The sequence below is a fragment of the Coccinella septempunctata genome, chromosome 3 (genome assembly GCF_907165205.1).
Source record: "Coccinella septempunctata chromosome 3, icCocSept1.1, whole genome shotgun sequence".
Taxonomy (NCBI): domain Eukaryota; kingdom Metazoa; phylum Arthropoda; class Insecta; order Coleoptera; family Coccinellidae; genus Coccinella; species Coccinella septempunctata.
This window is the reverse complement of record NC_058191.1, coordinates 26194169-26265851: the sequence shown is the minus strand read 5'-3', so window position 1 is coordinate 26265851 and position 71683 is coordinate 26194169. Positions and strand designations below refer to the sequence as shown.

The following is a 71683-nucleotide window of genomic DNA, read 5'->3' as shown; positions in this document are numbered from 1 at the left end:
TAATTGGTGGCCATTTTTCGAGAAAATTATTTTCGCGTTGGTCCCAATTCAACCTGACAGAATTGATCGGAACTGTTAAAATTAATCTGGGATCAACTTAAATCTCGACTTAATCCTATACTGAGCAAAGGTATCCCAGATACTTATGTTACAGCCCAAACCCGATTTCCAAAGCAGTACTTACTTCTTTTTATCTAGTGTGCATCAGGATAAACTATTTAGTTTGGCATAGACATAGCACAAACTAGACTGAAAACTTCAGGTTAAACTAAACTAAGCAGCAATGAAGTGGAACACGTAAAAAATTGCCCGAGCTTAACTATACCCTTTCAAGTTCAAATTGGCGATAATCATAATCAAAATGGCATTAGTCGAAATTAACATCAATTTCAAACTGGCATTAATCAGAAGCAAATTGACAATAATCACGTTCAAACTGGTATTCATCAATTTCAAATTGACAATAAACAAATTAAAATTGCAGCTTCAAAATTCAAACATCACAGTTCGAATGGAACTGAATCAGTTGATCACACAGATCAACACACCTTTCCAGCTCCTTTTCTCTGTCTTTTTTCGGTTGCAATACTTCGAAAGTATTACTAATGATGAGGGTCTGAAATCGTCTCTTTTTATGATAAATCATTGAAAAAACGCTCAATTTTGGCTATCTTCCGACTCTGTTCTGTAGATGAAACTAAATGGTGGAATCCAGAATTTGCAGAGATTAGGGAATATCATTCATAACATTATTGGAAACGTAATGGTTGTTAATTGTTACAAAATTCATCGTTTATATCCAAAGATTCATTCCTTCTGCGTTGGATATGCAAGATATAATTTTGTGAGAAAATTCGTTATTCTCGAATGGTTTAATTAATTTTATTACATTATTTACTGTGTATATCATTCAATAAAGTTTCATTAAATACATTTTATTCCAATGAAAAATTCAAATTGCTAATTGGCTACTGATTAATGCCAGTTTGAAATTGATGTTGCCAATTTGATTTTGAATGATGACATTTTGATTCTGATTATCGCCAATTTCAACTTGAAAAGGTAGAGTTACACCTCCGACATCACATTGGTGTTGGGATTTCACCCCGAGATGTACCTAAAGCCATCCTTAGCCTATATGCCACTGGCACAGGGTACTTTTTCAAGTCTGTTCTTGTTGTAAGGCATCCAAATATTTTTCGCGAAGAATTTAGGAATAGTTGAGTACATTACGGTAGTTTTTCTTATGCTGGGTGGATTGTTAGGTCGACACCTGAGAACGTCTTCGCCACCGGATACAATGCGTTGCTATGGAAATATCGCAATTTTATGAAATTAACTTTTTTCCTTGAAATTCTAAATGATATAACTCCGATATTTCTTAGCTGCTGTTGTATTTTTTGCCAGTGTCATGACATCCTTGTAGTCTTTACGTAAACGGCACAGTGTATGTTTTTCAACCTCTTGTTGTTTTACAGGGTGTGAACATATAGGAGCAAAAAATTTCAGTTTGTCGGCTAGGAGTTTAGAAATATTGGGGTCAGTTACTCATATGCACGCCACTGCTTTTGATCAATTTCATTACAAAGTATTCCTTGATGCAGTATACACTCAATGTCTGCTATTGTTCTTCAAAAAAAAAAACACAAGAGAAAGAGGTAATGACCTAACAATCCACCCAACATAAAGAAAATCTTTGTTAAGTTCAGTGTTTCTGAATTATCTGCAAAAGTTTGTCGCTTCCTTATATTCTCGCTCTGTACAACAAGGAGTACTTGAAAGAAATACTTAGGGCCAGTGGCAAGTATCTTCCAAATTATTCTCAACGTTATTCAAATATTCAAATATCCCTACTCTCGAGAGTTCAAATAGAATTATTTATGTTAAGATAAATAGGCTACTATAAAACATCGAAAACCTACGTTATAAGTACACATTGTTAAAAATAGAGCTTTTTTGAAAAGTGGGGCAACTATCTGTCTTTTCCCATATGAATGCTGTGAAATTAAACTTGAAAAACTTGCTTTGTGATGAAGTAACATAAGTTCATATCACATGAGTACAAATACTCAATCACTGAAAAAAGCACCTTGAATATGAGCATAATAAAACTATTTAATTGCTTACCCAGAATGATGAGAACTATTAGCGATTTCAGAATTTTCAAAAATCAATTTTTTCCATTATATCTGAATGTGAGCGCTATATCTAAAATATCTGAATTCGGAAATTAATGTGATGCATTGTTGTACCTACAACCTACTGAAGTTTATATTATAAGAGATTGTCACAAATTGATAACGTTATGGTTGTTAGTAGCTTGTTTGACTTGTTTCCACTTCTTTGTATTTTGCTATATTGTAATTGTCAAGGATTTAGGAAATAAAATCATATTCTATTGTATTATAGTTGGATTTTATAGAATGACTTTTTTTGCATTTATAAGATTCCGTTGATCCGATAAAAAGAGTCGAAAATTTCGGTGAAATTTTTTTATATAGAACTTAACACAAGGAGGAAATGCAACCAAAGTATCAAAATGTCAACATAATATAGAAAGTTACTAATTAGAAATTATCGATTAGAAGCAGCAACAGAATAATATTGCTCAAAATTAATAATACTGATACAATAGGAATTGGGGGAGGACGTCCAAATTAGAAAAATACAAGCATCAACCATCTAAACCATCTTCAAACAGCAGTATGTAATGACCTATGTCGATGAAACGTCGGTTCAATTTACTTGAAGTATGCCATACAACTGAAACCTTAACCTTGAAAGAAATCATTCAGGCGTTACTATATGATTACACGGAATAAAATAATCGTCTAGCCGGAATTGCGGATGAGTAAACGAAAATTCTAATTAAACCTACCAAAATAGCAATCAATTTGGTTTTGTTCATTTCGAAACAATATCCTTTCAAAGGCAGAAGGAGATATTGGGTGTTCTTGAAGAACAGGCAAGAAATTGGTGTATCTTGAATCACCTACTGGACATCAAGGTTCAGAAAATTAATTCAAAAGTTTTTTCATAAAAAGTGACGAATTTTCCTCTCAAAGTAAAATGGGTAAAAAAGAAGTTATGACTCGGTACCATGTTATTAAAATCGAAAATGTATGCGGTATATTCTTTAATATTTTTATGAGTTTATCATAGTCTCGAGAAAAGTATTGCCTTTGAGTGAGGTTGAAGTAGTTAGGTCAATTTCATAATCAATTTCAAAGTTCCTCTGATTTTAAAGCTTTTTTCAACTACTAAAAAGAGAAACTAAGAGAAGTCGCTCAATACCAATAAGGCCTCTCAACTCGACGGGATTCCAGCTCTGCTGCTTGAGAAATGTACTCCCGAGCTTCTCCTAATTTCACCAAACTCTTTCAGTTCTCATACAACAGTGGAAGTTGTTCCGAGGGGCGAAAGAGGCACCCCTTATTTATGAATTATGCCAAAGAAACTCTTGAAGACACTACCTTCCAACTACTGTGTGATTGCCTGATCAGAAAACATCTAATAGGTTTAGGGTATAAAGAGGGTGAGAAGACAAATGGAAATTATTGTAGGTGATGCTGTTGGCTTCATGTTTCGCCTAATTAAATAACATTTTGCCCTAAATTTAACGAGCTTTTTTCATAATTTTCATTTTTTTCTGAAAAGTTTAATATTTTTTTTTATTTACGGTGAAAATGGCAAAAATGTTTTATTTTTCCAGGTCCGTATTGTCTTATTCAGATTCAATCATAACTTCATACGAACAATTAAGTAAGAGTGAACTATCAAACTTCCATAAATCGATAAGAAAAAGTGTTTTGTCAGCTTTACAATATGAAGAAAAGAATAAAGGAGTGAAGGATTTTCAAATGTTTTCAAAACTAGTTAATAATCGGCAACTTTTCCAACCATACGTACTGAATGAGACAACACGAGCCTGAAGAAATAGAATGTTTTTAGTCATATTATAAAAAATACTAATAGGCGCATAGTTCTACCTTTTTGCTCTACTCAGCTTTGGAGTAGATCCAACTTTAGGGATTAATTTTTAGATCCGTCTCGGGCCTACGGCCCTCGACATGGAACCTGGTTAAATTTTGCTCAAAACATAATAAAATGAAATCTAGGAATACGAGTCGCTTCGCAGGAAATGGCTGGCTGAACCTCGCTTGCCTTTTATTGTGATTTTCTAGAAATTTGTCATTTTCGGGAACTTCTCTAGCACTACTCCACTGGGCCAGAAAGACTCAGTATAACTGAGCGTTGTTTCCTCCTTCACATCTGTGGCATCTGTCGCGCTAGGGAGGAACTTTCAATGTTACTTTATAAACACTTCTATACTCAGTTGTCAGTTGTCTTTGAAGATGACCTATATTACGCAACAAATTCTTAGCAGTGCCTCCATACCAACAATACCGCTAGAATGCAACATAATGGCTCTAGAACCGACCATATCAATATTTTCGCCATAGCTGTCTCGATAATTGCTGACAGGAGTATGCCTGTGAGAGGTGTTGGAATAAGATTCAGATTTTATGGAGGCCAATTTAACCTGAAGCGCCTCAGAGCAAAAACCCTCACAAAGTTTATGACGGAACTTCAATATGCAGACGACTGCGCACTTATCGTTAGCAGCTCAGAGGATCTACCGATAATGTTGGACACCTATGAACATATAAACGAAGCTTTAGGCCTTAGACTCAATATTGACAAAACCAAAATCCTGGTAAGTCCGCCAGATACCCTTCAAATAAATATCAGCCTGGAGGATGAAACTCTAGAACTGGTCGAGCATTTCAAATACTTGGGAAGCTTCATAAATACTAGGGCTAACCTAGATACGAAAATACATAACCGCATCAATTCGGCATTACGGGCATTCTGGAAGCTAAAGGTCAGAGTGTTTCAAAATCCCGACCTCAATCTGAAGACCAAGACAGCTATGTTTACATAGCAGTCATCCTCCCAACGCTTCTGTGCGGAAGCGATAGCTGGACGCCTTACAGGCGACATATTACACAGCTTGAAAAAACGTCTTGCAGCGCGCGAGTTGTATAATAATTGATACTCAAGTAATGAGAGCAAAACTCAGATGAAGCGGCCGCATTCTTAGGATGCAAGACATAATCAAATGTCGAAGCTGATTCTGTCAATGCCTTCAAGAACAGATATGACAGATGGAAATCTGTGCCTGTACAGTCGCGTCAGTAGTCTCCAGCAACTTCACCATGTCGGGCTAATCTGGATCAGCTCCGACTTTGTCTGAGAATTCAAATTTTGTTGTTTTGGGCGTTGCTCACACTGAATGTTCTTTTTTTTCCTTTTTATTGAGTTTATAGGTTTAACCTCTACTCTTCATGTAAATTATTAAATAAATAAGACTGCCCAAAATAGCTCTCTGCTCTCTATATGGCAAATTCACCGAGGGAGCACGGAAACCAGCAGACCAGTATAAGCGGTTTAAGGATATACTACATCAATCCCTAAAATCAGTTAATGGCACTCATAACTGGCAACAACTAGCGTTAGACAGATCACAGTGGAGGTCTTTGGTCCACAGTTATGATGAATACTCGAGAAGAATACAGCCGGCCAAATCTGAAAAGGATCTGTAGTTCACGATTGGGTATCTTCAGTCACAGGAGGGCACACAGTCGCAAGTATCCCTAAGAAATTATAAGTTTGATGGCACCGTTGGTCTTGTTTGAGTCATTCTGTAGATTTCTTCTCGGTAACGAGATACAACAATGATGATGATGATGATGAGGATGATATTACGCCACTGCTTCAGAAACCTGTCAGAAGAAATCACCGAACAGCTGAATCCCGGGTTTCGGACATCTAGAACGGCTCAATACGACCACACTTTCATACCTTTAGCATCCAGACTATGGAACCCTCTGCCATCTGAGGTTTTCCAGGGAAGTTTGATTTGATGTGCCGTGTTAATAGACTTCCTCTTTCTACACTCCATTTATCTATGGTTGTTCTCCTACCTGCGTAGATCATTCCAGTAAAAAAATTTACAAAAAAAAATGAAATTGATTGTGAAACTGGACGTAACTCCTTCAATCACTACAATGTTACCCTTCCCTCTGTATTTCATATTTGAAAGACATATTTCCTGTCAAGGGCGAGGAATTTCCAGACTTGATTGTCATGAAATTCTTGGACCCGGTTACTAAGCGACCCATCTGTCCAGCAGGGAATAAGAGTTCATTTCTGCATATATTCGTGGATAAAGTGCAAATACCTACTTCAGCCCAACTCTAGACCCGCTTTCATGGAGCAAAAAATATAGTAGGATAGTCCCTCAATATTATTCGACAAATGTAAGATTGTCGTCCCACTGAAGAATCGACAAGCGGAAAATTGAGAATCTCAGTCAGTTATGTCGCTTCAAAAGCATCGAGTGTTCCTTGAGGAATTTCCATTTTCAATTCAAACACCACTTGAACTGAGCTGTAGCGAATTGGAAAACAACAGAGAAGTTGCATTTCCTAGATATTCAGATAAATTTTTACACAAAAAATATAACTTTCAAATTGAAAACATCGGCAATAGGATCAGGCATTTATCTGCGGACAATATTGAGGGAAACTTAAGCGCCGAAGCGATTTTGAAAACCTGCATTGAAGAAAAATTCTTAGCAGTAGTGGTAGATAGAAAAATTAACAATAGATTAAAAGTGATTAAATATCACTATTTAATTTAATATTAAATATTGTTTTAGGGGTGAAAAAACATTTTTACGATTTCCGTCTGAACTATACCTCGTATTGAAAAAAATTTGGAGAGAGTTGCAGATAACTGCAATCACTGCAACTTTTTCCATTTACCACTTCCCAACATAACCTCAAAGTCATGGATAAAAACACAAAAAATATTCATCATATTTTTCAGGAGTTCTCAGAATAGTAGAAGTATAATTTTGTACGGTTTGATCAGTACAATATGATATTTGCATTCATTTTGAACCATTATTTGTAATAAAATTTAATTCAATCGAGATTGACTTACATAGATAAGAATCAGTTCAAACCTTTTGGTGAAAACCTAAAATTACTCTGTAGTCCCTGCTTATATGAATGGGAGATAGCCTCTAAAGAGGTTAGGAATACCTATACAGGGTGAGTCTTTGACTCTCACAAATATTTCAACAGTAGGTTGAGGTCAAAAGAAACACTTTTTGCCTATAGCATTTTTTTTTCATTCAGCCCTGATAACATTTTGAGTTTTCCTAATGAGCTGTGCCACCCCTGGAAAAACAAAATTACCTTCAGAATAACTAGCTGAATCAGTGACACTACACATCTGTATGTAGATCTTCTAAAAAGAGGTACATTCGGTCAATATACCCAATTTTTCGAATTTCACAGATATTTTTTATTTTAGAACAGATTACTCGAAATAGGCGCATTATATGACAAAATATAAAGAATACTTTTATATCACAAAACGTTCAAATATTCACTAGATAGCGTCCAACTCAGTTTCTTCGAATATTTTGTATTTTTATGGTACTTAATGGTCATAATGAGAAAATTGGAAGACGTGGGTGATATCTTGTGTTCGAAACTATATTCTGAAATTCATTTCATTCGATGAGACCGTATGTGAGGAACCTAAAAATTTTTTTTTATGGTTTTTCAACAGCCTGTATCTTTTGCACCGAGCCGATTCGGAAAAAATGGTTTAGGAAAACGGTGATTCTTTTACCTCAAGAATCTACTATTAAAATATTTGTATTAGGCAAAGTCCCACCCTGTATACAGTTCCTCATTACTTACCCTGCATATTTCTTCATAGATTTTAATTAACAGATAATAAACGGATATCATTCCTACGTTCCTACGTATTTTAAGTTGAGGTCAATTTTAGTCAATCAGCGTTAACAATCCTCTGAATAGGTAGTAAACTACAAATTACTGACTGCTGAAATTTAACCGGTGAGGTACAATTTTGGTAACATAAGAATTGTCGTGGGGTCTCAGAGGCTCCTGCCAAAAATTTTTAACTGTCAAATATGAGGTTTTCTTTTCGAAAAGCAACTTTTTATGTGTCTATTCGTTTTTTAAGAAAGTGTTGGTTGATGAATTTGTTTAGATTGCAAGTGAATAGACTTGCGACAAATCATTTTCATAAAGGCCCTTTCGAAAAAATTTTCGGATTTGTCAAGAGTAATATAAAATCATATCATTTATTGAAAATAAAATAAAATTTCGGGAAAGTGGAAAAACAACATACAGAAAACAAAACCTTTGAAAATATAGACAAATTTCGATACCCAGGAGTCTAAGAGACTCCACCTCACCGGTTACGGGTGAAGCTTCAATAAAGAAAAAGAGTTAGACTGAGGAAACCTTACAACTTCCATCTCATGAGGACAATAACTATTTCTTGGAGCATACTGTCGAATTTAGAGATTTCAGGCATGAGAGAAGAATACTTCCTGATAAAAGGCGCCATTTGCGAGTTTAGTGTCCCCGGATGATGCATATTTTCTCCAGATTAATAAGTTTATGAGTCGGTAAGCACTCATGAAACTTCCAAGTGTTTTTCAAGGTTGAACAATTTGACAGTAGAACGTAAAACTTAATAAAGATAATACTCCGGCCGGAACAATGAGCAGATTCCAGTTAGTTATACTCTCTTAGTTATTCCCCTCGATCTTAATCCCTTTGCAGGCCAGTCCTCAGATATTTGAAAGGGGTAGAAAATGAAGGAGAGGATTTCAGCATTTCTGCCTCATATTTTTTATCTTATAAATATACAAATTTAATGTGGCCAAGAAAATCAACTGAAAAATTATTAGAGAACTGTCACGGGATGATTTACTTTAAAAAACCATAATGCAATAAATTTCATAAAAATATTACTCTCCGCTATCGATTAGTCGAATCGGTATTACACAGCACTGTCCGCGATCGGACACTTCTTGCAGTATTGTCAAACTGACGAGAATATGTTTAGGATAACCTTTGGAAAACATCAAAAACCTCGGATTTCTGAATCTTAAAGCGCCTTTTCAACCTTCTAAATCAACTGATTTTTCCCTTTTACCCTCACACTCGGTGCTTACGGAATTAGTCATAACAAATTTAAAAGTGGAACTCAAATGGATATACATCGGTTTTCAATAAACCCATCTATCCATCGTTTCACTTACTGACTTATTGAAAACCATTCTAAAATATATCTATGGATAGGTCTTAGAAACGAAATTATATGCTTTTTCTATCTTCAGTAACTGAAGATAGATTTATCTTTCAAATTAAACAATTTCTTATAGATCCACCTACCTCGATATATGATACACGAAGCAAATTCGAGAAAAACGATTGAAGTGCTTTTAGTCAACGAAGTCCCCAACAGTCAGATTTTGATAGGGATTTCACTATAGTGTAGAGAATTCATTCGTAAAGTTTTTCATGTTAAGTGGTCTGTGGGGGTATGAAATTATGATTGAAAATTGTGCCGCAAACACTGAAACGTTGAGAAACGCTGGGTAAAACATTCTTCACGGTTGACGCCACGCTTGAAATCTAACAATCATGGCCCTATAATGCTTTGTTTCAATTTCCATGACATATTGGTAAACGTATCACCTCAAAATCAGCTGACCTACTTACTCGTGAATTAGATTGAACTCTTATATAAAATTTGTTGGAAAAATATGATCACCTTAATGTTTCCATTTTATATAGAATCTATAGTTTCTGCCCTATATTAACTGCATGCGGCAGGGTTATAGAGGCGCTAGAGATATATTTTCCTGCAAAATGTGAAATCTATAATATATTAATAAAAGAGGATCTATGGTTTACTTCAAAATGCTTTATTGTTCAAACGATCGCACCAAATTGGACAATTCTTTTTTTGTTGTGTTTATTATTGTTAGGGCAAGGTTTAATATATAACGAAATATTCCCAAAAAAAATTGTACAGAACAGAAAAAAAGGCATTCCTTTTTCTTACGACCAATCGAGCAATCACGATGAGTTAGTTATAATTATCTACCCTAGAAATAATTTAAATGGCAAAACTAGGTTTGCCGGGTCAGCTAGTATGTAATAAAGCACCCCCGTGGTGGTCAATGGAAGAGTGGCTTTCCACTGGACAAAGGATGTTATTGGTATGTTAATTTTGCATTTTTCTCAGCAGAAAATGATGGAAACTTATAGATGAAATCAGCAATTGAATCTTGAAACAATCAGAACTTTTTTACAAACACTGAAAATTAGTCGATGACGAACAATTTCATAATCTACATGCAAGGAGTGCAAAACAATAAAAAAAAATTTTCATTAACAAAACAAAATATTCCTCTTTCAAGCTGGCCTAAATTCATGGCCACACTTAAGAAACCTTACAGAGGTATACAAGACCTCTCAGTAGAGTTTCTTTATGCTTTTTTATGATTTCTTTATGACACAATATAGAAATTGACTAATGAATGAACAAAACACTCACAGAAGGTTTGATAAAACTTTGGCTTTCTAAACAACAATTTGACAGTCACTCGTTTCCCAAATCGAAATCAATAAAACCAATGCATTTCTGAATATATTGAAAATTGAAGGAGTAGCAACTGATAATCATTGAATGGACCTTTGAAGGTCACATCATAATTTCTCCTCAATGGGCTCTTCATGCAAGGGATGCTTTTTGCATACAACAATTTACGTGGTTGAACAGTTCTCAGTGGACTTGCAGTAAAATGTTTGCTGCACATGGTGTTGTCAGTAGTGTTTTATTATTATTATTATAAACAAATTGGAGCTGAGGCTATAGGCCTATAAGCAGCTCTAAGTACACAAAGTTGTATCAAATGAAGTTGACAGTGCATCCGGTACATAAATTATCACACACCTCACATTTCACACATTTTGCTGAAGTTTGCTGAAGTCATTGTCTTAACGTCCTGATCCTGAAAATTTTATCCACTTTGGAGCACTGAAAATAAAAATCAATGAATGGTCGATTCACATGTTACACTTACGCTTTCATTTTCCTTAGTTGAGTAGAAAACTTAATTTCGGAAAATCCAGTTTATTATTTGATCCACATCTCTTCACCATTCAATAATTTTCTAACGATATTTAGGGGTTTTCACCGAAAAGTAGACAAAAAATTCAAAAATCGAGCTAGATAAACAAAAAGCGGTACGAGAATCAAAACATTGAAAACCTCTTTGATCACAATGGCCATCTGAAATCTTACAAAATTTCATATGTTTCTGCAAATGGCACTCAAATTAATATTGCGACCAGTCCTGGCCTGTTAAAAACACAATTGACACACAGATGGCGCTTATATCACTTTAGTCGCTTCGTTTTCCATCTTCCCTTTTTTACTCTATAATCTTTGCTTATCGCTCTCTCTTCGGACGCATTTCCCTTTATCTGCAGACTGAGTAACATGAAAATTAAATCCTTCATCTCCAACAACTTATCATTCAAACTTATTATATTCCTAACGATAAATTTTCCAAATTATTTCATAATTCCGCATTTGCATTTATTATAATACATAACATAATGTATTTGTATAGAAATTTTGAATATTCTCTTTTGTTATACAGATATATATATCTCAAAATCTTATGAAGATATTGACCCTCTGGTCAATATCTCCTATCTCAGATGGGAAATCATGAACCATTTCAGGTATAAAATAAATGAAGGATATAAAATCAAACAAACTGCATTATAACCCACATCAAATTGCGTCGAATACGGCACTGGCGGAAATGGTGCTCCGAAGAATCTTGAGGTGAACGAGGAAAACGAGAACAAATAAACTCCGAAGGGTACGATTTGCGACAGTGTCTGTTACAAATCTGTGATACCCTTTGGGGCCATCGACGTTCGGCTTGTCTTCGTAAATTCATATTTTTTCTTACTTAAAGGCAATCATTCCTAGAGTACAGCCAAACTGTCGCATTGGAGACTGACAGAAAGTTTGTTCATTTTCACGTTAATCCAGATACGATTGGTGGAAGTTAGAAGGAGCTTTTAAATGGTTTGGTTTTCAAATAGTTCTCCTTCTTCTAGTAAGCGGTGCAAGAGGGGGCAAAACGAGAAAACTGATCTTATTGATATGGTTTGATCCAGGTATGAAATATCTCCACAGGTTGTTGAAGATTTATTATTCCAAACATAAAATAAAATAATATATGTTCCTACTCTGTTTATTTCAATAGTTTTTCGGAAATTACCACACTTTGAAACCTCTTTTACTTCTTGTAAGATGCAAATTTGCTGCTTGCTGATTGATTTCTATCAATCTCTTAATCCAGAGAATGTGAGATAGGTTATGTTTAAAAAAGAAAGTCTTGTTCTAATGCTCTAAAGCCAACATGTTTTGAAGGAAAACGTACTGAAACATTAGAAAAAAATAACGCAGTCTCATGCAGGAACATTTTTGAAATAGGGGAAAGTCGGATAGTATACCGGACATGATACGAAGAAATAGTAACAGATAAATTTATTCTCAAAGTTTTCCAACAAACTTAGTTTGAAATGATTATTCCACATATACTTCACATGTCATGAGAAGGTACAAACATACACTCCATAAAATAAACATCCATCGTTCAAAGAAAATTGAGTGAACATTTTGAATTTCTTCAAGACTAGAGGGTAACATCGGACACGAAAAAAATTGTAGATACTGCTGCAGAAAGGTAAATTTCAACAAAATTCACACCTGATACGTATGACCCTTTTCTACGTCAGATCATCCCTCATAGACCCATCCATTACACTCATAACCAGAGACAACCTTGGTTGCCTCTGCTTACAACCCTAGATCCAGTCTTCGTCGAAACATTCATGACAAATGAGAAAATGAGTTTCCTGCTCTCGTGTTCTTTCGTTTGGATGAAAATTTTGGTTTTTGTTTTTTTCCAATTAGTTTCGAAATATTTTGATATAAACTTTCCTTCAATTTTTTTTTACTCCGTTAGCCTCTTTTTCATTTTTCTCTTTCAAGTCATTTATAATGGAGTGCAAATGAGCACTTTTTTCAAGTATTTTTTTTAATATTCTGTGTTCTGCAGCATTCGGAACTGGCAAAATTTCTTCGAGACTATGACAAAAAAAATTTTGTGAATTGGGTCATCAAAAATATTTCCTTTTTGACCATTGGTTTCTGACTTTGGTGGATTGTCCGATGACATGCACCTTGCAATCAATTAGCCATTTACTAGGGAGATATTGGAAATGCAGGGTATTTGTTCACGTTTTCATTCCCACTACTCATTAATGCTTGCACTATGCCTAGGAGACCATCTGAACACCTACCAATCAAGAGAAGAGAGGCCTCAAAAATTAATCTGTCCATGTGTCAATCACAAAAATGGATTTTGGTATATTCGCGTCATAGGCCTTATCAATACGTTTTTTGTATCAAAATTTATCGGCCTGCATCTGTTATATGTTATCTCTTGTAGTCCCAGAAGGGGTGCATATTTGACACCATGAACGGAATGTTTTTGGACAAGCAATCACCAGCGTTTTTGGCCGCATCTTAAACACCTTTGGTAAAGGGATTCGATTTCCTCTCATTAGATTTTTTATCGTTGAAATGGCCTCTCTTCATATTATATCAAAGAACACCTGGTGTACATATCCATCACATTCGCCATACATGTGTGGAAACATCCTGTATATATGATTTTGAATATCCGTTAAATAAAGGCAACTTGTATTTTGGGAATGATCCACGTTGTCATAAAACACATTGTGTAAATGGTCGGAATATTAATAAAAGTATCTACTCCAAATTCAGCGAAATTTAGCGAAAACTATTTTGTAAATATTATTTGGCCCTTTTTATCCCTCGCAGAAAACCAATAATGCTAATCCTTTATTTATTCTCACTCGACTTGTCTCTTATATTTTGAACAATATTAGGAAAACTATATCCGTCTCAGTAAGACTTTCGAGAAATCAGGAACCGAAGTTTATAGTACCTATAGTTGTTATTGGTAGTAATATGCAATTCATTCCTTCGAATGAGATAAAGCAAAAGATGGGTTACGCAACGTTACCAAAATGATCCTGTGTATCTCTTATCTTATTACAAAAAATCATGAAATCAGTAAAAATTCGCTAAATATCAAATAGAAATACCGTTGTCTTGGCAGTATAAAACTGCATGGTTTTTGCTATAATGAACTAACAGTGAAGTCCATTCGATCAACGACCTTTCTTATTGCTTTTCGACGCATACTTCAAAGTAGGTATCAAAAAATTCGGAATATTCCGTAGGTACCTTTTGTTAATTCACCGAAGCAGTATTTTTATGTGAGTACCGATAGTTCGTAACTCAAGAAGTGTATTTCCGAAATTAAACCATGAAATTGTCTAAGCAGGATGCTGGGATCAATTTTATCCATTAAAGGTCGGAAAACAATGACCTCTTCTTATATAAAAGCGAACAAATTCGAAACTGCATCATTCTTCGACAAAACGGTTAAGTAATAAGAACTCGGTAAAGCATCCCGAAAATGTTGTTAAATGTTTTACCGATTTTATTATTAGTGCATCGTGTTACCCCTATCTTCATAAGATCGGGAGTCGACTTTAACGAAAATAACGGTCAAGTGCAACAGTCAAATGTGTATGACCAGAAAGGAGAAAAAGGTAATAGTGGAGTGCAGGAATCCGAAGGCTTTAATAAAGATAATCAGCAAAAAAGTGTTAATGCTCAGGACTCTTCCAGATTCAGTGAATCTGATGGTGTAAATGTTGAACGTTTGCATCAAAACCAGTACAATAAAGATAACCATAATCAGGACGCTGCACAGCAAGAGAAGGAAATAATGAAGAACGTAGGACATCGTAAAGGTCATCATAAATCAGGTTTCCACAATTCCTATCACAAAGATGAGTCGGGAAGTAACTCCAGCTACTACGATGATGAAAGCGATGAAGGTAGGAACTATATTTATGACGGGAGAAGCAAGAAGTACGACGGATCAGGCTCTGAACAAGCTCGTGGACATAATTATGGAGGCAAACAGTACCATCTGAATCAAGCCCAGCAGAATCTTCACGATAACAAGGGAAACGTTCAAAATGATAGAGGAGATAGGAGATATTACAATCAAAAGCAGCACTTCAACGACAGAGAGCAATACGCTAAAAATTTGGCTGATGGAAGGTACAATCAAGGCGTTTACACAGCTCATAATAAATATTACAATCGACCTCATTACACTGAAACTTATGATCCCTACTACTATGATAGATATCCTAGGTACGTCCAAAGCGGAAGAATTCAAACCACACCCATGGGTCACACTATAAAAATTTATGAGGATCCCAGATACGTGAACGACGCCTACTCGTCGAACAGATTAAGTGACAGATATCATCCCCGATATGAAGAAAACTATAATAATTATTATGATGATAGGTCTTATCCCCCTAGGGCAGCAAGAAATCATTATTATTGAAATGGTGGGGAAGTACAAGTCTTTTTCTCAGGTCATTGCGAATGCTGCCTATATTTGTATTGCCATAAAACAATATTGCTTTCTAGTACGTTAGTTTTTGTGTATATAGATCAAATCTGCTTGTTGTTTTTAAAAGTGTCCTCAGTGTATCTACATAGGTTTAATTTCAATAAAAACTATTTATTTGCGAGTATCCGGTTTACAATGTTTTTATATCCATAAAATGCTACACATTTGAATAATAAATATAAAGATCTACTAGAGCTTCACCCAAAAGCCCTCCTTCGCACCTTGTCTATTTGGATTAAAAAATAATGAAATTTGAAAAGTGGAAACCACAGATAACAGCAGAAATAAACAGATAGGGTCGCCCCTACACTTACTAGTTATACCCATAAAGTAAGTCAAGATGGGTCTGTTCTGTGGTTATACCATATGACTTGTATATAATAATAGTCTATGGAGGGTAAAGAGCCTCCATATAATAGCATTGAGTATTAACCCAGTTAAATACTCAAAGATAATAGTCAAAGATTACTTTACAGGACCACTGACCAAAAATTTTGAATGAGTTATTATACAATAGTGACATCACAGAACACTTTTATACACAGGTGATATCACTAAAAATATTTGAAATACATCTTCAATCATGCTAGTTTTAGTTCGGATTAGATTGAGCTCAATGAATAAATAAAATATGGTTACTTGAATTATATATATAGTATCCTAAGAAATTGAGCGTTTACTGGATTGCTGAGTGATCGACCAGAAACATAGTTAGACTGTGAGACAATAAAATCTCGCAAAAATGAACAAAAAACAAACATTCATGGCATGAATACCCGAAGCACATGTATCATGATGCAAGGAGAAAGGAATTATCAGATCATGCATTAGTTAATAGTTTAGGTATTAGGGGACAACAAAAATTGCACACCCACCACAAGAAATCCGCCGCAAAGACTAGGTTTTTGATAACACCAGAAAGAACACAGGAGAGGTAGAAAAAAATTGGCGAAATTGCTGTTCCGTTCTTAGTATTCACATAAATATTTGCTATCTACATACATTTGCTCCTGTAGGCCTGCAGCCCACCTATTTAGGAATCGGCCTATGCACAGCAGTAAGTATTGAACTTAAAAGTTAAATGCCGGATCCAGACGTAGGCACCGCAGTACCGTACCGAAGAAAAACTATGTTGTATGTTATTTTTATGGCGGTAGTTAATCTTTTTTTAAGTGCCGACTACGGAAGCTACCCTCCATGGTGCTGACTACGATGCGATGTCGGTGCGTTGCCTACATCTGGATCCGGCATTATACTCGATAATCGCAAAGGATATACGCATTATACATCGTGAGATCAAGGCCGTATTCCATGAAATTTTTAATGCGTAAAAAGTATATCGATTGTTAGAATTTGAATACACACTCCTTTTTCAAGTAATTTTTTTTTTCAATTAACACCTCTTTATCAACTTCACCTGATCTGAAAAAGAACAGAAGGCGATATTCGTTTGATATGCTAGCCTAAATTTACCAATCGTTTGGTAACCCCGCTGCATTAGAGAACTGTGGCCGATCTTTCACTGTTCTATAGATACTTCCATAGTCAATGTCCTTTGTCCCTTTCCGCTATTACCCCACGGCTTGAGAAATAATTTGCCAGGCTCGCCGAACGGCTGAATCAAGTGCCGCATTTTTCCTCTTTCCATATTCCATTGATTCACGTTACTACTGGAGTTGAGGTTAAACCTGCATGGATCGTTATAGTTAAGAAAATTTCTTTTTTGGGTATTTCAGAAGCTGATTTTGTGAATCTAACAATTTTTTTCACTTTTTTTATGGGGGAAGCAAAGGTGTTTTGAAAAACTAACTGAAATATAAAAAGATTACCGATTTATTTCATTTCTCATAACAAATATTGAAAAATTCATTTCAGTTTTCATTCAATATGAATAATAATAAGACAACTTTCAAATAAATATACAAATTGAATGAATCAACAGATCAACACACTTATCAACAGGATATTAATCCTGAATATTGCCCTCTGTTTCCATTGTCATTTACTTTCATGTTTCATGTTGGGTGGCTTTCAAGTAAGCTCATCGATGTTTTAATTTTTGCCAATTACTATATTTCTGGTAAGCTGCATTCAGTAGCTGATTCAAATGTTTGGTTAGGTGATGTGAAAGAGGTGAAAGCTCCCTGATCAATTTATCCTGAAAAAAACACAGTCACAGCAATCACAAATTATGGAAAGGGATTATATATACCGATATGGAAAATTTATGTGGACCGTTACATAATTCAATGCATAAAACGAATAAAAGTAAAGTTGAGCAGTTCAAGAGTGAAAGTTATTATCATATTATCATGCTAATGAATAATCCACTAATGAAATCTAACCGGGTTTGTTTTGGTTAGCAGTTCCAGGCGGTTCGGGACAGTTCGCACATGGGCAATAATAAAATTTCAGTTCAACGCAAAATGAGAACCGTTCCGAACTACAAACCAGAACAAGTCTGCTATCTCCTAACACAGATAGATAGTGTTGAGACTTGGACAACCAGATAATCGGGATTTGTCTAAAGGCGGAAACACATTATTATGCGTGTTGAGTCGAATCAAATGTATTGCTTTCTATAGACTAGAATCATACTATGAACACCCGACGCGACGCCACGCGCGTACAATTTTCGCGTCAGCTCGCGTCGCGTGTTAATAATATGTTTCCGCCTTAATTGTCGGAATAATTTGGTTCTGTTAAAGTTTCAGATATTTGGCTGCGTTAAGGTTGCCATCGATAAAGAATGTAATTTCCTGGCATCCCAGTCCAAAACGAAAATTATCAACAACAAACACAAAATTCCAACCGTTTCATTTAGTCCTTGGGGAAAATTTCTTTGTCCTGTTTGTAATTTATAAAAATGGTAACCATAACCTCTCAAAATATTTCGAGCAGTTCTATCACTCATATCAACTAGATCAACAATATATCTAATCTATGAGATCAACAGGTTTCAATAACAGCACACACATCTATCTCTCTATGCAGACGATTTTTACTCATGGATTCTGGTGGTTCTTCAGCAACCTTGCAATTTTTGCATGTTCCTGAACACCATTATTTATAATCAAACTAAATAATTTTGGAAGCAATGAAACTTGATCATAATTAAAAATAGAAGTCCCATGACCGTATGAAACTTGATTTGACCGATCTTCAAATCCAACAACATAAATAAATTTATTGTTGCTTCAATGGGGTCACTACCAAAGTACTATTCTATAGTTTGAAATTGTTCTTATAGAGTAGACATTTCTATTTACGAAGAGTATATTTGATTTTCAAACCGTTATGGCGTCACACTACATGCTCCTCTGCTGCTTTAGCGCGACTGAATGAAATAAACCTCCAACAATCTCTGGGTGGAGACAGAAGGAAAAATCTATTGTAGTTCAAAACTGAATTATTCATTATCATAATGCGCATAACTTTCGATGCTTGCACCATATGACTGGAATTAAAATTTCTTCGTCTTACGCATTGAATTATGCATATTATTATGGATGGCATAATGTCTCAGAAAGACATAACTCAAATATTAAAAGGTAGTTAATAATGACCAGTCAGGGTACCTGACCTTCTGGTGCAACTGATCTCAAACTCAAAATTGAGCTTAATTCATCCACTTCTCACAACATTTCAAAGAAGATTATACAATAAGATGAACATTTTCTGAGATTCCCCAGATAGAGTCAGGTTAAGCATGCCAAACAACCCAAGTCTGACTTTGTCAGGCACAGAAGATGAGTTTTACTTTAGCCTTCCCTTAAACAGTCATAAGCATTCCTCATACTTGAAGTAAATGTACCTACAAAATATATCAATTGCTTTCTAGTGAATGTATTTCAATCTATCGATGAAGCTCTGGAAAGAAAGATCAAGCATCGAGAAACTATCCATAAGTAACATTTAAAAATTTAATTCCATTATTTTCCCAATTTTGAAAACTATTAAAAATTTTTTTGGTGTAAGTGATCGAAAAGGAGAGGTTGAATTATGTGTGGCCGATTTTAACTTATGATTACAAAAACTGATGAATTACCTCAAATGGCTTCAATTTGGCAGTATGGTATCTGTGTAATGCTTCATGCATTTTCATAACTTTCTCTTCCTGATTAGGTTGAGTCGCTGGAAAGCATTTCCAGAAGTGATTCAATAATTCACAAAGAGCCAAATATAGATTCCTCAGCTCAGTTTCAATGTTTGGTGGTACCAATTCTGAAAGAAATAATACAGCTCAAGGATGCTGCAATTTTCACACTTGGGTTTATCAATTTCAGTGTTCCAACTAAAAGAGGACAGCTGATCGAAATAGTTAATTCAATTGAAGAAGTTCAAAGTACAATAGGACCCATATCAAACAGTTAACGATTAAAAATAAAGATTTGCAATAGTAAATGTACCTATAATAGTAGTGCATAGTCTGGTTTTGAGTCTGATCTATAACGGAGATCAACTGTGCTGATTTGTCAGGGTGTGTCACTATTGCATGGCAAATGTAACAATTCAAGTGTGCTTCCACTGCGATTTATGAGGGCCTTCAAGTAAATTTTTGATAAAGCTTTAAATTCGAATAATCAGCGAATGAAGTGAAGAACTGCGAGTCTCCCTGTAGTGTATGCATATATCACTGTGAAAAAAATTCCACTTAAGTTTCACAGAGAGGCAGAAGGTAATTATAAATGATTCTGCAGTCTGCAGTATTCACGTCATGTTTACGGATCTGGTATGCAGAGTTTCACGCAAACTGCCGATCAGACGTATCTAGCAAATCAAAATCCTATTTCTGAATATCTGTGGATCATAATGAATGACATCTAGTGCATGTTGACTTCGAACTTCGTCTATATTCGATCTCCGAGCCATTGTCTCGGTCTTTATACAATGTCCGAGAGGAATGATTTTTACCAATTGTTAGCGTTGATATCAATTCAAATTTCAACGGCTTTGTGGTAATCTCGAATTTTGAAAACATAATTTTATTCTCAGGATTTAGTACCGAATCGAAAATATAATGGATAAAATAAAGAACCTTGCGAAACCACCGTACAGGGTGGGCAAAATTGGTGATACCTGAACTACAACTTTTTAACCCAACGAGATAGAGGAAAGACGTTCGTCTTTTTTCGAGATACAACTAATAAGGCCATCAACTGCATTCTTCTATTTTTTTTTTGTTTTCGAGTTATAGGCCAAAATTGGAATTTGGGTGATTTCAACTTTGGACTATGCCCGGCAAGGTAGATTTACGAGCTTACTCGTGTTTTCTTAAAGAAATATTGTCTGCCCTCCTTTGCTAACTATAAAATTTCTACAGAAAGTACTAACGTGCTAAAGATTGTTCTTGGAAACCCCTCATGAGGGCACCACCAGGTGAAAGTTCTCCCAAAGCCCCAACAGCTGCAGCAGGACTGACTAGACTGTTCGACGAATGTCTAGTCTGACTTACATTCCACTGTTTAGCTTCCTGAAAAACTGACCTCAATATGGAAGAGCCCTCATTTGGATTTATATGTTCTATTATTGTATCAGGCATTGGACCATGAAGATACCTTTCAACCTAAAAAAATAATGAAACTCACCCACTGAATAAGCACATCTTAGCATATTTCATTCATAAATATAAAAAAAATTAGATTAGTCAGAAATTTATTTATTTATTTGCGTGTTCCTTCTTCGACACGCGGTATATCAAAGGGATGTTTGCGGATTGGAATGTTCTCATTCATAGATAAATCATTTCCTGGCGTCGAAACTATCACCGAATGTCATCCGAACGCCCATATTCATTCGGACGCTTTCCAACGGTTCAATGACGTTAGCCTGCGTTCCGTCTAGAACTGCATGGGGTAGATTTATTGCAGATTTTTGGACGTGACGGTCGGATTCACCAGACCTGCCACCGCAACCAATGCGATCTATTGTGTTACACAAACTAGCTGGAAGAGCTAGACTTCTCTCTCTCCAGTCCCATCTTCACAAGGAAAGTGATTATGTCAGCGCGGAAGTAATACACGAGTTCCTCTAGATCTAGATCAAGCTTGAGCAAACAAAAGGTTTCAAGTCTGACTCTGTCTGTAAACTAAGAAGGTCCTCGTAGGGAAAGTTACTTGTGGCAGAGTCATCTCTGCTGTGAATAGATCTATTAAGAGCATAATCAGGATCAAATAATGAAAGTTACACCCAAGAGCAGTTGCTGATTCAATGAAATTTCTAAAATTTTCAATTGTGAAGTGCCTGATACCGTAGCGTCAAAGTGTACAAACATAGACGAAACCCAGTAGAAATTATTCTCCAGATCAACCTTCAGAAATTTTATTCAGTTAGAACATATTTGATACTTAATCAGGTGCGCCTCATGAATTTCATTAAATCTGGTTGAATTTCAAATCATGATAAACCAAAATTATTGTCAAATTCCATGAATTACATGTCATCTAAATCCTCCAATTTAGCCACCAAGCTAAAAAAGGGCGTCCACAAGGGGGATAATTTTCTCCTTTTATGCTAGGTGGCATTGCAAATCCTCATTATTAGCGCCTGCTAGAAATTTATGTAGCACTAATTCTGTTCTGTTTAGAGTAGGATAAGTTGTATTACTTATTTTGTCATTTCGATTACTATACCTGGATGGGTGGTTCTTTTAACTTTGTGAAGCTGTAGATCTAAAACAATGCAAAATTCATATAATTGCCTTACCTTGGAAAGATTCAATTGTATGCTTGAATTATTTTTGTTTTTATCCTCTGAATCTAAATCTTCATAAGTAATTTTCTCCAGTATTTTTTGTTTCTTTTTTGCTGGCTCAATACTTTCACTTAGTATAGTTTTATCTTTATTGCTTACTGCCATACCATTAGTTGGTTTTGAGTTATTTTCGGTACCACTTTGTGAATTAACTTCACTTGCTTTATTTTTATTTGCTTTCAATACCTAAAACAATTTTTATTCACAAAGCCTAAAAAACTGATTATGGGGCAAAGATGAATTATAGAAATACAAATATAATAAAGGTTAAAGTAATGTTTCTTTTCATTAAGAAAATGTTAGAAACAGAACTATCCTCTAAACAGAGACTCAAACTGAATATCGGAGTCTCTATCTAATTGTCACTGAAACAAATTAAAGTGGCTCATAAAGAAACTGTAGTACAGCCTTCATTTTAAAACTTGTTAAGTGTTCTAGGAGTGTTTTGGCATTTGAAGGTTCTTTCAAGTCAATCAACATCTACCAAACTCCTCAAATCTGATTCACAAAAGACACGCTCTGTATTCTTGTTATAAAATGTGTATGTGTAGTTGTCACTGATTCTAGATTTATGCAGGTGTGCATAAATCAACAGTTCTTTAAATATTCCATGAAATGGTAAGTTTTGTTGTTCAGACTCTAATCATATAGTGGGATAAACATAACCTAGGTCCTAGAGGTAGCCAAGGATACATTTTTGCACAATTGTTATGCGACCTGGGTCTCTTTCAGAAACGTTTTGCTCGTCAGGTATGGTAATTATTGAACAATTTTCATTTCAGGCTATGAAAGGGGAAATGTCTGTTTTGCTCGTCAGGTATGGTAATTTTTGAACAATTTTCATTTCAGGCTATGAAAGAGGAAATGTCTTTTTCGCAATGCAGCCACATCCTATATAAAAGTGGTAGTTTGCGAGTTTATCCTCGACAAAGAAGTCAACATTTTTTTAGTAGATTTCTTCATTTCAGATGCTCAAATAGGTAGATTATCTATATCTACCAATCGCAAATAGTAAAATAACTGCACTATCAGAGAGAGCGATAGGCCCTCTGGTGGCAACTAGAGTAACCTGAATATGGCTGTAACCATAGAAATTGGAAACTAAGGAGCACCTACATTCAAATAATAATATACACAGTTAATTAAATTCACTAAGAAAGAAGTCCTTATATTAACTTTTTGTCTATTTAAAAAACAAAACACGCATCCAAACCGAACACTCGTAACATGATTAGCTTTTAAGTTTATGAAAACCATAAGAACAATTAATCTTATTTTGCATACAGTGACTATATACCCCCCGTATATAGTCATTGTAATTTTGCAATGGAATTCTTCAAAATATTGAACAACTGATGTGTTGTTAATGAAAATGCATAATTAAACTAGAAACTAAATTATATGATTTTCACTAGCACATGAAGATGCTATTGTGATGAAGGAGCACGTGGTGGTTAAATAACTCATCCTAATGAAAATCATGTAATTCAGTTTTACTTCGAAAATTCTCCTTCAGCATTAGGTTATTGAAGTTTAACTTTACTATTATGAGAGCTTAATTGAAATAGAATTTGCTGTGGTGGAAATCATGTAATGACTGTCATTTGAATATTGAATGTTATCAATTTTTTAGCCACATCTATCCTATATGTTTCAGACCCTTCCTTTTTATAGATACCAAAAGATTTTCTTGCATGTTACTTCAAAACATTTAGTTGTGCTTTAAGATTTAGGAAGTAATCATTTGATTTTGTACTCAATTAATGTAGCTGACCAACAATAAAAATTATTGAATGCTAAGAACAGAGCAGAAATTACCATAATTGAATGTTGATTGAAGCGTTTAATCATAGCTTGACTAACTGTTCCACTATTTACTGTACTTCTTTCAGTAGAGGTTCCATAAGCTTCATCTAAAGTTTTATCCTCAAATTCTGTGATATTAACTAATGGGTCATCGACCCCTCTCTGAATATCTCTTTTCATTTCTTGATCATCTATTTTTCCACATTCTGTAAATATGTCCTTGCTTTCTGCATATTTTCTATCCCTAAAACAAGAGATTAAAATTGCATCAGAATTTTCATTTCAGTTGAGCCTAAATCACAAGAAATCAGGCTATCAAGTATTTATTATTTTTTATTCATTATTATCATAGACTTATAAATAACATGGACTCCGCATGTGAGAGAGAAGTCGGTTGGTTGAATAAGATGGAGAGTTTGTGGGCAAGCTGTCAAAAGGTTATAGAACACAAGTTTATGCGAAAATTTTCTTCAATAAATTTTAAACAAGCTTCCGAGAAGACACACAGAAATTCCATAGCATTCCTTCGAAATCAATTATGTCAAAAAATATGTGAGTTTTAGTCAAAAATAGATGTAATGAGAATAATAATCAACGTATCATCACCTTGTGGGCAAAGTCTGCGAAAATTGTAAAAATTTTCCATAATAAATGTTCAACAAGCTTCTGAGAAGGCAAACAGGAATTCCTTAACATTCCTTCGAAATGGAAAATATAAAAATTATGTGAGTTTCATTCAAGAATAAATATAATGTGAATAATACTCAACGTATGAACACCTTGTGGGCAACGTCTGCGTTAATATCCATCATATGATTTTGACATTGCCCACACGGAATCAGTTCATCTCTTTCTTGTTCGATCAAAACGCATAAGCCCTTCTCTCTCTAATGCATACAACCCCTCGATCTACTGAAAAGTCACGTGACAGTGAGTCCATGTATTATAAGTCTATGATTATTATAGATAAAACAATGAAATGAAATATAGCACCGACCTATGAAAGTAGTGAGACTGGAAGAATTTTGTCCAAAATTGAGATTCTGACATTTTTGAAGGAACATTATCAATAAACTTCTTCTTTACTGCTGGATATGTCTTGAAGATACATTCTATAATATCAGGAGTTATATTATATTTAAGCCCATTACAGCCATCAGTTTGTGGTTTAATGTCTGCTAAAAAGGCTCCAGAAACACCTAACGAAAAAATTTTAGATAACATAAGATATTATGAATCGATATTAACCAATTCACCAATTTCTTGTGGCTGCTGTTTCTGATTTTGAGTATATTTGACAGCATGTTGACTCCAAAACTCTTCAGAAGTTATAACTTCAGGCATAACTAAATCCTTATATAATTGTAGTAGGGCAGGATTCGACATCAACAATCTATTTTTCTCTTCAAGTTCCCTGTCCATCTAAGACGAGTTAAAATAAATTAATATATCATGAATCAAGCTTTTATTCACCAACTTTTTTTTTAAACTTCGGTAACAGGCTTTGAAGCATTTCCTTGACCTTATCCCTATCTGCGACTTGAGCTGGTAATCCCTTTGAATTTGTAAAATGGAAAGTTGAAGAAACACCATTGTGTAAAACAACCTGAAGCTGAATTTTCGCTTTACCTTCAGGGGAAATTTTCTGAGCTGGAATAATACTTCATAAAATATAATTAGATGATTAGAATAATTTTTGTTACATTTTATATCTTCATAAAGATGTGAGACTGCTACAGTATCTCTATTTTCAACCATCCAAATCAAACGTTGGTCCATTAGAAAAAGGGTTCCGTCTCCTTTTTTGAAACGAACTTGTGGAATTTGTAGAAGAACATCTTCACTTGAGGTAGTCATTGTGATTGGAAAAAATTGGCTTTTCTTTCACAATCAAATCCGAAAATAGTTCATGAAGTAAGAATGAGAATACAATTTATCTCACAGTTTTCATCAATTTTCCCAGTTCGTTTGTGGAAATGGGAAGTTTTAGGTTATGTAGCTAGGAAACACAGAATACAGACTAGTACTGTCAAAACAGTCAAAGATGTACAGGATGATTCAGGAGGAATAAACTAAACGCAATACTGCATGTAAGTGAAAATGTTGAAAAAAAAATGCTATCAGCTTATTCTCTAGTTATTGTTCAATTCAAAATAAATAATATTTCATATAAAATCTAGGTTATCATAACATGTTAAGCCCTTTTTGGAAGAAAAGGATAACGGATAATTATTCTATGCATTATTTATTATTTTCAAAACATAACCTCAATTTATAATTTTCAAAATAAATGTTGTTTTCCAAATTTATTCTATTCATTCAACATGGAAGATCCTAAAAACAGAGGTAGAAAGCACTTGCTTAATAAGTCCAAATATAGCAAAAATAAACTCAAAACGGGCCTATCAAAACCAGTTACAAAATCCAAGTCCTTAGTGCCCAACTGGGATAGATATGAGGAAGAATTGACCTCGATAAATGATTATGTACCTTTGGGATCTGACTTTTCACAGCTGGCCAATGCCCCTATTTCAAAGGGAAGTCATTTCCAATTCAAGGAAGCTACCACTAAAATCCAAGATATCGAAAGGAGTCCAGCTGATACAAGTGGCTTATTTAATATTGATCTTAATCTGATTGGTTTAAGCTTGTCTACAATACCGTTCAATGAAAGGTGTGGAATACCCGATGAATATTTCTCAGTATGTAAATCTTAAATTTTTTGTACAGATAAGTATATTCAATTAAGGATTATTTTTGCTCTCTAGGTTGCTCAACAAAATATTATGATGCAAACTGCCAAGAATAATGAAAAAATATATGAACAAACATTGTTGAAAGAAGGGATTGATATTAAATCCAATATTGATGAGTTTATGGCTTCGAAAGAACCCACTAGTTACATTATGAAGAGCAGAAATGGGAAAAATAGAACACTACAAGTTGATGAAAATCTTGAAAATGTTAGTGAGGATTATAGAGCCATTGAGGATAAAGTTACACGAGGAAATAATTCAGAAATCTCTACATTAGGAAATGAAATTGGTGAACTTTCTTTGGATAAGAATTCCTCATCTTCTGAAGGTAAAACCTTTCTTTCAATGAATTAAATCAAATCAAACTTTATTAACAAGTTAAATAAATCAAATAGTTTTACAGGCAGTTATACTTACTACTAACAAAGTACTCAATAACAAACATATATATTTGTTTTTTCCACTCTGTAAAATGAAGGAATTCACCCAGCCTAAGATGCTAATCTTGTGTGCTGATATGAAGTTCTCTAAAAACCTCCACCCATGAACGCAAAATAAAACAAAAATGAAGCGACAATGAGAGAGAAGAGAGCACAGCGGCAAGCTATGTTTAAACTTTTAAATTCACAACATATAAAAACATGAATTTTCAATGAGATGAAAAAGAACAAAAATTTTTTATGGAAAAGTTTATTTTAAATCATTATATGGTTGGATGTAATAATAATGTATTCTCTTTCAATCAAATTCACAGATGATGGATATTCTATAAGACCTAATGAGTCATTTTGTATCTGATATAATTTCTTCTCATATATGTTTGATAGATAATTGTGTCCTTTAATCCCTGAAGGGATTGTTGGATGGGGACAAATTTCTGAACACTAACTTTCAGCCAACATTACGTTTCTTTTCATGAATCAACATATATGTTATTACAGATATAGCTACTTTTGAATTTTACTGTCCTAAATATAGTTTTTTCTTATTCCAGGTGTTCATATAGAATCTGCCTCTTCAATATTAGAAACTGAAACCTTACAACAATGGTTAGATGATGTATTAGGAGATTAATCATTTCAACTTAATATTTTTTAATTGGTGATAGATCTTTTGTATAAATAAATTAAATTATTTTTTTGACAAAAATTAAGTCTTTTTATTTCCAGTTGGTTCAAGATGGAGTTAGGTTTCTAATTGCCATTCTAAAGTAGGAGGATAGTTGAGTATCTGAAAATTAAATATAATGGAAGTTTCTTTTTCATTATTATCTCATGACAATAAACTTTTATTCTGCCAATTACATTTAAGATCTTCCAGTACCTACCAAATGATATTGATGTATTGTAGGAAAATGCTAAAATAATTAATTCGACACTTTTGTTCATTCACTCACTTTTTGTTGATCATACTAAAGCAATTGGTTTGAATTATTTACAAAAATTGTTTGAAGTAGTCACCATTAGTTTGATGAGCGCACAGACTTGACCAGCATAAAAAAACGGTAGCTATAATAATGTCACTTTGAGGACAAACATAAGTCATCTTCTTCAATAATATTCACCTCTCTATCATGATACACCAAGTGGACCAAATGGGCCATAATACATGACTCAGATAGTCAGAAATATTTCGTCAATAATGATGATATACAGGGTGACTACGGGAAGTATTTACATTTTTGATGTGACTGTACTCGGCCTTGGCAAATTAGGGGGGGTTGGGCGGGCGGTCATTCACCTCCTTAGCAGTGGCCATTTAGGTATTCCAGTCTTTTTTGAAGAGGATGGAATTGCGGAGACCGTGAATGCGAATCGGTACGTGCGTATGATCAACGATTTTTTTTCTTACAACTGCAGATGCTCAACTTGCAACAGGACGTATGGTTCCAGCAAGATGGAGCTACTGCACACACAGCAAGAGTTTCGATGACGTTGCTGCGAAACTTGTTTCCAGGTCATGTCATTTCAAGATTTGGAGATGTGCCCTGGCCTCGTCGTTCTCCCGACCTCAACATCTGCGATTTTTTTTGTGGGGACATTTGAAGGAGAAAGTTTTTCAACGCAAACCTCGTAATTTGGAAGATTTGAAGGGGGCAATTCGTGAAGAGGTGGCACCAATCACCGAGGAGACACTACAGCTAGTATGGCAGAGCTTCCTCAACAGAATTGAAAACTGCATCAGAGAAGACGGCCGTCACCTTCCTGACATTATTTTTGCAAGTTAAATTAAATGGCATATCCTAACAAACATGTCAGAAAAGTAAATAAGTTTTTTGTTTAAAAAATTAACACCGTTTTGCTGTTTTCAAAATGTAAATTCTTCCTGTGGTCACCCTGTATAAGAGCTCTAACAAGCAACAACACCTCATTTCCTTTGTCAAATAGTGAGGAAACTAAAGAAAACTAAGAATACTGTAAGCAGACAGGCCCAATACAAGAAGTAGTTGACACAACTTCGGAATTACGAAAAGTTTTAACTCCATTTTGTATATGTTGCTTTATTCGTGAACGAAACGGACTCCGTATTCTCCATTTCTTATGAATATCACTTCATCCGTGATTTTAATATGAGAGGTGTTTGTTATGCCCTTTGCAAAAATTTCTCTTGAAAAAAAATTATTGTTGGGCACGCTACAATTCGCGATTTTGAATTTATCGATGTGAAATTTTTCATACTGCTGCTCATCTGGAGCGTGACGGAGCCTGTTGATTTCGGTTATAGAATTGATCCGGGCCGTTAGAATCTTTTAAAAAATACGGGCCTTTCAATCGGGGCGTAATCAATTTCATAACAGGAAAAAAAGGTATCCGTCGCTTACGTTGTGCAACTGATTGCCAAATTTGACGCTACTGCTTGAGTCGAAAACAAAAAGAGAGTGCATGAAAGAGACGAAGCGAGGAAAGTGATTGTCTTTAGGTCATGCAACTCATGCAGCATGTAGCAACGGATCCGACCTTTAGTCTTTAGTCATTGAACTCTAAAATAACTGGAAGGGCCTCTTAGGTAGCGAAATACGACGAAAAGTGTGTCCAACTGAGACGGAAGATGTAGAGCAACCCATCTCTTGCTAATGGTTTGGCAACCAATCGAATAACCGCATCACATGCCGGACGCAGCAGTCGTCTCACTTCAACGTCCCGGGTTGTTTCTGTTTACATCGTTATAAACCAATTGACAGAGCGCAAAGAGAGATAGATTGCTCTACATCTTCCCTTTCAGTCTTCCTCAGTTTGCGCCTGCATAGAGGTGTCATACCAGTTCTTCTAGAGTTCAATGCCTTTAGTACTAGAAAATTGTCAGATGTATCTGGTGTTTCACGATCTCGGATCATTAATGAATGCCGTCAAATTGCACAAGAAAACATATTATTGAGTAATGTTGCTGAACGTTTTCAGCAAAGCTCATATATTATTGCATGAAAGTGATGGCGCTCATTTCTAGTACCTATAGCAATTCAATAAACTTATCCCAAAAGTAGGTACTCTTTTACAATGTTTTACTTGTCATCATTTTGTTATTGATGGAAATTTTGAAGCGAAATTTTAGGATCAGATAGTCTCGATAAGATCTTCAACACGAGATATCGCAACGCCCCTCATCCCTTTTCAAAACCAATGGTTTGTGTTCAGGGGGTTGCAATTACGGGGATGCAATGAGCGGAAAAAGTTGTTCCCCCACAAATCAGAAATTGACGGGTCCGAGCGATTTCCCACATTTTCATTTCAAATCAGGAAAATCGAGGTGTTAAGTTTTCGTTAGACCACACTGATGTATATGCCCAGTTTAGTTCATCATAGTGAGGGCTTTTCCAACAAACTGGGAATTTCACTAACAAGTTGTTATTTGATATTTAGTCTCTTTTTCTACGAAGAGGTTATTATAAATTACAATATGAACATATATGAACTCAAATTATATATGCAGATCGTTCTTTGACGACTTCGGTTATTAGTTTTTACTTTCATGAAATTCATACTTATTATCCGCGGTGTAACTTTTCTTAATGAAAATTAATCAATAATATATTAGTTTTTCATATATGCACATTTCATGAATAATTTTTCCATTGAACTAGGAATGTCATGAAGGCTTTTCCAACAAACTGGGAATTTCACTAACAAGTTGTTATTTGATATTTAGTCCCTTTTTCTACGAAGAGGTTATTATAAATTACAATATGAACATATATGAACTCAAATTATATATGCAGATCGTTCTTTGACGACTTCGGTTATTAGTTTTTACTTTCATGAAATTCATACTTATTATCCGCGGTGTAACTTTTCTTAATGAAAATTAATCAATAATATATTAGTTTTTCATATATGCACATTTCATGAATAATTTTTCCATTGAACTAGGAATGTCATGAGAACTTCTTTGAGATTATGTAAGTATTTTAGTTTTGAGGCTTTGACAACGATATATGCGATGTGTTCATTTATAGAGAGGGAATCATGAAAATGTCTTCAATTTCGTATAACACTTCGTTATAACACTTTGATACATATATGTATTCGTTGAAAAAATATATATATTTTTTCAACGAATACATATATGTATCAAAGTATCAATATAATTTGAAAAACTTTATTTTTCCATATTATTATTATTCCCCAATAATAGTTTTCTATCAAATTATGATTTTCATATTTGTTCTACATAATATGAAAGGACTTAGGATTTTGATTGTGAAATATATAGTTATTTTCGTAATAAGTGCTGAGTCATCTTTTCCTTACCAAAGTTCCTTATGAAAATATAGTTTATTCAGAAACAATTGAAATAGGAACAACGGATACAAATAAATCATCGAAGGTACCGCCTTTCTATACTTAAACCATAAAAATATCCCAGGCAGCCTGCCATAAATTCCTCTCACTTCACCTATAATGGCCACTTCCATGTATCAATGTATCAATACCATGTATCAATATAATTTGAAAAACTTTATTTTTCATATTATTATTATTCCCCAATAATATAGTTTTCTATCAAATTATGATTTTCATATTTGTTCTACATAATATGAAAGGGCTTAGGATTTTGATTGTGAAATATATAGTTATTTTCGTAATAAGTGCTGAGTCATCTTTTCCTTACCAAAGTTCCTTATGAAAATGCAGTTTATTCAGAAACAATTGACCGCCTTTCTATACTTAAACCATAAAAATATCCCAGGCAGCCTGCCATAAATTCCTCTCACTTCACCCTATAATATGGCCACTTCCCTTTTCACGAATTGTATTCACGTTATAGCTAAGTCATCATCAATCTTATCGGCTTCCCTATGATAAACGTCATCAAATAATGTTGTTCGTTTTTTGGACGGTTCTTTGATATGCCATTGTCAAATTTCCAACCAGAATTCAAAATATTGATTCCGAACATAGGAGCAGTAAGATACTTGAGAAATAATAATTTTTTCAATTCATAGGAAATGAACGCAGGGGTTCATATTTTATACCACGTTCAATTTATAATCCAGTTATTCTTTAAATGTTTGTGCGAACATTCAGGAAAGCTCTGTGATTCGGTATATTTCAATCATTGTTCTGGCACGTCGGATGATGATTCGATCTTGAAAGCAATGATATCATACTATTCCTAAAAATTACGGAGGGTGTGGGCATTCCTTTCAGATCGATACCATTCAATATACCTATGATTGCCCAACAAACAACAAACATAACTTACAGTAACTGTATATATACTGCATCACAGAGTGTCCATGCTGTACTGAAACTGCATAGTTTATGTATTGATAATAATTCTGCATTTCACTATTTGATATACAGTTACTGCACAGTAAACTCTTTCCCCGGGTGCGACCCTTCAAAATATATTATTTATATCAGTCTTTTTTGTTCGATTTAGGTATTCCCGAACTTTTTTTCCAGTAATTTTAATGACTTTATATTACTTTTACCTGATACCTGATATAGAAAAAGGAGGGTCCGTTCTTCTGGCGCTTGTTAGATACTTACCTACTCTTCGTTGAAGACAGTGAATTGAATTAACAATCATCTTCTGATTCACTTTGAAGGTAGATCCACTTTTTATCTTATCGCCACGTATAGAGGCATTTATACCACAGGGCGTAAAGGGCGAAAGACTACCAGAATGTGGGGTGTTTCCAGAACACTGGAACGATAAGTAGAAGCTACGAATATTATAATAGTTTCCACTTTCGTCGAAAAGATTGCAGCACTTATCGAACGTCTTTTTTCAATTTCACCAGGATACGAATTGTAGCCAATACTGAGACTTTTCGAGAAATTATTTCATGTGGAAATTCTCTAGAAGAGACAATTTCACCTCGGAAAGTTAAAGACATAAATGAATATTTGTTCTTCATTGAATTTTTTTTAATTTTTTTCCTTCAAAGGAATAAAAAAAATTCTGACTTCCGAGATGACGAACTGATTGAATCGAATTGTAATGAAAACCCCCATATAAAGTTTAGTAGTTTCTGACGTAAGATATTCATTTTCTCTTTTTGAACTGACATATTAAGAAAACCCCTTCTGCTAAATGTCATATTAATGGGTAAACACGTCTGCAAAACCGAGATTAACGATTTGTATGGAAATCTGACACGCTCCAAAATGTTTAAGTAACGATTTTTTTTGCATTTTCAAAGGACCGCTGTGACCTTGCGTCAAGTCCGAATTGTCAGTCTCTTGAAAAGTAGCTTCTTTTGGATCCAATTAACATATCCTCCAAAAATCTGACACGCTCGAAATTTTTTTTAACATTTTCAACTCTTCCGTACGGCCAGCCCCACCACGCAAACTGTCAGATTAACATGAATTTATTATCAGAGACACGTAGGTCATACACAGTGTGTTAATCTGACACGCTCGAGTATGTACACCTGACGATTTTTTTTTACATCTTTGGAAAGCTTCAGACGCTTTCTCCATCGCTAAAAGTGCATACATCATGGAACCTTTTTTTTTCTACCATCTAATCTTCAAAATCCACTAGGTCTCCACGACGCTAGAGTAAATCCGGATTGAGCATTGTCGGCTCCCCAACTATAACCTATTCCGGCAATTTTTGAATTTGAGTCAATCAAATATCAGTACATACTTAATGATTTGTTTCCGACACCTTCCCAATGAGTCTTCATGACCACCAGGAGCGGACCAAGCCTATATAGCACTTGATAGTCAGATTTTTTTTTATCGAAGATATCGGCAAAATTCTTCTATTGATGTATTATATTTAATCATTGTGTCGGCAAAAAAGGTATTAAATTTTTGAAATGATCAATGAAATATTCTATAATTTTTGTAACTGTTATTCGGAAGTAAAATTCCGATTATCTGATGTGATATGCCTGCATATTCTGAATGAAAGCTGTTAATTTTCATAGAGAGCATAAGAACATAGCAGTTTAGCATCTATTTCTTTTATCAGTAGGGTCAAACAGACTGTTACTACTTCAAAATTATTTATCAGTTGTGATACTGGTACACGATGAAATCGGATTGTTTTGTATCCCAGTGTTGAAATGAGATGATGCAAAAGTTTTATAACTGAAAACCTTCAACTGATTCCCCTCCTCATATAGGAAGATATCACTTCATATCATTCTTTCGTATAAATATAAGAGGGCACACAACATACTCTATAACGTTTCATTATCTATATCTGATAGGTTTATTTAAATCCTCAAAATTTTTCGGTATAGTGACAGCTATCCAGTTAATTGTAATTATTTTTTTCAAATGGCCGAAAATAGTTTCAGAACTAGATCTTTAGGTACAGCTGTAGAAGGTGTGCGGGATCAGTACGCCGATGGAAAAGCTGCGAAAGTATGGGAAATTTTCATAGGTGATCAGAGTTCTCGCACTAAAAATTACAGGAATTTTCTTGTTGATCTGCTTCGCAAGAAGGGATGCAAGAGAGTTTTGGATGTAGCATGTGGAACGGGGTGAGTACCTTTATAGTAGGTAGTATTTTTTTCCATTTTCTGCGAGTTTTATAATCAGAAACTTGTTAAAGCCTAGATATATGTGAATAATTGTTTTCTGAATGACGAAACACCCAAGCCGTTTCTGCGCAACCATCAGTTAATTTTTTCGTTTCAAATGCGAATTATGTCAAAAATAAACAATTTTGTGTCGACTCATCTGTAAACTTTTTTTTTAAATAAAGATAGAGTTATGTTGTCAGAGATATGTAGGTAGTACATATTCCCCAAAATATTTTGATCTTTGTCTGAACCATTATCGGAATGCGAGAAGGTCAGAAATGATTTAACACTTAATAGTTGATAATGCGAAGTTATTATTACATTATTACATTTGAAATAAAGATGGGTAATACGATTTTAACAAGAGAGTTTTCATTCTTATTCATAAGTTTTCATTTATGAGGAAGGATCGAATTTAAAAACAGAATAATATGATTCTAACTAGCATTAGTAGTTTAACCACAACACGTGTTTCGCTATCACAGTAGCACCTTCGCAGATAGGTGAAGCAGTTTTTTTCTTACTTTTTCGGAAACAAGTCATACTTCATCTACACACCTTTGAAAAAACTGAGATAGAAGAGAGCCCTTAGTCTGAAGAATTCAATTATATCAGCACAAAATGCTCCACATGAAGATCAAGGTTGAGAGATCTTGAATGTTTTCAGTTTTTTTAGTGACTATCTATTTAGTTATACGATTTACTGGTCTATTTCATTTCGGACAATGTTCTCCAATGTTTCATCGCCCGTCAGCTGTCTTCAGGGATTTTTTCTCTTCATTAGGATTTTTATGTTACCTTTCCATCGGATATATATATCCGATGTATCATCATATGATGAGTCTTCAAGATTTTTCCATTTTTTTCACCGTTTTTTTTATTCGTGGTTACAGGGTTGATTCCATAATGCTTCTGGAGGAAGGCTTCGATGTTGTGTCAATAGATGCTTCTGACAAGATGCTGAAATACGCATTGAAAGCTAGGTGGAACAGAAGAAAGGAACCAGCTTTTGATAATTGGAGTGAGTTCTTAGAATAGAATAGTTCAATGAAGGACTAGATTGAAATACTCGCGATAATTCTATTCAGTTATTTGTCAATGGCTTGAATTTTTCTTGAAACCTTGAAGAAGGTAGAATATTCCAAATGTTGGATGAAATAGTTCGCTACTTTGTGATTAAATTGTCCCTTAGAAAAGTTATATGTCCACTATTTGTCAGAATTAATATTTTGAAGCAATGTTGCTTAACATATAATATAGAAATATCACCATTTAACTGAATCAAATTTGACAATAAACTTGGATGAAAATTTGAAAATAATTAGAAGAAAACCATAAATGTATAATGTTCAAGTTCTGAATCAGATTTCCGCCGACACATCGATGTGTATTGTCAGTTGCCTTCACTTTATTATAAGGCGGAAAAATACACTACAATTTGTGTAATACTCTTTATTTCAATAATGTATGTGGTAAATAGAGGTGTATCGTTCGTCTGATAATTCTTATATCCTATATGTACATGAATTGACTTTTATTCTTTTGTTGGTCTTCCTTAGAAGAATTTATTTTCTATACCTCGGCTTTCAGTTTTCATTCTTTCAGTTTTTAGCTTACCCGTCTAATTTGTTAGTCATTGGATATATGAAATACATTTCTGGTCTATGATATGATTATATTAGATTGATTGAATTCTTGTGAACGATATTATGTCCATTTAGAATTAGATATTCATTGTTTATTGATTTGTCTTTCAGATTTAGGATAAGTTTGTGCCATTTTCAATAATTTTTCTTTATGCAGTTATTGAGGAAGCAAATTGGCTGACATTATCCGATGACATAGAGCAGCTAATTGGAGGAGGATTTGATGCCGTTATATGCTTAGGAAACTCCTTCGCACATATGCTTGATTCTAATGGGGACCAAAGAGATCAAAAGTAAGTAGATTAGTGAAATATGACCTTATCTTACAATAATTGAAGGAAATAGCAGTGTTTATTATATATCAACCAAGAAACTATATGCATTCCCTACGGGCAAACCAACTTTTCCGCTCTTTGTTTCCCCGTAACTGCAATGCCTTGATTTTGAATAGGGATGAGGGGTGTAAGATATCATAGAGTACTATCTGATACTGAATTTCGCTCCAAAATTTTCTTCGATAACGAAATAAAGATAAAATAATGGAGAGTACTTACTCTTGTGATTAGTTTATTAAATATTGAAAATGGGCACAATTCACTTCCATGCAGTAATATAAGTTTTGCTGAAAACGTTCACGTACATTACTCAAGATTTCAGGTGTAATTTGACGGCATTCATTACTGATCCGAGTTCGCAAATCATCCATTGACTCGGGCTGGGTAGCGTAAATCTTTGATTTCAGGTGACCCCATAGAAAAAAGTCCAGTGAAGCCATATCAGGTGATATGGGTGGCCACTCAATGTCCCCTTCATGCAAATATATTCCGAATTCGAAAATAAAATGTTTTCAAAAACACCATGAAAAACTGATAATACTGCGTTTCAAAATTGGGAATCAAATAGGTACTGATCATGCGATCATCATGAGACTACGAAACTATATCTACAGTATTCTGCGATAATTGCAGAGGCTCGAAACGAGAAGAGCCTCTCGTGGGATGTATTATATAGAATGCCATCAGAATTGAAGGTGGTGGCCCATCTTCATTTCAAATCTCAAGAAGAAGGACATACCAGTTTCGCTAAAATCATAACTTTCCATAATTTTTTTCTAAAGATCTTTGAGCCGACAAATTCAATTCAAGAATTTTCTCTATAAATTTCACTCATTCGACGTACCTTACTAATTTTCAGTAGAATCATATCATAATCACGATATACTCTGCGGATTTTATGAATTCGACAAAGTATTATGATTCGTATCATTAAAAGAAAACTTGAATTTTCCCAAAGCATGTAAAGTAACATCATGTTGGTTTCATTCGAAACAAACGCTGATTAAATCTAATATTTTCAGAAAAGCTCTTATGAATTTCAAGAAATGTTTAAGACCAGGTGGAATTCTCCTCATAGACCATAGGAATTATGATGATGCCATCGATACAGGATATACGAGTCCCAAAAGTATATATTATAATGTGAGTAGTACCAACAGAAATTTTTTGCAATTATTATTCGTGTACCTATATTGCCAGTATTGAATTGGTAATTATCATTGATTTTTTTGCAGAGCAATCATATGATTGACATCAAAACAACAGTGATGTACACGAGTGGCAAACCATCACTGGTGATATTAGATTACTTTCTGGACACCTCATCGTTTGGAAAAAATGATTTCGTGAACGAAGAAAGTATAAGGTATATTGAAAGAGAGTTTCGTAGAATCGTAGAAAAGTTTTAAGTTTCATTTCATATATATACGGGGGGGGGGCTTTTTAAAATGAAACAAACGAGACAACCACCTTATTTGTTGAAGAAAGTAATTACCAATAATAATTATTTCGTTGTCTTATGTTGACAATAAACGGTTACCATCGTAACCACAGAATGAATTAGTCAACTCTCCGATCTCGGTACTTAAAAAAAAATTGCTGTACTCAAAATGTTCATCTCACCATCACTCTACTATTATTTATCGGTACCTATTTAGGCATGATATCTTCACGTACAAAAATGAGTTGCTATCATTTGCAGATACAACATAAGTGGCTTCAGAGTGAAAAGGGGTTCAATTCTCCCGGAGTCCCCATAATGATTCCGTATTGAAAAAAAAAATGCGAAAATTTCAGTACTTAGCGTAATTGAGATTCGCGTCACAAGTGAAACACGCTGTATAGTTCACGAATATTATTTCATCATTATTGAGCTTTGAAATAGAATAATAATTATTCATAAATTGAAGGATACTAAAAGAAATATTTCCAAGGGCCGCCATTTTGATCAGTACAAACCAGATCAAGAAAAACAAAAATTTCATTATTAATTAATGTCATAGGTATAAGTTTCGAAAGAAATTATGCCTACCTATACATTATCGGATTGGCCTATTTATTCCAGACACTAATTCTAATAATATATTCTCGGGATATAAGGTGGAGAATCATAAAATTGTCTTCTGTTCAACCTGTGTAATTATATTCCTTATTACTTCATTAGTTGAGTGATCAATTATTGTTTCAGTGAGTTCCGATTGAGCTACTATCCTCACCGATTGAAGGTTTTCAACAAAATGCTTTTAAGCGCCTTCGGAGAGGATGCTTATCATGAAATTTATGGGGACTTCAAGAGCCTGAATGAAATTGAAAATCCTGCATTCTATATACATTTCATAGAGAAATCAAACTGAGTATTCTGTTGAAGTGTGGTTAGGTTTTATTGAAAGCTGAAGTCACGTTGGTACGTCTGTTACCATCTTTCGACTGATTTGGTTCACTATGAATTATTTTACCATGGTATCCAATCCTTATTTGAAATTATACGTCACATGTACAATGTTGTTTTTTTTATTTATTCAACATTCGATGAATAATTTTGTTTAAATTTTTTCTAATAGCGAACTTTGGAAATCTATAGCTCCTCAAAAAAACATGTAAATTTGAAACAACAGATACAATATTTTTTCGTTTTTTTTATATTTATTTATTTATTTAGACAATCAGGAATACAAACAGGTGATACCACCCAACACAGTATCCACCATTTACAAATATAAAGTGTGTCGAATAATTGTAAGAAAAAGTAAATAAAATTTAAATTGAAAGATAAAACAAGAAATGGCGAATAATCAACACCAGAGAAACCAAAATACAGCAAAACAATGAAAACATATGGTACATTAGTATAATGAAAATCAAGCACAGTGGGGAATATATGATCGGAATTAAATTTGGTGGTAATGTGTCTATAACGTCTCAGGAATATTATGTATTCAGCAGACTGGCCTATGACAGTAGATCGAAATACGGGATCTGAAACTTTAATAACTACACGACTCAGCACCTTGGCAAGACATCATGAATTTTGGTGATAACTGCGTTTTGTTCGTCAGTACCGATAAGCTGTAGCAAAGTCATTTTCAACGAGAAGAATTTTACCATTTTTCAGCACATGAAAAATATTAAAGAGGATTTTCCCCTGCCCGTGTAATTCACTATTGATTCGTGACTAGTAAACGCGCAAGTGTTGAGCTGCTTGAGTGTTCAGATTTTTCTCTTACTAGAGTTATTGCGAAAAGTGTTTCAAAAGGGATTGCGAGTATGATTAGCGCCTGTTATTAATATTTCAACTTGTGCGAAAAGATAAAAGTACTCTCGATGGACAGATTTCCTACAGTCAGTGCTGTGAGTTTAGACGTCAGAAGCTCCCGCAGTGTTATATTTGAAGCTCATATTAAGACAACCTCGTTTTGTACGAGTTCTCAATCTTCGGGAAGTAGTTTGACTGGCGCTGCGAAATCCCCTGGGAAGACGACAACCGACAACGGAAAGAAGTAATAAGCCCATCCTGTCCAAGTTCTCACTCTAGTGGAACTAGTTTGAATGGCGGTGCGACAGCCCCTGAGAAGACGAAAATGGAGAGGAGGACCAACCCTATCCTGTCCGAGTTCTCAGTTTTCTGTCCAATTCACTCTATAAAATAATCCCTCCTCCCTGCTGTCTCGAAAGAATCCTTTAACTGTGTGTTAAAGACAAGATCTTTTGAACTATACTTCTATTTAACTGATACCACCTTATATGTCGTTCAATCGGTGGATTTTAGGATTGATAATTACTATTTGTGTTCCTTACTTCAAGATACTGAATGAGTTTGTGGACTCGGGTTTTGACCTTCAATAGTTTTCGGTAACACCCTAGATGATAGAGAACCTTGTCTTTGACTAAAAGGCAACAGAGTAGTTTTGCTACTTCCCATATAAAGTATAGCTGGCGCCGAAAACTCCTAGGAAAAACAGTTAAAAACTGTAATTTATTTGTCAGGCGTTAGTACCTATTGGGGAGAAAATGTTATAGATAAAATAGAGGAATTTAAACATTGCGAAACTAGGTATATTGTATATATTTAGCCAATTCACTTTATACGTCATAGTATACGTCAAATCCGGTAGTTCTGATTTTTTGCAGACTTGCTCATGATATTGGCCTCATGAATAATCTGAGTTTGTGACCTCGAGCGCCGAACGCGCAAAAAACGAGAAAATCGTAATTTTTTTAAATTTTGGCGCTTAGTACCTCAAAGTACCTACTGGTTTTTTTGAAAAAACTTTTTCGGAAGTTTTTGAAGTGACTGAATTTGCTACAATATGATACTAGAATTGCATACTGTAGACACAATAGTTTCTGAGCCTTTCAAAATTTATAATTTGTTCCGCATATTTTTGCAATTCTGTCGTTTGAATGAATTTTGACCCTGACTATCGAAGCACTGAACTTTTATGATGGGATGTTGAGAAAAAAAAAGAGAAGCGTAAACGATGACGCTCAAGCTAAGCAACGAATAATGAAGTGAAAAAGATAATTACAATAGAAGTTGATAAGTTAGAAAAGTGAGTAAAAAAATATAATTTGGAAACTAGTTAGTAATCCATCAACAATTCTTATGATTGAATTCAGTCATTCGCGTTTTTGCTGTATTATGAAATATGTATTTTTCTCTATAGAAAGACAATACGAGGAGATTTTTAGTAAGTCTGGCACCAGCTAAAACATATCAAATACTATGGGGATGGCTGTGCACATCAGAGGATAAATTATTAAATAAATCAATCAGGAGTACTCCTGACTGATTTATTTAATAACATATCAAATAGTTCTTGAAAGCGTTTTCATTTATTTTATCACATGATGAAAATGAAGTTTGAAGAATTTCGAGAATCGAAAATTATCATTTTTCGAAATATTAATTTTTCCTATACTGTTTACTATTTGCTGTTAGTAGTACATATTTCAGAATAATATCGATTTAAGATTGGAGGATATGGCGGCTGAATCTCCCTATTTCTGGAATTTCTTAGGCAGTAAAAATGGTAGGTGAAATTTACCTACCGGCGTATAACTCGATATCTGATAGAATGTCAGCAGTTTAGCACACACAGCGGCATTTTCCTTCAGTTTCTTATCATTTAAATCGTGGAGTGAATGTAAGCTGTGATTTGTGGAGTGATGTTCGATTGTAGGAATGTCCAGGAGATGGCATTTCGATCTCGATTTCATTATATGAACGTCGATGTGGGATGTTCCGACAATTTTCTGGATATGTTTCGAATTCGTTGTCCTAATGATTCAAATAGCCCAATGCATGAAGGGCATGACACTGATAAGACGTACAGAATAGAGACTGAGATAATTTCTGTCATCGGAAAGTTGAGTTTTTTGAATAATAAGTGTTCACCTTCATCATCAATCATCGTCAAGTGTCTTACATAACCATCAGATTATTTAGGTAATGATTTACCTATAATAATCTGAGTTGACAGTGTTGAGACTATAGCCGAGGAATTGTTCAATATTGAAAGAACCAAAGTTTTTGATACTTTTTTCAATTTTCGATACCTACTAAATTGTCACTTTGATGTATTTTTGCGGTTGTACAGTTCGAGTTGAACCTGGTGTTTATGTTTGAGCACTGCTCAACTTTGACAATTTTTAATTCTGAATTAAGTTCAACGGTGACGTCGTCGGCTCGAATCTGATCTGTACAAGTGGACTTTTCAACCTTTCCAATTAAAGGTTAATTCTCAGTAAACCTTATGTATCCATATCACATACCTTTCGTCAAATTCTTGGTTATATATTCTAACTGTACGAGGATGTATTGAAATCTAGTTAGCCTAGACCAGTTCCATGCATAAAAAAAATATTGTGTTACCATAGCAACGAACAATAACACATCAGAAGTGTCAGTGTGAAGTTTGAGGTCAAAAAAGTACACCAGAGTTACGCAATAAATTGAAAGAAAGAAGTCCACCGAAATTGTGAAAATCGAAAATTGGAGTATCGAGCCATCATCAAGTACCTGTATTTAAAAGGGTTAAGAGGTGAGCAGATTTACAAAGATATGCTTAATACCCTTTGTGATCAATGTCATTCGTATGCGACCGTGAAAAATTGGACTGCAAGCTTTAGAAGAGGTAAATTTTCCATTGAAAATGATGACCGGGAAGGCCAGCTTCTGTGTCAGTCCCCGAAAATATCGATGCAGTTCATGACATGATTTTATCAGACCGTCGAATTGGGCTAAAACGGATATCTGAAGCACTGAATATTTTATACGAACGCGTTCATCATATAGTTCACATCAACTTGGACATGAGAAAAATTGCTGCAAAATCATTTCTAAGATCCAGAAAGAAAGCAACAATCGATGGAATGGCGACACTCTCTTTCTCCAAGACCTAAGAAGTTTCGTGTCCAAAAAGCAGTTAAAAAGTTCTTGCTTAACTTTTTTGGGATTGCCATGGAGTAATCATGATTGATTTTTTGGATAAGGGTAGAACAATAACCTGAGATTACTATTCGACATTACTAACCAATGTACGGGAAAAAATAGAAGAGAAAAGACGCGGAAAGTTATCCAAAAGTGTTTTGTTTTTGCAGGACAACGCCCCTACACACAAATCCCATGTTGCCATGCAAAAAATTCATGATTTAGGTTTTGAATTACTAGAACACCCCCTTAATCACCAGATTTGGCTCCATCCGAGTATCATCTCTTTCCTCAACTGAAAAAAAGTTTAAAATGTCGTAAATTTTCTTCCAACGAGGAGGTAAAAAAAGCTGTGGACGTCTGGTAGCAGCGCAAGAAGAAACATTTTTTTTGAAATAAATGTATCTAATTAAAAGGAGAATATGTTGAGTAATACAATATTTTGACATTGAGATTTTCTTTGATTCTATAGTAGGCTAAGAATTTTTCAATATATCCTCGTACATATTCATTTTATTTGAAGTTATTTCTTCATGAGAAAAGAGAATTCTACGCCTGGATCCCAAAAATCCACAACTTTTTCAAAAAAAATATTGTTTTCGGTGAGTAAAATGAATTATATTTACCTAACGTTGCCTGGATTAGATAACTTTGATCTAAATGGTAAATTCAGTAGATAAGAAGATTTCAATCTAAAATCTAACATCTAGATCATTTTTTACATCTATGGTGATAACTTTATTACTTTATTTAGTCAAAATCCCTAGTCAGGTTTTAAACCATTTTGTCCATTTGTCTCCCTGAATATTTAATTTTGCTTTTTCATTAAATACTGAGGTTCCTCATTATATTCGAACTCATGGTTCTTCGTGAAGACTTCATAGCTTTTTTCGATTTTCAGCTTATTATTCAGCGTTCCTTGGTTATCCTTATACATATTAGTATTCTTGGGACATGTATGCCTGGAGGCACTGATAGAAATGAATCTCAATACATAACAGACGAATGCATAATTCCAATCTCAGATGAGGTATATTATCCACGACAATAATTTATAACCGTATTAGGAAAAATTTATGATTCGAATTGGATTTCTTCGACGGAGAATCACAGATAAATAACTTCGTTTGGGTAAAAAATCCTTTTCTCGGTTCACAACTTTATTTATGAAGAGATTAATCTAGGCTATGATAACCACAACCGATAATTCCGAATCAATTATATGGATTTATATATTGTTGCTTTGTACCGGTGCAGCTATGGTTTTTTAGAGTCCGAATGCGATGTGCGTGGGAGTGCCACACAAAGTTTCGTATCGCGGTGTGCGCTAATGATTACTAGATAGGAGGACCAGGTAGACATGATTCGACCATTTAGAAGATCGTAAATTTTACATTTTAAGAGTACAGAATGACTTTATTACAGCATCATCCGCCGTACACTAGTTTCGGTTCGGTGAACACTGATGGTCCATAGTGGTTTTGATGTTCAATTCGTAAGAACAATTAACAAAATCCGGTTGGAAGGTGATCAAACTTCTGAAGTTTACAATATCAACCGAACGTGGAACAATTAATTTTATAACTCAGACGTTCTTATGAGCAATTCGAACGATACTCGATTTTTGGTGGAGAAATTCAAAGTAAACTTATACAGTGAGGGTCACAGTGTTATTGCAATGCATTCGTTCGAATTTCAGGAGTTGATTCTTCGAAAAAACAGTGGGGCAGGTCGATTCTCATTTTTGGCTGCCAATTGTTCAATGCTTAATTTATATAGGGCCTCCCAAAAATTGATTGGGAACTCTTAACGCCGACATTTTTCTGAAAAAAAAAAACAATTCGTAGTCAGGAAAAAAATGCATCGTAATTTATGCATTTTTCTGAAGAGCATACAATTCTTTGTTGAGTAAATTTGATGCCTTTTGTTATCCTTAGGTTTTCCACTAAGGCAGGCTCGTTGATGTAAACTATGTACTTATATCTCACGAGTGGAATTCTTTCTAAAATCCTATGATATATAATATTTTATTTTCTCAGAAACAATCGAAGTTAAAGGAATGGTTTTCTTGCCATAGCATTATTTATTAATGAGAAAATTACTGACATAAGATAAAGAGTACAGGTTGGTCGTTCCTAACAGTATGGTAGGTATATTTACGATAATTTCAAATTGACTTTCTATCAAATTCTAGATAGATCTCTAGATCTCTAGATCTAGGTAGATTTATTGCGCTGATAATGAAAAAGTTCATTATTGTTTTCTGAATATTTTCCTCAATGCTTTCGATTCAGAAGTGAGTTCTCCATGCCAAAATGGTCAGAATTTGTCTGACTGAGTATTCCACAGTATATATCATAAAAACGAAACTAAAAATTACCAAAATATTTTTATTGAATGTTTACTTGTATCTTAGTGTATTTAATTAATGAACTTATAAGACTTACAAATTATAACCTATTAATGGTGGTATTCTGCTCCCATCTGTAAGCCAATCTGTAATTTTTCATAAGCTTACAGTAAAATTGCAATTCTGGACGTTTTTAGTGATCTGTAGCTTACAGGAATCCGTAACTATTTACGATAAGTAGTTCAAACGTAACACTTTAAAGAAGATAGAAGATAGTTACAAGAAAATTTCCAGAACTGCATTATTTATACGAATCTGTGAATCGGACGCTGACAGATCGATTGTACGCTACAGATTTGTAACTTACAGATGAAAACTGAAAAGCAGAATACTTGAGAATACAACCATAAATACAATATGTAAAATAACAAAATTAAGAAGCGTTCATTATTCAATAACAATTTGAATTAATTTTCAATAGGCATAGCTAATTTCATAACTATATTGATTGATATGAAGCTCCTTTTGTTAGGTCTACATTAAAATCTACTTTTAACATTTTAAAATCATCTAGAGTTATATAGGGTTTTTACAAAATTTATTTATACAACGTTACTCAAAATGTAATAAATCATAGATTGTGTTTTCAGTGGCACTATTTGAAGAATAACACATTTCATTATTTTAAATTGAAATCAGTTCTAAAAACCCCTTTTGAAGTCTTGTTTGAAAAAGATGTTCATGTTATTATGTTATTATTATAGTACAAGCTTATACTTGAAATATACCTGAACATATATTTTGAGAAAAGAAATTATAATCAGAAGCTTGGGTTGGAGTGAAACTTATTGTAGGTAAGTAGGCTTATAAAATTTAAAGTGGGCTGCTTTAAAAACTCAAGATTAAAAGTTAATAGAATGAAATAACATTATCCAAAGGTCTGTGTTAACACTAAAAAAACAAATCACCTGTTAGTTTTAGTTAAAAACAGCATCAACAGCCAGTAAAATGAGGAGTAAAATAAACTCATTAGAGAGAAGAAGGCCTTAACTGCCGCAGGTAAGTAGATATACGAATTTCTATTATCTTATTATCTCAGGAGAGTTAAGGCGTGGTTCCAATTTTCATTGTATTTGAAGTGAAAAAGCCTTAAGTACAAAAACAACTGTACTTGAGGCTTTCTTTCTTCAAAGGTTACACTTGAGGCTTTCTTCAGTAGAATATCAGACAATTTGAGGCATAAGGCATATTTATTTCATTAGCATTTTCCTCAAAAGGAGTGGAGTTAAGATTTTATAACCTCGTAAAAGAAAATCACCTAAGAACCGTAATTTGACCTTAACTCAATTTTCATTTTCTTTGGACTTAGCCCTTTTTTCCTAGTAGGGCAGTATGCTATGTCAATTGTATGAACAAAGTTCCTAAGTTGAGAAACCCTGAACTTTATTTGTTTATGCAACACACAAAACAAAAAATTTTGTGTACAAAGATGTAAAAGTCCATGTTCACTTGAAAAAAACGTAGTTACATAATATTAATGTATTAATAGGTACTGTATCAATTTTTTTATTTAAGAGTTTGTAATGGAAACTTTAATCAGATTTCATACTATTCTTTTTTTATCTCTCATTTTACTTCAAATTTCTAAAATAATGTTCCCAACGTGTCAGGACAACGTCTGCTATGAGTCAGCTTGTAAGAAAATAAAGCCGGATCCTTTCGCAGAGTATCTACTATCAAATTTTCAAACTGAAAAAACGATAGTTTGGCTTTCTTTTCGTGATTTCAAACGTAGAACTCTCCTAGCTGAACGAATCCTTATATGTTCCTATATTTCGCTTTCGAAAATTTCTATTTATCATGTTACCAATTCAACAAATATTTATTCTGAATTCCTGATTATTAAAGCTTTGCTGAACAGATTATCATATACTAATCATATCAGGTCCTACTTACTTAACGCCGTTTCTACTTTAAAGCAAAAATATTTTTGTACTTTTCTGTATATTCTGAGGCTGACTTGATAACATCTTTTGTAACATCATTGAATTTCATCATTTAATTCATGCAGAATTTCAAAAATTCTTCAATTTTTTTACGATTCTCATATACCTACCTATTCAATTAATTGAATTGCTTTTCGACTTTTCTAGTGGCGTGTTGAATCGCAAATTTGAAACTTAGTACCTACTATTTGCGCAGATAACCAGAAATGAAAATTATCATAACTTGTACATATTAAGTTATGAAACTTAAGTGAACACGCGTACCTGTGAAAAGACTTACTTTCCAGTTATTTCCTATTTTATGGCATAATAACAAAAAGCAGTTAAAGTCTAATATATCCCCTAGTGAGAATAAAATATTGAACTTATTGGTTATATTTCAATAACACTTGGGCATTTCGAAAGCTCTTATTCACTTTATACCAATCATATCTAACCATTGGATAACGCTATAAAGTTACCTCCCATAGTGTTAAGATTCCTAATCTTCGATGGAGGAAAAGACAGTCAAAGGACTGCGGGTATCATCGCCCGTGTATTTAATGACAGTTTTTAGCATATTACATGGACCACCTGGCGACCACATAAATATAATTATAGACAATTCAACTGAAATGTCCAAATTACGCCTAGATATATAGAAAATTCATATTTCTTGATGCTTTGATTTTATTCTTATTTTCAGGTACTTTTTAATGAAGGCAAGTATAGTAACAATCGTTGAATAGTACCTTGGGGAGGCATTTATTAACCGGGACATCGGGAAATATTAAGGTTCAAGTTGAATACTCACCTTGAATATTTTCATTTTCCTCATATGATAGAGTATACCTTACATAACATGTAGGAAAGTAGAGGAATCCTGAAAATATTAGTGATGGGATAAAAAATACAAATCCAGTGAGATTTTCGGTCAAACTCTTGGATGCTAAAACAATATAATATTCAGATTTATTTGCAGCAACAAACTAGCCTAGTTGAATTGAATTATTGGGAGGAAGATTTTTTGCTCTACTAGAAATTCGATGAAATCAGTTAATTTCAGGTCATTTGATTGAACAAAATCAACTATATATATTTGATCATTTTGAAGAAAGTACTTATGCTTTATGCTTTCTCGTATAAGGCCATGTTTTCGATTAATTTCATAATCAAAAATAAAAATAATTGTGAAGTCCGAAAAATTAGATACCTTGGCTGAATACAACTTTGTTTGAAATATCCATGCAGATGTGTACCTAGTGTTATAGATTAAGCTTGTATTTATAAAGGGATTTTTTTTCTAGAGGTGGCATAGCTCATTATGAAAACTTAAATTTGCTATATCTTTTATTCAGGCCGAAGCGGAAAAAATGGTAAAAAAATGTGTTTCTTTGGACTTCAAGAATCAACTGTTGAAAGATATGAAAATGTCAAAGACTTACCCAATATAAAAGTGTTTGCATTGACGATAAGCATATGTTGAAAGGTGAAATTTGTTAGAATTAAATAATTTAATGCTCCATGAGAACCGAAATCCTTCAAAAATTAAATTTTAATGGGGCATTAAGTCTTCATGGACGTTCCTCTCTCTGGACTTTAATGCTGAAACAAAATCTCCCTTCAATTGACAATTTAATGGTTTACACGTCTTGGTTCCAATTAGAATCCCAAGTTGATTTCTTTTCGAAATGAAGATTTATATAAGTTTATCCTCAAGGGAAGAAGTCAAGTTCCGTGAATAACGGTTCATAATTCATGGGAGGTAGATATATTACAATAAATCCACGAGATGTCTATCACAAAGGAAACGTCTCGAACATCAGAAGAAAGGACCTTTATCCAGTGAGAAATTCCCTCATCGCAATATTGTTTGATTTTCATAACCGCATCGAAAGGCGACAGACGTCCAAGATGCCGATTACTGATAATGTGGGAAATATTCAATGAACAGCCCGTTGAGTATACAATACTACACCAAGATTATTGATCTTTATACCCTGAAGCCTGGAGGGTAGAGATATTGGTCTATTGTGTTCGAGCGATAAAATTAATAGACAGACTTTTTAATGACATGTAATTTGTATTTCCGATGTTGAATAACGTTATTATAGTTGCATAAATTAGGATGTTTAAAGAGCTTTGGTATTTATATTCATTATCGCGAACCTATTCTATCCTTGACGTGGCACTGTAGTGATTCCAAAAAAATTGTACCTGTCATCTTCTCATTTATTCAGCGTTTCCTGGAACTTTCTCACATTCTTATTATCATCCATTTTCAATTACTGGCAATTCCATTTCAGGTACCTCGAAAAATTACCTAAAACATTCATATTTACAGAAAATCAATGTATGAATATTTCGGAAAAATATGCGATTATATCGGACCTGAAGAAGGAGGTATCTATATTTTTGGATTTTATCTTCGATCCTGACGGGTTTCAGCGTTTTCATTTTGAATAAATAAATAGTTTATTTCCAACAGTACAAGCCCAATTATAGGAAAAGAAATCAACATTGCATAAACCTTCGCAAACCTTTACAAACTTTTTCATGTTAAACAACATCACCAATGAAATGGTAATCAAAAATTAGTATCTATATAAGACAAAAAAAATTCTCTATGAAAAAACAACATCCATGTAGGTTTGCAATATAATACCTACCAATGCTATCAAAGTTTATGTCAGTACAATCAGATATTCTATTGAAAATTTGACACATGCAGTATTCAAATAGAATGTCGAAACATGTTTTCAAGGAAACAACACAGAAACTTATTTTCGAAAGAAGGAGCGGACATTTAGTTCTATCATTAAGCAGGCTGTACAAAAATTTCAAGGCAAGCAATTCTCTTTTTTGCTCAAGTGGGAGGCAGCCAAATCTTCTGTATTTTGAGTTATTTGTTGAAGGAATATTAATCATATTCCCGAATTATGCCCAACTTTGTCTATTAATGAGAAAATCAGAGAAACATCACTGAAATGGCGTAACACTGGACACGTAAACTTTAAAATTGAGCGACTTTCACTATCATTCAAGTTTAACCCCAACAGAGGAATAGCCATCACTACAAAAATTTCAATAATAAACATGAGCCTTGTCGTATCCTTGTGATGGTTATTATTCTCTTAATAGATATACGTATGACTTTTGTAACAAAATATGTATTCTATTTTTTCATTAGGAAGTATGCCCAATTTTTTTAGCGTTTGAAGGACTGAATCTCTCCAATAAAAATTTCGTAAAATCAAAAATCCTAAACGTCAACCACATGTTTGACTCTGGACTATTCAAGTTGCAAAGAAATTTTTTTCTGTGAATGCTAAATCCGAAGGATGCCCATTTCTATCACAAATCCCAATGGGAGGAAGTATTTTGACGGTGATCCAAGATTCTACAAATGGCCAAATAGGTTTCGAATTATAATTGGTGGAAATTAATTTCCCGAAGTGAAATTATTATATTTGTCTCCAAAAAGTCATTTATAGAACATGATAAGTAAACTTTAGTGAACCATTTTCTACATTTTATAATTTTGGAAACACATGCGAAGACCATTCGCAGGTTGAAAACAATTTTTGAATGAACCTATTCGATCATTTGAGAGTTTATTTGGGTCCAGCCCAGCACAACAAAAAATCCGGTCCGAAGAAATAGATATTGTGAGTAGTTATAAAGTATGGTGTTCAACAGATACTTTTCAATTCTCTGATCAATGAAAAATGTTTCTTTTGTTATGAAAATTTTCCAGTATTCTAGATCCGAGCATTGTCGAAATTGAAGTATTGTCACATAACTGTAATAAACCATCATTGATGAGATAATAAAACATTACAATGGTGCTTCGGGTGTGATTTAAGTGCTTTTTCTATTGTAACGTTATACGTCATTTATATCGTACTCATATTGGTCATAATAATATGCTCACATATCTCCTACGCTTGACCATAACATAGACGGTCGGAGCCAAAGGTCAGCTAAACCCTGTTAACACCTTAGGCTCTAGTGGAGTGCATGTTCCAACGCATTCATTTCTCTCGGTTTTCTAATTTATTCTTTTCATTGTCACTGTTGAACTAGGGGCGATGCCGAATTTTGATTTATAATTGGCTTCAGTCCATAATTATCATTTTTCACCTGATTGCTTGTCAGAGAAACTTTCGAAACGAATTCAAATTTTCTTCCTTCAAGTCGCTTGTTGAATTTTTATATATCCTCGGAAGCTTCGACTACCCTTTTCTTCATGTAAATAAATAACCCTAAAATAAGGTGCGTCTATGACTATGGTAATTAAAATTAAAACGCCAATCAATTTCTCGACCGAATAAATAAATGTCTCTTATCGTTCATTGAAATTTAGCAGTGTTAAAGTCACTCACATGCAGATAGTTTTTGTCTTGTTTGAAATAGTTTCATTTCATAAATACTAACAAGAAGAACTTACACCTCTCAGGTCAATGATACGAACCTTTAATGACCTATCAAAAAATGGGACTTGCTAGTGTAGTTACCTAGTAGAAAAATCCTTAGTCCTAAAGCTAAACTCAGAAATAAACTGGAAAAGATCAAGTTAAAATAGTACAGAAAGGGAAGAAGTTTTGGTGGTAACCCGAGGAGTTCTAACGAATTTGAAAATTCAGTTGATTAGTTCCTTATCTTATTTGTTACCGATTCCACTGATTTGTAAAGCCCGTTTGCAACAGCCGAGAATTCTCTGGAGAATGCTCTACAAATTTTGGCAAGAAAACGACAGAGATTATTTTGTATGCAAATGAACAATGAATTCTATACATTCTACCGAAAGTACATAATATGTAACTGCAGAGAATTCACGGCCAATGAATTCACGAGTAAATTTTCTACAGAATCCTCGGCTTTTGCAAACGGGCTTTAGTCATAACTTCACCAACAATTACATTTTGTATGTTAAGATTTAGCTCATTGATACCAACGTCTTAGCAGTCAATATAGCACGTTGGCCCAAAACCAATAATGATTCACAGTGGCAGGATCATGGTTCACAGTGGTAACAACAACTTATAGTCTCAATATAGTCCTTCTTTTGTCGAAAAATTTTTTTCTGAAAAGTGGACAATTCAGGAATAACATGAAGCTAGTTTAGCATAATTCTCGAAACATTTTGAGTTAGAATAACAATTAATCAAGGAACTGATCAAAATTCCATTTTATTCTACTACATATTTCCCAATTTTTAACAGTGTGTAATTTGTTGATGCGAGTTTGTTGACACCATAGACAAAACTTTCTTCTGTCTATGGTTGACATCATTCAATGTTCCATGATTTGAAACATATAGAACAACGGTCTCTATTCAGCAAAAGGTAATTTGTAGGTAATAAATGCTAGGTGTAAAACAATTTTTTTTTTCATGTGATTCCTGGGAATAAACTGAGAAGTAGCATATAAATTCTCGTAAACAAGTATCAATATTAAATGCAATGAAAGTAATTTTATTCGGAACATAAAGTTTCGTAACCTGATCGCCTATGAATTCGTTCGTTTCCTATTCATTCCTCAATAACATTCTCGACTCTAAACTTTTTCAATAACATTTGAGATGTACTTGTAACACTTTCATTGGACTGCATCCACTGCAATAGAAGACACATGTTCTCTAATATGGAAATTACCCAAGTATTAGTGAAACTTGTAACGTTTTCGAGAAAACTAAAAAACGTGTCAATGTTCTTTATGAATCGTGTCGGATTTTATCGTAACGATCTGCCTTGGATAACAAATCCAGACTATGTTGTTCTTCGTTCTTTCGATTTCAACAATGATCTTATAGATTGCTAAGTGATAGTAGACATGGGGTCAGGTATGGGCGTTCACAAGGACGTTTAACAACGAAGAATTTCTCAGTTCGATTCTGGATGTTTGTTTTTCGAATGTACTGAAAGGATATAATTTTTATATACAGGGTGTTTTCAAAGGTGAGGCTTTTTTTGACAGAAGGTAGAACTCATCAAAATAAGTCGTTCAACCAAAAATTGTCTATATAAAATATCCAAGATGGCTGATATACAACCCCTAGAAGTTCGACAAAATTTCATGGAATTTCAAGTACGGGACTGTTGATGGTGAAAAAACATAAACATATGGCTGGCCGATGAATGGTTTAGTACCAAGTTAATCGGATTAGATGCATCAGGTCACTTTTGAGAGAATCATAATTATTGTATCGTGCAATTTAAGGTGAAAAAAAATGTAGAAAATCCAGACAGTTTCTTGAAAGTGCTTATGTTAGTTATGTTGAAAAAGTGCTTTGATGTTTCACCATTTCATCCCATTTTTACAAAGATTGTTGGAATGTTCCAACAAGAAGAAGAAGAAAAAATTCGTGAATAATTAGACGAATTTTATTGTTGAGATTTCGAAGTATTATTCATAAATTATGAAAATTATTCATAAATGAGCCATTTCATGAAATCGTGTAAGTTACTAAGAAATAGTGACAACAATTCGGCAATCCTAAGTTTCCATATTCATTACCACGTAAATATCGAACGAGCCAATATCCTAAAAAACGAAACCACATAGTCGAATCAGGTGAGAAAAGCTTTTTCCAACTGCTTTACGATAATTCAGCTAACAAACGATCTGGGGCCATATTAGGATCTATTTCAGTAATTATTTTCAATTTTTCTCAACTTTGTCAATTTGAAAGTTTTGTATAGGTGATTTTTGGTGAAACGCTTCATTTTGACCAGTTCTACCTTCTGTAGAAAAAAAAGCTTCATCTTGTATAGAATATAGTGCTGAGCGAAAATACGAGAGATAGCATAATAATTAAATACCTCCCGGCAACAGTAAAAAATTTTTCTGTTTCTGAAAGCTCTGCATCATCTACACGACACTATTAAATTAATTCAATGTGTTCTGAAGGCACAATCAATTTTCAGTTCAAATCAGAAATTTGTAGCAACATTTCTGGGGATGATAAAATAAAAAAGTGATCTCTGTCCAAAGAACTGAAACGTCCGAAACCACTACAACCTCGAAAAGGGTAGGGATAATTCGTATTTCCTACACTACTTCCAAAATATTACATTTAATTATTGGTAGGTAATTATTTGAGAATATTAACACCCTTTATTTGCGTATGCTTCTTTGATTCGTCGTATTCATTATGGGAAGTTTTGAAGTGGCTAGTTATCCTTTTCTGCACATATTTTTCCGAACTAGTATTCTTTACAGCTTTTTTTTGAATGGTATTGAAAGGATATACGAAAACGTATCTAATTTTTTGAATGTTACCCTAAAAAAATCCAAGGAATCGAACTAACTAAAATTATAGACAGGATTTGAATTCATTGGGATACTTTTTTTCCGATATTATGTGACGAAAAATTTTGCTTATGAATGGACCCTTTTTTAGGGTTGTTATATTCTCAATAAATGATTTCGACCATAAGTTGATTTGTCAAATACCATATACTTTTTGGTGTTCTATAACACTCAGCATTCTTCAGAATCATTTTCGTTCATCTTGCTGAAGTTATAAACTTGGAAGTAGAACACGTCTATCTTCAAATTATATTACTGAAAGACAATTATTTTTTGGGTGATATATCAGGATTACCTACCTTTTCAACAAAAAATTACAAAGAAAATTTTTTGATGTGAATTATCTAAAAAATACTATCAAGAAAAAAATAGGTCTAAGTTTTGCCTCAGTTTTTTAAGAAGAAGTAATAGATACCTCAAGAATCTCCATTCAAAAACGGCATTCACTGGTTTCTAATTTATGCTTTTAATTTCTTACGTGAAGCCTTGATTTTTTTTCAAATTGAAGTTAAAGGACGTCTTGATGTCAACTCATTTCTTTTTTTTTCCAATCTGGTTGTTTTTTTATGAGAAAAAAAACTTGAACTTTAGTGTCAATAAAACTTGTTTTCATAATCATTTTTCTACTGTTTTTCGACAGTCAATCGACGATTCAATTCTATACATATTGCAAAGATTTTTATAGCGATATGTATATGCCAAAATTACGCTGAAATTTAGGAATAACTGAAAATTATTCAAAATTACTAATATTACCTCTATGTGGTAATTTCAACTTTTCAACTGACTCAGTACGTGATTCAGGCTATTGGCTATTGCTCAAAGATGTGACACATTTTCGTATTTGGGGTAGCATCCATAAAGCAACCAATGTCGATCGTCTTGATCTCGAATCGTATGTACTACTTACCCTTAAGAGCAATTTTTGCAAATTGAATTGAAAATTATTATTGAATTAGAATTTAGAATTGATTTATTATTTAGATATGTATTGAAATATGAGGAAAATTTTTCTGCTTAATTGCGAAACAAATATTCAGCAGTTTCTGGGAGAAGCAGAAGTTGAAATAATTGGTCTCTGTAGTATTCAATTTCTAAAATCATATTTGCAGGATTCAATTTTTCTTGGACAACGGTTTTTCTTAAAAAAACTTCGCGTAGATATGCTTGCCACTTTTTTCGATAGCATCGAAGAATAAATTCCAATCGTAGTTGACACGGCTTCAGAATTTCAAATATCGAGAAAAAATTCCGGATAGAATCAATATCTGCGATGTACACATAAGATTTTTATTAAGTTTCTTCATTTTTCCAGTGGAAACCTAATGAATGATAAAAAAGGTCCTTATTCGAAAAGCAAAGAGAAATTGAATCCCCTCCTGTGTCTAAACTTTCAGTTATCAGGTAACATTATAGGAAAAATAGATTACTATATAGGTACGTTTCCCAAAGGAGATATGAAACACCGCGAAATTATTGCGGAAATATTTCAGGAATAATCAGGTACATATTTGGACCTCATAATAAAATTTTCTAGCCGTTAAATTTTCCAACAAAAACAGTGAAATAAACTTGAAGAATGTATATTAAATTAACCGAACCTTCAACTTAATAGAGGATGAAGAATACCCCCAATGAAAGAAACGATCAGTATAAATGAACGTACTTCTTTAAATTTATGAGTTGGCGTTGGTGGTTATAAATAGCCCTTTTCACATTCCTAAGTATATAATTGATATTGGCTGATAGAGGAGATAAGATTGGCAATCAATAAATGGAATCTAGAGGCGATAAGAAGATTGCGAGACGTCTGAAATCTGATTTATCAAATTAATTTGAGACATTACACACATCACAATTAAATCTCTCCTACGACTATACGTAGCTGTATATGTATGTGTTTTTAATTGGTCAATATATCTGCACTTCAATTCGCTTTGTTTTTTCGTTGGTTTAATTGGAGTGCCATTTATGATTCACAGTTACAAACTTGTCGCTTGATTTACTGAAAAAGTGGCGATAAGAGGGTGGTGAGGAACGGCGTGTGAAGATGCGGGACCGACGAACATGTTCGAGGAATTTCTGAGGATGATAGGTATCTGGCTGAAGATGTGTGAGGGTCTATATATCTGAGAGGAGTTGATGGAGATATTCTTGCTTTACGTCTTCAAATACGGACTTTCACTTAGTCAGGTTTCACCTAAAATTTCACAGTTGATGATTTTTAATTCTTCTTTGTAATGACTCATATTCACAATGACAAGAAAAAAACATGAATTTGCAATAATAACAGGGATAAGAGAAGGAGACACTTCGATACCCACCCCTACTGGACAGACTTCTTGCTTGAGATCTAAGGTGATCACATTACAGAGGAGCTTAATAGATTAAATATATCCTTGTTTTGTAACCTAAATATAGAAATCAGAGCACAAATAAAGAACAGTTATATAGCAGTTATGTTTCTATGCTTGCCTCAGACAAGGAACACATTCCCTTTTTGAAGAGAGCATGAACAGTTCAAATATATATCATGCAATTAATAGTTTTTCCAAATGAGATCTGTATGTAATATTTTAATGTGATATGAAAAAGAAAGTGCTCTTGAGAAAATCAAATCAAGTGATGGGAATCAATATAAAACTATTGCTTTAATATTGAATTTTGTGTTTTAAATTGGTGTGTTTTAAAAATCATTGTTGAAAAGAAAATTTCAAAACATCTCACATCTGTTTGGTAAGATATGTAAAAGAGTGGTGTCATGTTCTAAAACTATCTCTTCATAAATTTCAGATTACAAAAGATTAGTGCTCAAAGTAATAGCACTAGAAAGAATATATCATCAGCATGCTGGGCTTATAAGTGTTCTCAAAAAAAATATTGAACAGGTTTTTGCACACAGGCGATTACGAGTTGACAGTTTTTAATATTTTTACGGGTTCTAAAAAACACTGAGTCATAAAACTATACATAATCTGAAGCACTAAGTAGATCTTACTCACACAATTTTTTTAAATCTCATAACTTTATTATTAGGGGTATTTTAGCGGGAGGTAAAAATAAAATAAATCCTATACGAGGAAATGAAATGAAAAGTGATCAGAACTGCTTGTAGGTTTTTATTTATTCCGAGAAAAGTATCGACTGTATCGAAATTTTGCAAGAGACTTTTTTCTCCAGAATTGAATGGGAATGGAATCCATAAGATAACTGCATTTTTCGAACATCTATCCCACGAAAACAATTCTTGAAGCAAAATTATAAGGGGTTGTTATTTTCAACCCCTAATACTAACGTTATGGGATCTTAAAAAATTTTGTGAGTTACTTAGTGATTCATATTATGTATAGTTTTATGAGTCAGTGTTTTTTAGAATCCGTGAAAAAAATTAGAAACTGTCAACTAGCCATCGCCTTCCAAAGGCTGTATCTTGGAAGGGAGGTCGATTTCGAAAAAATATATATGTGGCGACTACCCCTGCTTATTTCCATCTAGGAATCATCTCCCTAAGTCCTTCGCAATTGTTTACAGTCATCCAGTATATTGACATAGATAATAAAGTTTTTAGAAAAATTGAGCCTATGTTATGTGAGAATAAGTAGAATACTATTTGCATATTTTTATGAAAAAATTCGAAAGATGACATATTTATTTCTACAAATTACTTGCAGTATGTGATGAAATAACCTATCTTATCTGCTCCGAGCAGGTCACCATTATTTTGAAATATAATGTTTATATGCTGGATATATAATAGAATCAAAGCCTTATAGGAATGCTATAAAAACACAAAAAATTATTTATTGACCTACAGTTCGACTGCCATAGCAATTCCTTTTCAATTTTTGCAATTTCACTGAAAAATACCTGTAGCACAGATATAGGTAACTATAATTAAATGTTCAATATCTGCACCTCACTTTCCGTAATCAACTATTCAAGTGAAAAATGTCTATTTAACACTCAAAACTAAATAAAAATCAACTAATAAAAACAACGGTGTCGATAGCATTTCTCACAATCCTACATATTCATCTACGTCTTGCAGCACATTTGACGGTAGTTAAAACGCTAATGGTGTCTTACTCTCTCTATGATCTTAAACTGATACATGGCAAATATAGAACAAAGTTACAAATAAGTTACGTCGACATCATGGAGCGGGAACATGACATTTTCAAAATGTGGGTATAACATTTTTTTTCATGGTGTACCTGCAATAAAAATGAAAAATTCGGATACAGCACAGGCACATCCAAAATATCGAATAAGACACGTAATTGTGGCAGAAAAATAACACATAACAAAGATTATTAGATCTCCCAAAAAAACATAACACACATGTTACTGGTCACCTGGAAAGGTTATTCATCTCAAGAGTAATTTATCGAAAATGGAACTCGGCTATTCAGTCATAGGGGTGAATACTATTTTTCATCTCGAAACGGATGTGAAGAATTCCTTTCGCTCTAGAAAGTCTAAGGATGTGCCGAGTGGTTTTGCGCCATACCTCATATGCGATTTTCTTACAGATAACAGCTTACATCGGAGCTTTCAACAGGTGCCCAATGGATTGGAGCAATAAAATATAAATCTCGGAGTATAAAGATGTAAAGCACCTGATACAGTGGCACGCCTTTCTGGCTTCATTGACAGATTATCGACGGAAGCTGGTTCCCCCAACAAAGCTAGCTTTGAAGACAGGTTTTCATCGTATAGGATAGAGCGAGTTCAGTTGCGTATCTATTATAGAATATATCTATTCGAATCGGGTTTTTGGATCTCATCATATTTCTTTTATTTCCAGAAAACAATAACCGGGTTTTAACATTAACGTCTTATTTGGGTACACTTGATGGAATAGATAGTATTCAGGGTGCATGAGTCACCCCGATGACTTATTAGGCGATCATGTTGCATGTTGAGGTTTTCGACAATGAACTTTCTTTCTGAAATATTATCATACCTCTGCAATTTCTGGTCATATCGGAAACAGCTTACTACTTTCTTATATTTAATCTTCAAAAAAGGGCAATTCGAATCATCTTGAAATTACAATACACAGAAATATATAGAGCAAAATTCAGGGAAAATGCAATAATGAAGGTAACAGCGATGCACCTCCAAAAATGTTTGAATTTTGTCTTGAAATACAAGAATAAATTTGAACTTAACTCATCCAATATATAGATATAATAGAAGAAAAACAAACCTAAAATATCCATTTCACAAGAAAACATCTACAGAAAAAGGACCCAAATACACATGCATCAAGTATTTTAACACAATTCCTGAAATTATAAAGAATGAAACTAAACTAAACATGTACAGAAAGAAATTATTTAGGATGCTGATAGACATAGAACCCTTCAATAAGTCAATAAGGAACAATCTTTGAGGGCGTTAAAACTTGGAAGGAGACATCTGAATAGAAGCTTCGTATTTGACTTTCTCTTTTGACGGTATTTTATTTCATAGACTAATTTGTTTTGTAAGTTTTATTTGAAATAAATCTTCCATTATTTCAACTGTCACATCCAGTATATTTTCGCATCGTAAGATATCCAATTTGATGGCAACTTCACGGCCTTCTAAAGTTAAAGGGTTTAGAAGGCCGTGGCAACTTCAACAGTATCTATACTCCTTGATCGACGGTTTATGAGTTATTGATATTCTCATGAAAAAAATTGAAAAACTTTGTTTCACCTTTTGCAATTTTTCTGTTCTGTAAAAAACTCAAGGCTTTCAAATTGAAAACTTAATTTTTGTTATTTCACTCGATTGTACATAGAAAAATGGACAGTGCTACCCAAATTAACCATCTTCCCGAAATGAGTGAAGGTAATCCAAACATGAAATGAGGGAAAACAGCCATTTCGAACTGCTTGATCAATCTGTAACCTCCGCTATCCACAGGAAAAAACTGAATTTCGATGTTCCGATAAATAATTTTGACATTTCGTGATTTGTATCGAACATAGACATAGATACATGGACTGAGCAATGCCAGCATGAAATTGGCTATTTTATAGAAAGAGAGAAATGTACGTCTGGCCCTTACCTGTCTCTTTTGTGTTCACATAGAGGCGAGTCCGGACCAATCAAAATTCTAGAAAAAGACAACTGCATGCCCGATGTTCAGTTTCTCTCTGTGACTTTTTTTTGACTGTATTTCATGTATAGATAGAAAGGGAAGACACAGTTCATGTCTTTATGTCTACGGTATCGAATGAATTGTTTGTTGGGAGAATCCATGAACAATTGATGAAATGTTAAAACTATTTTACGGGACATCGAATTTTAACTTCCTTCATTTCCGTGACAGACTTACGTTCAGTTTCATAATAAAATTTTAAGTATCTTTAAGTTTAAAACTTCCTCTACTGTCATTTTTAGTAGGGTTGAAGAAAGCTTTAAAATTAAAGGGACTTTATGTTTGATATGAAACTGCACGTAAAAATTACACCGTTCAGTCATTTGTTTTATTTTCTTTTCTAGTCAGTCCCGAACCTGAAATTCAATGAAATCTTACTTGAGGGGATGATAATTACGACATCTTGAATATTTCAAAAAGGTTATTTTCAATGAAATGAATTATTTCGATGAGTTGTACATTCTGTTACATAAGATGGTTCAAATAACTTTTTTTTCAAAAATGTTTCCCTCCACTGTGCTACAATCCTTCAAAAGGTATGACCCTTAAGATGAATTTTCATTTAGTTTCTCCGGAATAACCGCAGATTGTGAAATTTGATGTGATTCTCCTTACTTAAAAGCTCAAATTTCAACTATGAACATGCTATGAAAATTTCAATGAAGTTCGTTTCAATCGGGAGTTTTTAAGGGTAAATTTCACAGAAAGTCTAACCCCGGATTTCATAAAGCTTGATCGGGGAATCAACGCTTGATTGACGAATAAACGTGAATTGGTTTTCAATCGATGATTCAGTCAAGATCATTCAGAATATCATTTTCACATCAAATCATGATGTTCATTCCACCATTAAATTATTCTTAATTGCTACTTCTTCAATATATTCCGAAATGAAAAGGTTTCAGTGATTTCGTTTTAGAGATCGAGTGACTGTAAAATCGTTGATCAGACAATCAAAGTTTTATGAAACCCGCTGTATGTATTTTTCACTTGACAACATTATCAAAACTCAATATTTTGCACTCCAAAGAACCTTATATTTTCTATCAGATGCACTGTTTTATTGAAAATTGGATTAAAAAACCATCGAATAATATCAAAATTGAGTACAGTTTATAACTGAATGAATTTCAACTTGCTGAGTATAAAGAAAAACAAATTGAATTAAACCACACACGATTGTAATTTTCACAGTAGTAGCTTGTGTGCCTAATAAGTATACTTCATTCAAATTTATTTTAGCAGTCGGTTGGCCATGAAATAATTTTCTCAAGTTTTTGTAACTAGAACGAAGTTAGGTTGGCACTCATGAAATGTCGTTAATGTCATAACGCCGTTGCCACAACTAATATCAATTTTTATTACGAAAATTCGAAAATGCCGAAAGTGATTGAAAAAAGAGACAGGGTTTCAGGAAGTGCTATTTAGAATTCAGGTCCGCTCATTCGAATAGTTATACCCTGATATTCTAAAATCCACAATACGTCAGACGGTAGCGAACATATTCAATGTAAGAGAATTTATATAATGTTTCATCTGAATCTAAACGACTTATATTTCAGCTGAATATTTCCACAATCAGAAAGATTGTGAATGAAGAGTATGACAAAGAATTTCCTTCTATTGGGAGACCCAAAAAAGTGGTGGCATTTCAGAATTTTTTGTTTGAGTGAATTAATGCGAAAAGTTAACTACAGGATTTTCGATAAATGTCATCGGAGAATGAGTTGCCTAAAATGGATTTTTCTGTTTTTCATTTGACTTGTCCTATACAATGTAAATGTCTTAAGGTACTAATAAATACCTAATTATTATAATTACATCAATGTATTGAGATGAATAGCCACAAATACGCGCAAGTTGCCCTGTTACTGTTTATTCATGTGAAATTTTTGTTCAACGGTGAAGTTGCAACTTCCTTCAACTCCTTTTACTTATATTGATGCAAGATGATTTTTATTGAAAAATTTAACATTCTTGTAATTATCTGTTAATTCCTTCGGGAGATACCCATTGCCAACCACTGCATCATATGCATTTCATTTTCGGGTTAATATTTTTGAAATCTACAAATGATGTAAGCCAAAGAAGATAACGAACATTAACTCTCCTCAAGCTAGTGCATATTATGATATTATACTATTCTCTTGTATTTTCCATGCAAATAACTGGATTTGGTATGACTTCAATCAGTTTGTATGAACTTCAATTATGTTCGTCAGATATTTTCCGAAGAGATTCGACATTGTGATAAAATACGTAATAACAGAAACTTTTACGTAGAACGGGCAACATAGCGTTAATTTAAAACCCAAAAATGTTTTGACAAGCTTCATAACCCCACATTTTCGTACTATACAGAGTGAAATGTGTCAAATTTCCATGGCCAACCGACTGCTAAAATAAAGTTGAATGAAGTATACCAAGAGTAAGTAATACATATCGTATTCATGATTTTTGTCGAAGTAGTGAATGAATAATCAATCCTATGTGGATCATATATTTACAACTTTTCCAATATTGATATAGTAGAAGGGTAAATTATTGAGAAGGCAGAGCCGGAGCGAGGGCGTGGCGAGAGAGGCGGTCGCCACGGGCGCTAGCGATCTGGGGGCGCAAAATAAAAATAATAAAAAAACAGTATTCTCTCCAATTGAATATTTTTCATTTAATATTTAGCACAAAGCATAATATTATAAAAATACATATGTGTGTGAATTAAATTAATGTGAACGTAAACGAACACTATACAGGTGGGATTGTAAATAACGTCCGTACTCCACAGCATGGACTGGAGAATAAATAATCAAATACTTAATAATAATAAATTATAAAGATATAGTCCACACCATCAGTCTGAAAACAGAATGCGTCGCCACAGTATTCTAAAGAACATCTCACCTTTATTGACGGCTGTGGCGTCGCATAACAACCAACGCGATAACAAAGGCTATGTCGAGATCTACATACTTACAAAAAAACTATCGGAGACCGATTGAGGCGCAAAACCTTAGCCGATTGGGGGTATTTCCTTCAGAACATAGACAACAATAGCTCCTGGAGAACTGGAGAGCTGGTAAATTATCACAGATAGAGGTTACAGAAGAGGAAAAGAGAAGAAAAATAAAATAGCCTGGAGGAGAAGCTGATGATGAAACATTTTAATTTTGACTAGAAGAATAAGCTGAAAAAGGACCTCATTCAAGTATTGAACTATATTTCAGTGCAACTCGAAGGAAGATGCAGTGTTTTGCCAGAAGTTTCTGAAAACAGCTTTCTCGAGGGAATATGTTTGCAAGGCTTTCTACTTGGCGAATTAAACAAGAAAGCATTGAAGTATAGTCCCGATTCAGATCCATACAAATTTGTGTCCACTCAAAATATTCTTGACTTTATCAGTAAATACAGCTGCCACAGCTACATATTAACGTTCCTTCAACAAATTGAAATTAGTGAAAACCTATTTAAGGTCTTTAACTGGACAGGAAAAGCTGACTTATTTAGCATAGCAGTCCCATCAATAGAAAAGAAAAAGAATCACGACATCATTGATATTCTTGCAGAAACCAAAGCAAGAAAAGTCAAATTATAGTTCATTTTGAATGCATGTTATTGTTATTTCGTATCCCTTTTATTTTGATTTTATTTGTATTAATTTCTTTGAAATAGGAAAGATTTTTCCGAGCAAAAAAAGCTAGGTATTCGATTATGAAAGATAAATACAAATCAACATAGGAAAGAGAATTTCTTAGGGGCGCATTATGAGAATTCGCCTCAGGCGCCAGAATCCTAGTTCCGGCTCTGTGAGAAGGTACTAATTCCGGGGCACTCTGTATATATTTTAGTCATCGTCCATAGTAGAGTCCACAGTAGAAAAATCCTATTGCTGAGTGGCCAGTGTTGGTGAATTATAAATTGATAAGGAACACAAAATCATTTTTGAGTTCCATATAACATAAAAAAAATATGCTTTTTTTAATGTTCCTAGATTCGATCGATTATATTGGTTAGCTGCAAGATGAACTCGGGTCACGATTTCAGAAAATAATGAAATTAATCCAGCACCCACAAATTTTTCCAAGGAGAAATGAAACTCCGGTTGCCGAAGTCAAGGTTACACTTTGCACCAAAGCGTAGGAAAATTATTTACTAGAACATTAAGGAGTAGGCAGTTAATCGTTTTGCTACGTCAAATAGCCACTTCCTACACTGCATTTTGCGAAACAGTGATTAGATTATTATCGGATTTTTATGCCGTACACATAATTTTTCATTCCATACTGGTCGAATCGTGGGCTTCAAAGAGCTCTTTTTGGATATCCGAGAAAACAACTTTAGTCATAGACTATTCAGAATGCTACGGCGATGTTTGTTGTAAAATACAGGTAGAGTTCCAGTTTTGACATTATTGACACCTCGCTGTTCAACGTTCATCAGACAAATTCAGACAAACTATTCAGATTCTCTTTCACTTTTTTTATATAAGTGTGTATTATTCACAAACCTACTCAAATTAAAAACTGTTCTATGGTGACATGTTGATGTTGGGGGTGATTGGATTCTTGCTCATAGTTGCTTCGGAAATAGTTATTTATGTACCAAGGACGAAGAACTGTCTATTACAGTAGGGCCTGCAAATTGATAGCCGAGGCTAGCAAGTAGGAGATACATTATATACAGTTTCTTCCGAGGTGCAAATTACATTTTTTCTTCGACCTCATATACATTTATGAAAGTAGGTATTACTTGTGTGATATGAATCCAACCTGGCCGGAGTTGTCAATTTCTTCATCTCTGGAGGAGTGTAATCCATATACATATCAATTTTTTATTATTATGAACACTAATATTCAAACCACGTTTTTAATTCACTCGTAGAATACAGCAGATTTCTTGAACAATTAATTTCACAATAGCAAGTGACAGTTATTATCACAGGAACTTATATTTTTATCCAATCCTGGCTCTCAAATTTGATTACTCGCCATGGTCATATTTGTTTCTATGCGACAAAAAGAGCGGACGAAAAGTGTTTACGGACGAGAAGTATCTGATGCGGACAAAAATATTCAACTTTCCGTTGGGGAATTAGTACTTAAAATGTCGTTTTATGTTGAGGTGGACGAAAAAAATTTTTTGTTCACTTCTCGATGAAATTGAAAATTTCAAAAAATGTTGGATATGAATGTTGCAGAGCATCAAATTCTGCTTCTGTATAGATTAAGGACAAATCGTTCTCGTTATGCAGGTCCTCAAAGTTTGACCAATTTTTTAGAATACAGAAGAATATTTGTTTCAAACCATTTTTTTTTAAAATGTCTTCCAAAATAACATATATGTACTTATTATTGATAAAAGTCTAAAAGTAGACGAGCATCGAATTTCTGAACGGGATCGAGAGTGTTTTTGTGCCATCCATTCCAAAAAAATTTAAATTCATATTTTGGGTAACTTTTGAACATCGATGTAAAAGTGAGCTGAGGTGGAACAATAAATATCAAAATTTTGGATTTAAACTATCAGTCTCCTAATACCAATAATCCAAAAAATAACGTAACAACTTTTACAATATTTTCACTAAAACAAAAAAACTTAATTTCGTATAAGACGCAGAAAACAATGTTCATCTACTCGCAGTACTTCACTTTTATTATTAGTATGTTATTTTGAAACATATTTTGAAAACACTGGTGTCAAAACGAATATTCTCCTTCATGTTGAAGAATATTTTAAATTTTGGCGATCTGTATAACAAGACGGCTTGTCCTAATTATATGCATCTAGTGTTATAATACAATTAATTTAAAAAAAAGCTACAGTTCAGAAGATTTTCAGCAATTGATTTTCGTCTGATGAAGGAGACTGATATAGACTCCAAAACGTTACTACCTATATAATATAATTATAATTTCAAGGTTCTTTTTTTCACTTCATTGTCAGGCAACAATTTTTCTACTTTATTAGCTCCTGACAAATTAGTGCAAGAATTTACGCTGGAGCAAATCGTTTATTTCAACTTTTTAATCAATTTTGTTCCAGAGATTGGGAGTGGAAACCCTAAAAAGTTTCAGGATATTCTTATCTTATGTTATGACAATTGAATTAATGCATTTTTTTTGTCACTAATGGTGAGATCCATTTTTCGTTCCCGTAATATTTCACTGTGTGCAACTCATTACACAAAGTAAAACGTTTCATAAAGGCATTCAGTTCTAAAAAGTGTCACTTTATATGTCAAAATTAAAAGAATATTTCATAACGGAAATTCGTCCGTCATCAAGTTGTTCGGAAGAATAAAATCAGTGAGACAAAATGCTGAGAACAATGCATCAATATTAAATAACCTGGAAAATTTTCATTTTCGAAAAAAAATTCCAAAAAATAAAAAGCTCTGTTTTCAACGGTGTGTATGCCAGGCATAAATATCGTTACCTCAGTAATTCTCATTATGAAATATCAATAAAGTTAATGATAATAAAAAGAAATTCTCAATTTTATTTTATTTTTGAAGAACGTGAAGAGCGATATCAAGTATCACATAACTGTGAGGGAATTCCTGATGAATATTAACTTCTTGATGATCTATAGGCCATTTAACCCCCTACATGCTTGTCACATTAAAATATGATTCGTTTGTTGCCAATGTTGCACCTTGAAGAATTTATGGCAACATCACATTTTATTTCTGTTTGAAATTCCACACGTTTGAATGTTGATTTATTTCCAGTATATTTCACAAATCACACTTCGTTAGGGAGCTTTATCAATTCGGAAATCAGTGACAGATTTCACAGAGCTACCGCCTGAATAGCTTCTTAATGAAAACGGCTCGAGTACCGGTAGATGTGGCATATCAAATGGAACATTAAATAATTTGCTGCCCGAAAAATGATATCGGTGCACGCATAGTTGAACACACATGATTTATAAACTATTGTTTATTGTTTACAATACAAAATAATAAATATGTCATTGTTAAGTGTGAGGCTGCCGCTTGTTAATGTCATTTTAGAATCCGTGCCAGGATGTGGGTTTGATTCAAGATCTAAGTGGGAATACTTTTCGTTCTTATACGGAATTAAAATGAGCTGACAGCACAGTTCGAAACACTATCGATTCAACACCCAGTTCAATTTCAAGGAAATGTCACGAAAACGATATAGTTCATTATGTATTCCTTTCACCATACGTACATACTGTCTTCAGAATGTCCCCTTCCATATTTATGCCAAAATAAAAAATAAACAGCTTCAGTTCGATTGGTGCAATATTCAAATTTTTGAACAAATATTTGTCCATATTTCCAACCGTGTTTACGGTTGGATAAATTTTTTTTATCACGAATTCTTAATCAGTATAACCCAAGAGTTTGGGACACATATGCCACTAGGCCAGCCTAGACTACGAAATCGAGGATAGGATCCGTTAGTCTGAGTAGTAGTTAATCCACTAGTGGGTTCCATAGCAAGGGAGATATTACTCCACCTGTGGATGTGCAACGGGTGGCTTCAACATAGATAGACTGATTACCCCTTGCTGTCTCAACTATCCTGTCAACACTTCATATATATCCCTTGTTTAATGGTATCATTCACCCCTCGCCTTTTGACTGCTTCTCTGACAGACACGAGGGTGATGTTTTCGAAGATCGAGGAGATGGTTCACTACCACGTGGCTTAGCGGTATTAGAGGGGGTTGTATTTGAACTAATATCAACCTATAGGAATTCTAAGCAGTAATGAAAAAGATTCAAAATAGTGGAGAATAAAATAGTAGCCAATTTCAAAGAGTTATTACGAGTCTTTGACTCGTACAAATATTTTAACAGTAGATTCTTGTCAAAAGAAATACTTTTTTTTCCATACCATTTTTTTCCGATTCGTCCCTGATTAAAAGATACAGCCATTCTATTTTTTCATAACCAGCTATGCCACCTTTGGAGAAACAAATTTCCCTTCAGAATAACAAGCAATGCAACAGTGTTGCATTGAGCCAAAAATATTCGTTAGATAGTGTTCAACTTAGTTTCAAGAGTTGCGTTCTTGCGTATGGTACGTAATGGTCATAATGAGAAAACTGGACGATTCATCAAATACAAAAATGAAAAACTATATTTCAAAAATTATTTCATTCGATGAAACCGTTTGTGAGATTGACAGAAATAAAAATAACAGCCTATATATTTTAAACCGAGCTGATTCAGAAAAAATTGTAGAGAAAAAAATTGTTTCTTTTCACCTCAGGAATCTACTTTTAGAATATTTGTAGGAATCAAAGACTCACCCTGTATATTTCTTAATGGTATAAGTTAGGGAGAGTTTGGTGTTGCAAAAATAAATGTTGTAAGGACTGACAAATGAAAATTTTATGTTAAACGAATTTTGGATTCAATAACACAGCAGAAATAAGAAAAAAATAAACACAGGCTTTTCAAATTGCCTTTCAAAAGCATCTTTGAATTAAATCGAACCGATAAACTCATGTTGAGATGAAAGGTTGTCGCGAGATTTACTCATTTACTTGTGTAGGTTCATGTAAATAATAAAACAATAATTCTTTGATCTGATTTGCATTGGTACTTATTATATATGTTAGAAAAAAGTGTGCGTTTTATAAAAAGAAAATTTTCTCGTGATGAAAAAAATTATTTCGATTGAATTTGAAGTTCCTTTCTCAACATTTGAATGAAAGCTCGATCTTGACAATGTTTCTTCCTTATTGATTCATCTATGGTGGGTGAATTGGCCTCAGTATTAGTTCATGAATAAAAGCCGTTTGGCATCAGGTAATGCTTTTCCGCAAATTCCATTTGATGGAATTGAATTTATCAAACTCTTCATAATTTAGAGTTTGATTTCAATTCATCAGCACTTCTTACATCGAGACCTTCCTTTCAACATTAATTGTAGAAATGTTCCCTCCTTTAGAACCAAAGGTGTGCCATCCTAAGTGTAAGTTGTAAATCCCTTTTGTATTCTCATTATTGAACATAGCAATCGATTTATCATTGTGACGATGAAGGAAATGGTACGATTCAGGTGATGGAATCACGGGGCGACCGGAAATAGCATCCTACGCTTTGAGAGGAGAGTTCAGGTTGGTGACAGCACAATCTCATTTCTGAACACACCCTGGAATTAACCAGACTAAAATCATAATTGAAGAAATGAATCCGTAGAAGATTTAACTCATTGGATCATAAAATTATCGATGAATTTCGAATGAGGTGAAGTTTCAACTTTTAATTCATCGATAAAGATTTTTCACTTGAACACAAGTATCATAAGTAACACTGGGAAACAATGAAAAACTTGCACAGCATTTCAATTTTTGATCGTTCGTAATAATATAATTCTATTAGCCATAATTATTTAGTGGTTTAATTGTCAATATATCGATAAATTTTCTTCTCATTCATTCCTATTAAATGAGGTGTTGAAGATTCTATAAATCATTCAAACCAGGTGTTAAAGAATGTTTGTCATAAAATCCGTAAAAAAATATCTTGATTTGATAGTTTAAAATTTTCAATATAAAGAAGGGTGACATACAGACATAAAGATGTTTTCAGAATCGTACTACTATTATATCGAAAATATTAACCTCATAAGCCTCATGACTGGGCCTCTTTGAGGCTAATATTTTCTGTGAGCCAGGTGAGCCTTAATTCTGTAATTTTCTAACGTAGTTTGATTTGGATGTGCTTTTATATGATATATGATTTTATATGAATTTAATGATGACTGATGTTACCTTTTAATTTATGCACAACTCTTTTTAAAAACTCTAATTTATAGAAGTAGTTTTTATACTATTGTTGTGGGTTAATATTTTCTGTAACCCTTAATTCTGTAATTTTCTAACGTAGTTTGATTTGGATGTGCTTTTATATGACGAATTTTATGATGACTGATGTTACCTTTCAATTTATGTACAACTCTTTTTAAAAACTCTAATTTATATAGGTAATTTTTATACTATTGTTGTATAGACGTGTAGTAATTCTTAATGTTTTAAGGCCTGATGAAGTAGATGAGAATCTACGAAACGTCGACAAATATAGTCTTAGAGTTTTTTCGGTGATTATCCTTGTTCCCACTAAAAGAATTTCTTTTTGGTTTACCGGCTTAGTTTGGAAGGTATTATAAATATATCTAAGGAGCAGTAATGAAGTATGATTTAAAAATATAATCCAGTCCACAATTTATCTAATTCTGATGTAGTCTGTGTTATTTCGTTTACATGTTTGGTGAATAATGATCAGATAAGGTTTTTGCCGAAAATTCCAGCGTATGATGGATTCGATTCAAAAAAATTTGGTTTTAGCTTACACGCGTTGTGGCCTTCGAAGTTCGGAGGCCCAGTATCTTTGATTCGTCTGCAGCTACGCACCTGATTATTGGAATATTCATAGAGTATATAGTAGCGGAAATGACACGATTGAATTCAAGAATTAATCTAGGGGCTTGTCTTTTGGTCCTGACAAAGAATGCATCCGCTCTACATGTGACAAGTCTTCCCTCCTTTGTCTTGTTCTTCGATACTTTTTTTCAAACCTGAACTAACGAACATTCAAGAATAGGGTTGCGTATAATCATGTATGTAAATGAAGAGTAACAAACAAAAGTGTCAAAAATACAA

The 71683-nt window shown here is 33.8% G+C and overlaps 3 protein-coding genes across 3 annotated transcripts; 2 read left to right on the top strand and 1 right to left on the bottom strand.

The window, feature by feature from the left end:
* Positions 1 to 17341: 17341 nt before the first annotated feature.
* Positions 17342 to 26106, bottom strand: LOC123310100 (general transcription factor IIH subunit 1). The gene is made up of 9 exons (XM_044893482.1): positions 25789 to 26106; positions 25563 to 25735; positions 25342 to 25507; positions 25083 to 25284; positions 24098 to 24329; positions 22232 to 22465; positions 20861 to 21092; positions 19575 to 19750; positions 17342 to 17684 (listed from the first exon to the last, which is right to left on the bottom strand). Exons 1-9 carry the CDS (start codon positions 25940 to 25942, stop codon positions 17568 to 17570), a joined length of 1686 nt encoding a protein of 561 aa, XP_044749417.1. The 5' UTR covers positions 25943 to 26106; the 3' UTR covers positions 17342 to 17567.
* Positions 26107 to 26344: 238 nt separating this feature from the next.
* Positions 26345 to 27990, top strand: LOC123309549. Its single transcript, XM_044892714.1, has 3 exons — positions 26345 to 26787; positions 26854 to 27169; positions 27836 to 27990. Exons 1-3 carry the CDS (start codon positions 26410 to 26412, stop codon positions 27913 to 27915), a joined length of 774 nt encoding a protein of 257 aa, XP_044748649.1. The 5' UTR covers positions 26345 to 26409; the 3' UTR covers positions 27916 to 27990.
* Positions 27991 to 34409: 6419 nt separating this feature from the next.
* On the top strand, positions 34410 to 39309 carry LOC123310143 (glycine N-methyltransferase). The gene is made up of 6 exons (XM_044893544.1): positions 34410 to 34786; positions 35722 to 35849; positions 36632 to 36767; positions 37832 to 37952; positions 38045 to 38175; positions 38998 to 39309. Exons 1-6 carry the CDS (start codon positions 34581 to 34583, stop codon positions 39161 to 39163), a joined length of 888 nt encoding a protein of 295 aa, XP_044749479.1. The 5' UTR covers positions 34410 to 34580; the 3' UTR covers positions 39164 to 39309.
* Positions 39310 to 71683: the final 32374 nt, after the last annotated feature.

Coding starts and splice junctions, on each gene's coding strand:
- LOC123310100 (XM_044893482.1), bottom strand. CDS start 25,942: ATGACTACCTCAAGTGAAGATGTTCTTCTACAAATTCCACAAGTTCGT. Junction 25,736..25,788: donor TCTTTATGAAGATATAAAAT/GTAACAAAAATT, acceptor GTATTATTCCAG/CTCAGAAAATTTCCCCTGAA. Junction 22,466..24,097: donor TCAATCAACATTCAATTATG/GTAATTTCTGCT, acceptor AAATTGTTTTAG/GTATTGAAAGCAAATAAAAA.
- LOC123309549 (XM_044892714.1), top strand. CDS start 26,410: ATGGAAGATCCTAAAAACAGAGGTAGAAAGCACTTGCTTAATAAGTCC. Junction 26,788..26,853: donor TACCCGATGAATATTTCTCA/GTATGTAAATCT, acceptor TTTGCTCTCTAG/GTTGCTCAACAAAATATTAT. Junction 27,170..27,835: donor GAATTCCTCATCTTCTGAAG/GTAAAACCTTTC, acceptor TTCTTATTCCAG/GTGTTCATATAGAATCTGCC.
- LOC123310143 (XM_044893544.1), top strand. CDS start 34,581: ATGGCCGAAAATAGTTTCAGAACTAGATCTTTAGGTACAGCTGTAGAA. Junction 35,850..36,631: donor ACCAGCTTTTGATAATTGGA/GTGAGTTCTTAG, acceptor TTCTTTATGCAG/TTATTGAGGAAGCAAATTGG. Junction 36,768..37,831: donor GGGGACCAAAGAGATCAAAA/GTAAGTAGATTA, acceptor TAATATTTTCAG/AAAAGCTCTTATGAATTTCA.